Here is a 70,003-nt window from a genome sequence, read left to right as displayed (position 1 = left end):
AACCTAAGTAGTTTTGTTGTCTAAACCTAACTAAGTAGTTGTGTTGCCTAAACCTAACTAAGTAGTTGTGTTGTTTAAACCTAACTAAGTAGTGTTGTTGTCTAAACCTAACTAAGTAGTTTAGTTGTCTAGACCTAACTAAGTAGATTTGTTGTCTAAACCTAACTAAGTAGTGTTGTTGTCTGAACCTAACTAAGTAGTGTTATTGTCTAAACCTAACTAAGTAGTTTAGTTGTCTAAACCTAACTAAGTAGTTGTGTTGCCTAAACCTAACTAACTGGTTTAGTTGTCTGAACCTAACTAAGTAGTGTTGTTGTCTAAACCTAACTAAGTAGTTGTGTTGCCTAAACCTAACTAAGTAGTTTAGTTGTCTAAACCTAACTAAGTAGTTTAGTTGTCTAAACCTAACTAAGTAGTTGTGTTGCCTAAACCTAACTAAGTAGTTTTGTTGTCTAAACCTAACTAAGTAGTTTTGTTGTCTGAACCTAACTAAGTAGTGTTGTTTTCTAAACCTAACTAAGTAGTTTTGTTGTCTGAACCTAACTAAGTAGTGTTGTTGTCTAAACCTAACTAAGTAGTTTAGTTGTCTAAACCTAACTAAGTAGTTGTGTTGCCTAAACCTAACAAAGTAGTTTAGTTGTCTAAACCTAACTAAGTAGTTGTGTTGCCTAAACCTAACTAAGTAGTTTAGTTGTCTAAACCTAACTAAGTAGTTTAGTTGTCTAAACCTAACTAAGTAGTGTTGTTGCCTAAACCTAACTAAGTAGTTTTGTTGTCTAAACCTAACTAAGTAGTTTTGTTGTCTAAACCTAACTAAGTAGTTTTGTTGTCTAAACCTAACCAAGTAGTTTTGTTGTCTAAACCTAACTAAGTAGTTGTGTTGCCTAAACCTAACTAACTGGTTTAGTTGTCTGAACCTAACTAAGTAGTGTTGTTGTCTAAACCTAACTAAGTAGTTTAGTTGTCTAAACCTAACTAAGTAGTTGTGTTGCCTAAACCTAACTAACTGGTTTAGTTGTCTGAACCTAACTAAGTAGTGTTGTTGTCTAAACCTAACTAAGTAGTTTAGTTGTCTAAACCTAACTAAGTAGTGTTGTTGTCTAAACCTAACTAAGTAGTTTTGTTGTCTAAACCTAACTAAGTAGTTGTGTTGCCTAAACCTAACTAACTGGTTTAGTTGTCTGAACCTAACTAAGTAGTGTTGTTGTCTAAACCTAACTAAGTAGTTGTGTTGTCTAAACCTAACTAAGTAGTTTTGTTGTCTAAACCTAACTAAGTAGTGTTGTTGTGTAAACCTAACTAAGTAGTGTTGTTGTCTAAACCTAAGTAGTTTTGTTGTCTAAACCTAACTAAGTAGTTGTGTTGCCTAAACCTAACTAAGTAGTTGTGTTGTCTAAACCTAACTAAGTAGTGTTGTTGTCTAAACCTAACTAAGTAGTTTAGTTGTCTAGACCTAACTAAGTAGTGTTGTTGTCTAAACCTAACTAAGTAGTGTTGTTGTCTGAACCTAACTAAGTAGTGTTATTGTCTAAACCTAACTAAGTAGTTTAGTTGTCTAAACCTAACTAAGTAGTTGTGTTGCCTAAACCTAACTAACTGGTTTAGTTGTCTGAACCTAACTAAGTAGTGTTGTTGTCTAAACCTAACTAAGTAGTGTTGTTGTCTAAACCTAACTAAGTAGTTGTGTTGCCTAAACCTAACTAACTGGTTTAGTTGGCTGAACCTAACTAAGTAGTGTTGTTGTCTAAACCTAACTAAGTAGTTTTGTTGTCTAAACCTAACTAAGTAGTTGTGTTGCCTAAACCTAACTAACTGGTTTAGTTGGCTGAACCTAACTAAGTAGTGTTGTTGTCTAAACCTAACTAAGTAGTTGTGTTGTCTGAACCTAACTAAGTAGTGTTGTTGTCTAAACCTAACAAAGTAGTTTTGTTGTCTAAACCTAACTAAGTAGTTTTGTTGTCTAAACCTAACTAAGTAGTTTAGTTGTTTAAACCTAACTAAGTAGTTGTGTTGCCTAAACCTAACTAACTGGTTTAGTTGTCTGAACCTAACTAAGTAGTGTTGTTGTCTAAACCTAACTAAGTAGTTTTGTTGTCTAAACCTAACTAAGTAGTGTTGTTGTCTAAACCTAACTAAGTAGTGTTGTTGTCTAAACCTAAGTAGTTTTGTTGTCTAAACCTAACTAAGTAGTTGTGTTGCCTAAACCTAACTAAGTAGTTGTGTTGCCTAAACCTAACTAAGTAGTTGTGTTGTCTAAACCTAACTAAGTAGTTTTGTTGTCTAAACCTAACTAACTGGTTTAGTTGTCTAAACCTAACTAAGTAGTGTTGTTGTCTAAACCTAACAAAGTAGTTTTGTTGTCTAAACCTAACTAAGTAGTTTTGTTGTCTAAACCTAACTAAGTAGTTTAGTTGTCTAAACCTAACTAAGTAGTTGTGTTGCCTAAACCTAACTAACTGGTTTAGTTGTCTGAACCTAACTAAGTAGTGTTGTTGTCTAAACCTAACTAAGTAGTTTAGTTGTCTAAACCTAACTAAGTAGTGTTGTTGTCTAAACCTAACTAAGTAGTTTTGTTGTCTAAACCTAACTAAGTAGTTGTGTTGCCTAAACCTAACTAACTGGTTTAGTTGTCTGAACCTAACTAAGTAGTGTTGTTGTCTAAACCTAACTAAGTAGTTGTGTTGTCTAAACCTAACTAAGTAGTTTTGTTGTCTAAACCTAACTAAGTAGTGTTGTTGTGTAAACCTAACTAAGTAGTGTTGTTGTCTAAACCTAAGTAGTTTTGTTGTCTAAACCTAACTAAGTAGTTGTGTTGCCTAAACCTAACTAAGTAGTTGTGTTGTCTAAACCTAACTAAGTAGTGTTGTTGTCTAAACCTAACTAAGTAGTTTAGTTGTCTAGACCTAACTAAGTAGTGTTGTTGTCTAAACCTAACTAAGTAGTGTTGTTGTCTGAACCTAACTAAGTAGTGTTATTGTCTAAACCTAACTAAGTAGTTTAGTTGTCTAAACCTAACTAAGTAGTTGTGTTGCCTAAACCTAACTAACTGGTTTAGTTGTCTGAACCTAACTAAGTAGTGTTGTTGTCTAAACCTAACTAAGTAGTGTTGTTGTCTAAACCTAACTAAGTAGTTGTGTTGCCTAAACCTAACTAACTGGTTTAGTTGGCTGAACCTAACTAAGTAGTGTTGTTGTCTAAACCTAACTAAGTAGTTTTGTTGTCTAAACCTAACTAAGTAGTTGTGTTGCCTAAACCTAACTAACTGGTTTAGTTGGCTGAACCTAACTAAGTAGTGTTGTTGTCTAAACCTAACTAAGTAGTTGTGTTGTCTGAACCTAACTAAGTAGTGTTGTTGTCTAAACCTAACAAAGTAGTTTTGTTGTCTAAACCTAACTAAGTAGTTTTGTTGTCTAAACCTAACTAAGTAGTTTAGTTGTTTAAACCTAACTAAGTAGTTGTGTTGCCTAAACCTAACTAACTGGTTTAGTTGTCTGAACCTAACTAAGTAGTGTTGTTGTCTAAACCTAACTAAGTAGTTTTGTTGTCTAAACCTAACTAAGTAGTGTTGTTGTCTAAACCTAACTAAGTAGTGTTGTTGTCTAAACCTAAGTAGTTTTGTTGTCTAAACCTAACTAAGTAGTTGTGTTGCCTAAACCTAACTAAGTAGTTGTGTTGCCTAAACCTAACTAAGTAGTTGTGTTGTCTAAACCTAACTAAGTAGTTTTGTTGTCTAAACCTAACTAACTGGTTTAGTTGTCTAAACCTAACTAAGTAGTGTTGTTGTCTAAACCTAACAAAGTAGTTTTGTTGTCTAAACCTAACTAAGTAGTTTTGTTGTCTAAACCTAACTAAGTAGTTTAGTTGTCTAAACCTAACTAAGTAGTTGTGTTGCCTAAACCTAACTAACTGGTTTAGTTGTCTGAACCTAACTAAGTAGTTGTGTTGCCTAAACCTAACTAACTGGTTTAGTTGTCTGAACCTAACTAAGTAGTGTTGTTGTCTAAACCTAACTAAGTAGTTTTGTTGTCTAAACCTAACTAAGTAGTGTTGTTGTCTAAACCTAACTTAGTAGTGTTGTTGTCTAAACCTAACTAAGTAGTTTTGTTGTCTAAACCTAACTAAGTAGTTGTGTTGCCTAAACCTAACTAAGTAGTTGTGTTGCCTAAACCTAACTAAGTAGTTGTGTTGCCTAAACCTAACTAAGTAGTTTTGTTGTCTAAACCTAACTAAGTAGTTTTGTTGTCTAAACCTAACTAAGTAGTTTAGTTGTCTAAACCTAACAAAGTAGTTGTGTTGCCTAAACCTAACTAAGTAGTTTAGTTGTCTAAACCTAACTAAGTAGTGTTGTTGTCTAAACCTAACTAAGTAGTTTTGTTGTCTAAACCTAACTAAGTAGTTGTGTTGCCTAAACCTAACTAACTGGTTTAGTTGTCTAAACCTAACTAAGTAGTGTTGTTGTCTAAACCTAACTAAGTAGTTTTGTTGTCTAAACCTAACTAAGTAGTTGTGTTGCCTAAACCTAACTAAGTAGTTGTGTTGCCTAAACCTAACAAAGTAGTTTTGTTGTCTAAACCTAACTAAGTAGTTTTGTTGTCTAAACCTAACTAAGTAGTTTTGTTGTCTAAACCTAACTAAGTAGTTGTGTTGCCTAAACCTAACTAACTGGTTTAGTTGTCTGAACCTAACTAAGTAGTGTTGTTGTCTAAACCTAACTAAGTAGTTTAGTTGTCTAAACCTAACTAAGTAGTTGTGTTGCCTAAACCTAACTAACTGGTTTAGTTGTCTGAACCTAACTAAGTAGTGTTGTTGTCTAAACCTAACTAAGTAGTTTTGTTGTCTAAACCTAACTAAGTAGTGTTGTTGTCTAAACCGAACTAAGTAGTGTTGTTGTCTAAACCTAACTAAGTAGTTTTGTTGTCTAAACCTAACTAAGTAGTTGTGTTGCCTAAACCTAACTAAGTAGTTTTGTTGTCTCAACCTAACTAAGTAGTTTTGTTGTCTAAACCTAACTAAGTAGTTGTGTTGCCTAAACCTAACTAACTGGTTTAGTTGTCTGAACCTAACTAAGTAGTGTTGTTGTCTAAACCTAACTAAGTAGTTTTGTTGTCTAAACCTAACTAAGTAGTTTTGTTGTCTAAACCTAACTAAGTAGTTTTGTTGTCTAAACCTAACTAAGTAGTTGTGTTGCCTAAACCTAACTAACTGGTTTAGTTGTCTGAACCTAACTAAGTAGTGTTGTTGTCTAAACCTAACTAAGTAGTTGTGTTGCCTAAACCTAACTAAGTAGTTTTGTTGTCTAAACCTAACTAAGTAGTTTTGTTGTCTGAACCTAACTAAGTAGTGTTGTTGTCTAAACCTAACTAAGTAGTTTTGTTGTCTAAACCTAACTAAGTAGTTTAGTTGTCTAAACCTAACTAAGTAGTTGTGTTGCCTAAACCTAACTAAGTAGTGTTGTTGTCTAAACCTAACTAAGTAGTTGTGTTGCCTAAACCTAACTAAGTAGTTTTGTTGTCTAAACCTAACTAAGTAGTTTTGTTGTCTGAACCTAACTAAGTAGTGTTGTTGTCTAAACCTAACTAAGTAGTTTTGTTGTCTAAACCTAACTAAGTAGTTTAGTTGCCTAAACCTAACTAAGTAGTTTAGTTGTCTAAACCTAACTAAGTAGTTGTGTTGCCTAAACCTAACTAAGTAGTTTAGTTGTCTAAACCTAACTAAGTAGTTTAGTTGTCTAAACCTAACTAAGTAGTGTTGTTGTCTAAACCTAACTAAGTAGTTTTGTTGTCTAAACCTAACTAAGTAGTTGTGTTGCCTAAACCTAACTAAGTAGTTGTGTTGCCTAAACCTAACTAAGTAGTTTTGTTGTCTAAACCTAACTAAGTAGTTTTGTTGTCTAAACCTAACTAAGTAGTTTTGTTGTCTAAACCTAACTAAGTAGTTTTGTTGTCTGAACCTAACTAAGTAGTGTTGTTGTCTAAACCTAACTAAGTAGTTTTGTTGTCTAAACCTAACTAAGTAGTTTAGTTGTCTAAACCTAACTAAGTAGTTGTGTTGCCTAAACCTAACTAAGTAGTTTAGTTGTCTAAACCTAACTAAGTAGTTGTGTTGCCTAAACCTAACTAAGTAGTTTAGTTGTCTAAACCTAACTAAGTAGTTTAGTTGTCTAAACCTAACTAAGTAGTGTTGTTGTCTAAACCTAACTAAGTAGTTTTGTTGTCTAAACCTAACTAAGTAGTTGTGTTGCCTAAACCTAACTAAGTAGTTGTGTTGCCTAAACCTAACTAAGTAGTTTTGTTGTCTAAACCTAACTAAGTAGTTTTGTTGTCTAAACCTAACTAAGTAGTTTTGTTGTCTAAACCTAACTAAGTAGTTGTGTTGCCTAAACCTAACTAACTGGTTTAGTTGTCTGAACCTAACTAAGTAGTGTTGTTGTCTAAACCTAACTAAGTAGTTTTGTTGTCTAAACCTAACTAAGTAGTGTTGTTGTCTAAACCGAACTAAGTAGTGTTGTTGTCTAACCCTAACTAAGTAGTTTTGTTGTCTAAACCTAACTAAGTAGTTGTGTTGCCTAAACCTAACTAAGTAGTTGTGTTGCCTAAACCTAACTATGTAGTTTTGTTGTCTAAACCTAACTAAGTAGTTTTGTTGCCTAAACCTAACTAAGTAGTTGTGTTGCCTAAACCTAACTATGTAGTTTTGTTGTCTAAACCTAACTAAGTAGTTTTGTTGTCTAAACCTAACTAAGTCGTTTTGTTGTCTAAACCTAACTAAGTAGTTGTGTTGCCTAAACCTAACTAACTGGTTTAGTTGTCTGAACCTAACTAAGTAGTGTTGTTGTCTAAACCTAACTAAGTAGTTTTGTTGTCTAAACCTAACTAAGTAGTGTTGTTGTCTAAACCTAACTAAGTAGTGTTGTTGTCTAAACCTAACTAAGTAGTTTTGTTGTCTAAACCTAACTAAGTAGTTGTGTTGCCTAAACCTAACTAAGTAGTTGTGTTGCCTAAACCTAACTAAGTAGTTTTGTTGTCTCAACCTAACTAAGTAGTTTTGTTGTCTAAACCTAACTAAGTAGTTGTGTTGCCTAAACCTAACTAACTGGTTTAGTTGTCTGAACCTAACTAAGTAGTGTTGTTGTCTAAACCTAACTAAGTAGTTGTGTTGCCTAAACCTAACTAAGTAGTTTTGTTGTCTCAACCTAACTAAGTAGTTTTGTTGTCTAAACCTAACTAAGTAGTTGTGTTGCCTAAACCTAACTAAGTAGTTTAGTTGTCTAAACCTAACTAAGTAGTTGTGTTGCCTAAACCTAACTAAGTAGTTTAGTTGTCTAAACCTAACTAAGTAGTTTAGTTGTCTAAACCTAACTAAGTAGTGTTGTTGTCTAAACCTAACTAAGTAGTTTTGTTGTCTAAACCTAACTAAGTAGTTGTGTTGCCTAAACCTAACTAAGTAGTTGTGTTGCCTAAACCTAACTAAGTAGTTTTGTTGTCTAAACCTAACTAAGTAGTTGTGTTGCCTAAACCTAACTATGTAGTTTTGTTGTCTAAACCTAACTAAGTAGTTTTGTTGCCTAAACCTAACTAAGTAGTTGTGTTGCCTAAACCTAACTATGTAGTTTTGTTGTCTAAACCTAACTAAGTAGTTTTGTTGTCTAAACCTAACTAAGTCGTTTTGTTGTCTAAACCTAACTAAGTAGTTGTGTTGCCTAAACCTAACTAACTGGTTTAGTTGTCTGAACCTAACTAAGTAGTGTTGTTGTCTAAACCTAACTAAGTAGTTTTGTTGTCTAAACCTAACTAAGTAGTGTTGTTGTCTAAACCTAACTAAGTAGTGTTGTTGTCTAAACCTAACTAAGTAGTTTTGTTGTCTAAACCTAACTAAGTAGTTGTGTTGCCTAAACCTAACTAAGTAGTTGTGTTGCCTAAACCTAACTAAGTAGTTTTGTTGTCTCAACCTAACTAAGTAGTTTTGTTGTCTAAACCTAACTAAGTAGTTGTGTTGCCTAAACCTAACTAACTGGTTTAGTTGTCTGAACCTAACTAAGTAGTGTTGTTGTCTAAACCTAACTAAGTAGTTGTGTTGCCTAAACCTAACTAAGTAGTTTTGTTGTCTCAACCTAACTAAGTAGTTTTGTTGTCTAAACCTAACTAAGTAGTTGTGTTGCCTAAACCTAACTAAGTAGTTTAGTTGTCTAAACCTAACTAAGTAGTTGTGTTGCCTAAACCTAACTAAGTAGTTTAGTTGTCTAAACCTAACTAAGTAGTTTAGTTGTCTAAACCTAACTAAGTAGTGTTGTTGTCTAAACCTAACTAAGTAGTTTTGTTGTCTAAACCTAACTAAGTAGTTGTGTTGCCTAAACCTAACTAAGTAGTTGTGTTGCCTAAACCTAACTAAGTAGTTTTGTTGTCTAAACCTAACTAAGTAGTTTTGTTGTCTAAACCTAACTAAGTAGTTTTGTTGTCTAAACCTAACTAAGTAGTTGTGTTGCCTAAACCTAACTAACTGGTTTAGTTGTCTGAACCTAACTAAGTAGTGTTGTTGTCTAAACCTAACTAAGTAGTTTTGTTGTCTAAACCTAACTAAGTAGTGTTGTTGTCTAAACCGAACTAAGTAGTGTTGTTGTCTAACCCTAACTAAGTAGTTTTGTTGTCTAAACCTAACTAAGTAGTTGTGTTGCCTAAACCTAACTAAGTAGTTGTGTTGCCTAAACCTAACTATGTAGTTTTGTTGTCTAAACCTAACTAAGTAGTTTTGTTGCCTAAACCTAACTAAGTAGTTGTGTTGCCTAAACCTAACTATGTAGTTTTGTTGTCTAAACCTAACTAAGTAGTTTTGTTGTCTAAACCTAACTAAGTCGTTTTGTTGTCTAAACCTAACTAAGTAGTTGTGTTGCCTAAACCTAACTAACTGGTTTAGTTGTCTGAACCTAACTAAGTAGTGTTGTTGTCTAAACCTAACTAAGTAGTTTTGTTGTCTAAACCTAACTAAGTAGTGTTGTTGTCTAAACCTAACTAAGTAGTGTTGTTGTCTAAACCTAACTAAGTAGTTTTGTTGTCTAAACCTAACTAAGTAGTTGTGTTGCCTAAACCTAACTAAGTAGTTGTGTTGCCTAAACCTAACTAAGTAGTTTTGTTGTCTCAACTTAACTAAGTAGTTTTGTTGTCTAAACCTAACTAAGTAGTTGTGTTGCCTAAACCTAACTAACTGGTTTAGTTGTCTGAACCTAACTAAGTAGTGTTGTTGTCTAAACCTAACTAAGTAGTTGTGTTGCCTAAACCTAACTAAGTAGTTTTGTTGTCTCAACCTAACTAAGTAGTTTTGTTGTCTAAACCTAACTAAGTAGTTGTGTTGCCTAAACCTAACTAACTGGTTTAGTTGTCTGAACCTAACTAAGTAGTGTTGTTGTCTAAACCTAACTAAGTAGTTTTGTTGTCTAAACCTAACTAAGTAGTTTTGTTGTCTAAACCTAACTAAGTAGTTGTGTTGCCTAAACCTAACTAAGTAGTTGTGTTGCCTAAACCTAACTAACTGGTTTAGTTGTCTGAACCTAACTAAGTAGTGTTGTTGTCTAAACCTAACTAAGTAGTTGTGTTGCCTAAACCTAACTAAGTAGTTTTGTTGTCTAAACCTAACTAAGTAGTTTAGTTGTCTGAACCTAACTAAGTAGTGTTGTTGTCTAAACCTAACTAAGTAGTTTAGTTGTCTAAACCTAACTAAGTAGTTGTGTTGCCTAAACCTAACTAACTGGTTTAGTTGTCTGAACCTAACTAAGTAGTGTTGTTGTCTAAACCTAACTAAGTAGTTTAGTTGTCTAAACCTAACTAAGTAGTGTTGTTGTCTAAACCTAACTAAGTAGTTTTGTTGTCTAAACCTAACTAAGTAGTTGTGTTGCCTAAACCTAACTAACTGGTTTAGTTGTCTGAACCTAACTAAGTAGTGTTGTTGTCTAAACCTAACTAAGTAGTTGTGTTGTCTAAACCTAACTAAGTAGTTTTGTTGTCTAAACCTAACTAAGTAGTGTTGTTGTGTAAACCTAACTAAGTAGTGTTGTTGTCTAAACCTAAGTAGTTTTGTTGTCTAAACCTAACTAAGTAGTTGTGTTGCCTAAACCTAACTAAGTAGTTGTGTTGTCTAAACCTAACTAAGTAGTGTTGTTGTCTAAACCTAACTAAGTAGTTTAGTTGTCTAGACCTAACTAAGTAGTGTTGTTGTCTAAACCTAACTAAGTAGTGTTGTTGTCTGAACCTAACTAAGTAGTGTTATTGTCTAAACCTAACTAAGTAGTTTAGTTGTCTAAACCTAACTAAGTAGTTGTGTTGCCTAAACCTAACTAACTGGTTTAGTTGTCTGAACCTAACTAAGTAGTGTTGTTGTCTAAACCTAACTAAGTAGTGTTGTTGTCTAAACCTAACTAAGTAGTTGTGTTGCCTAAACCTAACTAACTGGTTTAGTTGGCTGAACCTAACTAAGTAGTGTTGTTGTCTAAACCTAACTAAGTAGTTTTGTTGTCTAAACCTAACTAAGTAGTTGTGTTGCCTAAACCTAACTAACTGGTTTAGTTGGCTGAACCTAACTAAGTAGTGTTGTTGTCTAAACCTAACTAAGTAGTTGTGTTGTCTGAACCTAACTAAGTAGTGTTGTTGTCTAAACCTAACAAAGTAGTTTTGTTGTCTAAACCTAACTAAGTAGTTTTGTTGTCTAAACCTAACTAAGTAGTTTAGTTGTTTAAACCTAACTAAGTAGTTGTGTTGCCTAAACCTAACTAACTGGTTTAGTTGTCTGAACCTAACTAAGTAGTGTTGTTGTCTAAACCTAACTAAGTAGTTTTGTTGTCTAAACCTAACTAAGTAGTGTTGTTGTCTAAACCTAACTAAGTAGTGTTGTTGTCTAAACCTAAGTAGTTTTGTTGTCTAAACCTAACTAAGTAGTTGTGTTGCCTAAACCTAACTAAGTAGTTGTGTTGCCTAAACCTAACTAAGTAGTTGTGTTGTCTAAACCTAACTAAGTAGTTTTGTTGTCTAAACCTAACTAACTGGTTTAGTTGTCTAAACCTAACTAAGTAGTTTAGTTGTCTAAACCTAACTAAGTAGTTGTGTTGCCTAAACCTAACTAACTGGTTTAGTTGTCTGAACCTAACTAAGTAGTTGTGTTGCCTAAACCTAACTAACTGGTTTAGTTGTCTGAACCTAACTAAGTAGTGTTGTTGTCTAAACCTAACTAAGTAGTTTTGTTGTCTAAACCTAACTAAGTAGTGTTGTTGTCTAAACCTAACTAAGTAGTGTTGTTGTCTAAACCTAACTAAGTAGTTTTGTTGTCTAAACCTAACTAAGTAGTTGTGTTGCCTAAACCTAACTAAGTAGTTGTGTTGCCTAAACCTAACTAAGTAGTTGTGTTGCCTAAACCTAACTAAGTAGTTTTGTTGTCTAAACCTAACTAAGTAGTTTTGTTGTCTAAACCTAACTAAGTAGTTTAGTTGTCTAAACCTAACAAAGTAGTTGTGTTGCCTAAACCTAACTAAGTAGTTTAGTTGTCTAAACCTAACTAAGTAGTTGTGTTGCCTAAACCTAACTAAGTAGTTTAGTTGTCTAAACCTAACTAAGTAGTGTTGTTGTCTAAACCTAACTAAGTAGTTTTGTTGTCTAAACCTAACTAAGTAGTTTTGTTGTCTAAACCTAACTAAGTAGTTGTGTTGCCTAAACCTAACTAACTGGTTTAGTTGTCTAAACCTAACTAAGTAGTGTTGTTGTCTAAACCTAACTAAGTAGTTTTGTTGTCTAAACCTAACTAAGTAGTTGTGTTGCCTAAACCTAACTAAGTAGTTGTGTTGCCTAAACCTAACAAAGTAGTTTTGTTGTCTAAACCTAACTAAGTAGTTTTGTTGTCTAAACCTAACTAAGTAGTTTTGTTGTCTAAACCTAACTAAGTAGTTGTGTTGCCTAAACCTAACTAAGTAGTTGTGTTGCCTAAACCTAACAAAGTAGTTTTGTTGTCTAAACCTAACTAAGTAGTTTTGTTGTCTAAACCTAACTAAGTAGTTTTGTTGTCTAAACCTAACTAAGTAGTTGTGTTGCCTAAACCTAACTAAGTAGTTTAGTTGTCTAAACCTAACTAAGTAGTTGTGTTGCCTAAACCTAACTAAGTAGTTTAGTTGTCTAAACCTAACTAAGTAGTGTTGTTGTCTAAACCTAACTAAGTAGTTTTGTTGTCTAAACCTAACTAAGTAGTTTTGTTGTCTAAACCTAACTAAGTAGTTGTGTTGCCTAAACCTAACTAACTGGTTTAGTTGTCTAAACCTAACTAAGTAGTGTTGTTGTCTAAACCTAACTAAGTAGTTTTGTTGTCTAAACCTAACTAAGTAGTTGTGTTGCCTAAACCTAACTAAGTAGTTGTGTTGCCTAAACCTAACAAAGTAGTTTTGTTGTCTAAACCTAACTAAGTAGTTTTGTTGTCTAAACCTAACTAAGTAGTTTTGTTGTCTAAACCTAACTAACTGGTTTAGTTGTCTAAACCTAACTAAGTAGTGTTGTTGTCTAAACCTAACAAAGTAGTTTTGTTGTCTAAACCTAACTAAGTAGTTTTGTTGTCTAAACCTAACTAAGTAGTTTAGTTGTCTAAACCTAACTAAGTAGTTGTGTTGCCTAAACCTAACTAACTGGTTTAGTTGTCTGAACCTAACTAAGTAGTTGTGTTGCCTAAACCTAACTAACTGGTTTAGTTGTCTGAACCTAACTAAGTAGTGTTGTTGTCTAAACCTAACTAAGTAGTTTTGTTGTCTAAACCTAACTAAGTAGTTTTGTTGTCTAAACCTAACTAAGTAGTTTTGTTGTCTAAACCTAACTAAGTAGTTGTGTTGCCTAAACCTAACTAAGTAGTTGTGTTGCCTAAACCTAACAAAGTAGTTTTGTTGTCTAAACCTAACTAAGTAGTTTTGTTGTCTAAACCTAACTAAGTAGTTTTGTTGTCTAAACCTAACTAAGTAGTTGTGTTGCCTAAACCTAACTAAGTAGTTTAGTTGTCTAAACCTAACTAAGTAGTTGTGTTGCCTAAACCTAACTAAGTAGTTTAGTTGTCTAAACCTAACTAAGTAGTGTTGTTGTCTAAACCTAACTAAGTAGTTTTGTTGTCTAAACCTAACTAAGTAGTTTTGTTGTCTAAACCTAACTAAGTAGTTGTGTTGCCTAAACCTAACTAACTGGTTTAGTTGTCTAAACCTAACTAAGTAGTGTTGTTGTCTAAACCTAACTAAGTAGTTTTGTTGTCTAAACCTAACTAAGTAGTTGTGTTGCCTAAACCTAACTAAGTAGTTGTGTTGCCTAAACCTAACAAAGTAGTTTTGTTGTCTAAACCTAACTAAGTAGTTTTGTTGTCTAAACCTAACTAAGTAGTTTTGTTGTCTAAACCTAACTAACTGGTTTAGTTGTCTAAACCTAACTAAGTAGTGTTGTTGTCTAAACCTAACAAAGTAGTTTTGTTGTCTAAACCTAACTAAGTAGTTTTGTTGTCTAAACCTAACTAAGTAGTTTAGTTGTCTAAACCTAACTAAGTAGTTGTGTTGCCTAAACCTAACTAACTGGTTTAGTTGTCTGAACCTAACTAAGTAGTTGTGTTGCCTAAACCTAACTAACTGGTTTAGTTGTCTGAACCTAACTAAGTAGTGTTGTTGTCTAAACCTAACTAAGTAGTTTTGTTGTCTAAACCTAACTAAGTAGTGTTGTTGTCTAAACCTAACTAAGTAGTTTTGTTGTCTAAACCTAACTAAGTAGTTGTGTTGCCTAAACCTAACTAAGTAGTTGTGTTGCCTAAACCTAACTAAGTAGTTGTGTTGCCTAAACCTAACTAAGTAGTTTTGTTGTCTAAACCTAACTAAGTAGTTTTGTTGTCTAAACCTAACTAAGTAGTTTAGTTGTCTAAACCTAACAAAGTAGTTGTGTTGCCTAAACCTAACTAAGTAGTTTAGTTGTCTAAACCTAACTAAGTAGTTGTGTTGCCTAAACCTAACTAAGTAGTTTAGTTGTCTAAACCTAACTAAGTAGTGTTGTTGTCTAAACCTAACTAAGTAGTTTTGTTGTCTAAACCTAACTAAGTAGTTTTGTTGTCTAAACCTAACTAAGTAGTTGTGTTGCCTAAACCTAACTAACTGGTTTAGTTGTCTAAACCTAACTAAGTAGTGTTGTTGTCTAAACCTAACTAAGTAGTTTTGTTGTCTAAACCTAACTAAGTAGTTGTGTTGCCTAAACCTAACTAAGTAGTTGTGTTGCCTAAACCTAACAAAGTAGTTTTGTTGTCTAAACCTAACTAAGTAGTTTTGTTGTCTAAACCTAACTAAGTAGTTTTGTTGTCTAAACCTAACTAAGTAGTTGTGTTGCCTAAACCTAACTAAGTAGTTGTGTTGCCTAAACCTAACAAAGTAGTTTTGTTGTCTAAACCTAACTAAGTAGTTTTGTTGTCTAAACCTAACTAAGTAGTTTTGTTGTCTAAACCTAACTAAGTAGTTGTGTTGCCTAAACCTAACTAAGTAGTTTAGTTGTCTAAACCTAACTAAGTAGTTGTGTTGCCTAAACCTAACTAAGTAGTTTAGTTGTCTAAACCTAACTAAGTAGTGTTGTTGTCTAAACCTAACTAAGTAGTTTTGTTGTCTAAACCTAACTAAGTAGTTTTGTTGTCTAAACCTAACTAAGTAGTTGTGTTGCCTAAACCTAACTAACTGGTTTAGTTGTCTAAACCTAACTAAGTAGTGTTGTTGTCTAAACCTAACTAAGTAGTTTTGTTGTCTAAACCTAACTAAGTAGTTGTGTTGCCTAAACCTAACAAAGTAGTTTTGTTGTCTAAACCTAACTAAGTAGTTTTGTTGTCTAAACCTAACTAAGTAGTTTTGTTGTCTAAACCTAACTAACTGGTTTAGTTGTCTAAACCTAACTAAGTAGTGTTGTTGTCTAAACCTAACAAAGTAGTTTTGTTGTCTAAACCTAACTAAGTAGTTTTGTTGTCTAAACCTAACTAAGTAGTTTAGTTGTCTAAACCTAACTAAGTAGTTGTGTTGCCTAAACCTAACTAACTGGTTTAGTTGTCTGAACCTAACTAAGTAGTTGTGTTGCCTAAACCTAACTAACTGGTTTAGTTGTCTGAACCTAACTAAGTAGTGTTGTTGTCTAAACCTAACTAAGTAGTTTTGTTGTCTAAACCTAACTAAGTAGTGTTGTTGTCTAAACCTAACTAAGTAGTGTTGTTGTCTAAACCTAACTAAGTAGTTTTGTTGTCTAAACCTAACTAAGTAGTGTTGTGTTGCCTAAACCTAACTAAGTAGTTGTGTTGCCTAAACCTAACTAAGTAGTTGTGTTGCCTAAACCTAACTAAGTAGTTTTGTTGTCTAAACCTAACTAAGTAGTTTTGTTGTCTAAACCTAACTAAGTAGTTTAGTTGTCTAAACCTAACAAAGTAGTTGTGTTGCCTAAACCTAACTAAGTAGTTTAGTTGTCTAAACCTAACTAAGTAGTTGTGTTGCCTAAACCTAACTAAGTAGTTTAGTTGTCTAAACCTAACTAAGTAGTGTTGTTGTCTAAACCTAACTAAGTAGTTTTGTTGTCTAAACCTAACTAAGTAGTTTTGTTGTCTAAACCTAACTAAGTAGTTGTGTTGCCTAAACCTAACTAACTGGTTTAGTTGTCTAAACCTAACTAAGTAGTGTTGTTGTCTAAACCTAACTAAGTAGTTTTGTTGTCTAAACCTAACTAAGTAGTTGTGTTGCCTAAACCTAACTAAGTAGTTGTGTTGCCTAAACCTAACAAAGTAGTTTTGTTGTCTAAACCTAACTAAGTAGTTTTGTTGTCTAAACCTAACTAAGTAGTTTTGTTGTCTAAACCTAACTAAGTAGTTGTGTTGCCTAAACCTAACTAACTGGTTTAGTTGTCTGAACCTAACTAAGTAGTGTTGTTGTCTAAACCTAACTAAGTAGTTTAGTTGTCTAAACCTAACTAAGTAGTTGTGTTGCCTAAACCTAACTAACTGGTTTAGTTGTCTGAACCTAACTAAGTAGTGTTGTTGTCTAAACCTAACTAAGTAGTTTTGTTGTCTAAACCTAACTAAGTAGTGTTGTTGTCTAAACCGAACTAAGTAGTGTTGTTGTCTAAACCTAACTAAGTAGTTTTGTTGTCTAAACCTAACTAAGTAGTTGTGTTGCCTAAACCTAACTAAGTAGTTGTGTTGCCTAAACCTAACTAAGTAGTTTTGTTGTCTCAACCTAACTAAGTAGTTTTGTTGTCTAAACCTAACTAAGTAGTTGTGTTGCCTAAACCTAACTAACTGGTTTAGTTGTCTGAACCTAACTAAGTAGTGTTGTTGTCTAAACCTAACTAAGTAGTTTTGTTGTCTAAACCTAACTAAGTAGTTTTGTTGTCTAAACCTAACTAAGTAGTTTTGTTGTCTAAACCTAACTAAGTAGTTGTGTTGCCTAAACCTAACTAACTGGTTTAGTTGTCTGAACCTAACTAAGTAGTGTTGTTGTCTAAACCTAACTAAGTAGTTGTGTTGCCTAAACCTAACTAAGTAGTTTTGTTGTCTAAACCTAACTAAGTAGTTTTGTTGTCTGAACCTAACTAAGTAGTGTTGTTGTCTAAACCTAACTAAGTAGTTTTGTTGTCTAAACCTAACTAAGTAGTTTAGTTGTCTAAACCTAACTAAGTAGTTGTGTTGCCTAAACCTAACTAAGTAGTGTTGTTGTCTAAACCTAACTAAGTAGTTGTGTTGCCTAAACCTAACTAAGTAGTTTTGTTGTCTAAACCTAACTAAGTAGTTTTGTTGTCTGAACCTAACTAAGTAGTGTTGTTGTCTAAACCTAACTAAGTAGTTTTGTTGTCTAAACCTAACTAAGTAGTTTAGTTGTCTAAACCTAACTAAGTAGTTGTGTTGCCTAAACCTAACTAAGTAGTTTAGTTGTCTAAACCTAACTAAGTAGTTGTGTTGCCTAAACCTAACTAAGTAGTTTAGTTGTCTAAACCTAACTAAGTAGTTTAGTTGTCTAAACCTAACTAAGTAGTGTTGTTGTCTAAACCTAACTAAGTAGTTTTGTTGTCTAAACCTAACTAAGTAGTTGTGTTGCCTAAACCTAACTAAGTAGTTGTGTTGCCTAAACCTAACTAAATAGTTTTGTTGTCTAAACCTAACTAAGTAGTTTTGTTGTCTAAACCTAACTAAGTAGTTTTGTTGTCTAAACCTAACTAAGTAGTTTTGTTGTCTGAACCTAACTAAGTAGTGTTGTTGTCTAAACCTAACTAAGTAGTTTTGTTGTCTAAACCTAACTAAGTAGTTTAGTTGTCTAAACCTAACTAAGTAGTTGTGTTGCCTAAACCTAACTAAGTAGTTTAGTTGTCTAAACCTAACTAAGTAGTTGTGTTGCCTAAACCTAACTAAGTAGTTTAGTTGTCTAAACCTAACTAAGTAGTGTTGTTGTCTAAACCGAACTAAGTAGTGTTGTTGTCTAACCCTAACTAAGTAGTTTTGTTGTCTAAACCTAACTAAGTAGTTGTGTTGCCTAAACCTAACTAAGTAGTTTTGTTGTCTAAACCTAACTAAGTAGTTTTGTTGTCTAAACCTAACTAAGTCGTTTTGTTGTCTAAACCTAACTAAGTAGTTGTGTTGCCTAAACCTAACTAACTGGTTTAGTTGTCTGAACCTAACTAAGTAGTGTTGTTGTCTAAACCTAACTAAGTAGTTTTGTTGTCTAAACCTAACTAAGTAGTGTTGTTGTCTAAACCTAACTAAGTATTGTTGTTGTCTAAACCTAACTAAGTAGTTTTGTTGTCTAAACCTAACTAAGTAGTTTAGTTGTCTAAACCTAACAAAGTAGTTGTGTTGCCTAAACCTAACTAAGTAGTTTAGTTGTCTAAACCTAACTAAGTAGTTGTGTTGCCTAAACCTAACTAAGTAGTTTAGTTGTCTAAACCTAACTAAGTAGTGTTGTTGTCTAAACCTAACTAAGTAGTTTTGTTGTCTAAACCTAACTAAGTAGTTTTGTTGTCTAAACCTAACTAAGTAGTTGTGTTGCCTAAACCTAACTAACTGGTTTAGTTGTCTGAACCTAACTAAGTAGTGTTGTTGTCTAAACCTAACTAAGTAGTTGTGTTGCCTAAACCTAACTAAGTAGTTTTGTTGTCTAAACCTAACTAAGTAGTTTTGTTGTCTGAACCTAACTAAGTAGTGTTGTTGTCTAAACCTAACTAAGTAGTTTTGTTGTCTGAACCTAACTAAGTAGTGTTGTTGTCTAAACCTAACTAAGTAGTTTAGTTGTCTAAACCTAACTAAGTAGTTGTGTTGCCTAAACCTAACTAAGTAGTTTAGTTGTCTAAACCTAACTAAGTAGTTGTGTTGCCTAAACCTAACTAAGTAGTTTAGTTGTCTAAACCTAACTAAGTAGTTTAGTTGTCTAAACCTAACTAAGTAGTTTTGTTGTCTAAACCTAACTAAGTAGTTTTGTTGTCTAAACCTAACCAAGTAGTTTTGTTGTCTAAACCTAACCAAGTAGTTTTGTTGTATAAACCTAACTAAGTAGTTGTGTTGCCTAAACCTAACTAACTGGTTTAGTTGTCTGAACCTAACTAAGTAGTGTTGTTGTCTAAACCTAACTAAGTAGTTTAGTTGTCTAAACCTAACTAAGTAGTGTTGTTGTCTAAACCTAACTAAGTAGTTTTGTTGTCTAAACCTAACTAAGTAGTTGTGTTGCCTAAACCTAACTAACTGGTTTAGTTGTCTGAACCTAACTAAGTAGTGTTATTGTCTAAACCTAACTAAGTAGTTGTGTTGTCTAAACCTAACTAAGTAGTTTTGTTGTCTAAACCTAACTAAGTAGTGTTGTTGTCTAAACCTAAGTAGTTTTGTTGTCTAAACCTAACTAAGTAGTTGTGTTGCCTAAACCTAACTAAGTAGTTGTGTTGTTTAAACCTAACTAAGTAGTGTTGTTGTCTAAACCTAACTAAGTAGTTTAGTTGTCTAGACCTAACTAAGTAGTGTTGTTGTCTAAACCTAACTAAGTAGTTGTGTTGCCTAAACCTAACTAAGTAGTTTTGTTGTCTAAACCTAACTAAGTAGTTTTGTTGTCTGAACCTAACTAAGTAGTGTTGTTTTCTAAACCTAACTAAGTAGTTTTGTTGTCTGAACCTAACTAAGTAGTGTTGTTGTCTAAACCTAACTAAGTAGTTTAGTTGTCTAAACCTAACTAAGTAGTTGTGTTGCCTAAACCTAACAAAGTAGTTTAGTTGTCTAAACCTAACTAAGTAGTTGTGTTGCCTAAACCTAACTAAGTAGTTTAGTTGTCTAAACCTAACTAAGTAGTTTAGTTGTCTAAACCTAACTAAGTAGTGTTGTTGCCTAAACCTAACTAAGTAGTTTTGTTGTCTAAACCTAACTAAGTAGTTTTGTTGTCTAAACCTAACCAAGTAGTTTTGTTGTCTAAACCTAACCAAGTAGTTTTGTTGTCTAAACCTAACTAAGTAGTTGTGTTGCCTAAACCTAACTAACTGGTTTAGTTGTCTGAACCTAACTAAGTAGTGTTGTTGTCTAAACCTAACTAAGTAGTTTAGTTGTCTAAACCTAACTAAGTAGTTGTGTTGCCTAAACCTAACTAACTGGTTTAGTTGTCTGAACCTAACTAAGTAGTGTTGTTGTCTAAACCTAACTAAGTAGTTTAGTTGTCTAAACCTAACTAAGTAGTGTTGTTGTCTAAACCTAACTAAGTAGTTTTGTTGTCTAAACCTAACTAAGTAGTTGTGTTGCCTAAACCTAACTAACTGGTTTAGTTGTCTGAACCTAACTAAGTAGTGTTGTTGTCTAAACCTAACTAAGTAGTTGTGTTGTCTAAACCTAACTAAGTAGTTTTGTTGTCTAAACCTAACTAAGTAGTGTTGTTGTGTAAACCTAACTAAGTAGTGTTGTTGTCTAAACCTAAGTAGTTTTGTTGTCTAAACCTAACTAAGTAGTTGTGTTGCCTAAACCTAACTAAGTAGTTGTGTTGTCTAAACCTAACTAAGTAGTGTTGTTGTCTAAACCTAACTAAGTAGTTTAGTTGTCTAGACCTAACTAAGTAGTGTTGTTGTCTAAACCTAACTAAGTATTGTTGTTGTCTGAACCTAACTAAGTAGTGTTATTGTCTAAACCTAACTAAGTAGTTTAGTTGTCTAAACCTAACTAAGTAGTTGTGTTGCCTAAACCTAACTAACTGGTTTAGTTGTCTGAACCTAACTAAGTAGTGTTGTTGTCTAAACCTAACTAAGTAGTGTTGTTGTCTAAACCTAACTAAGTAGTTGTGTTGCCTAAACCTAACTAACTGGTTTAGTTGGCTGAACCTAACTAAGTAGTGTTGTTGTCTAAACCTAACTAAGTAGTTTTGTTGTCTAAACCTAACTAAGTAGTTGTGTTGCCTAAACCTAACTAACTGGTTTAGTTGGCTGAACCTAACTAAGTAGTGTTGTTGTCTAAACCTAACTAAGTAGTTGTGTTGTCTGAACCTAACTAAGTAGTGTTGTTGTCTAAACCTAACAAAGTAGTTTTGTTGTCTAAACCTAACTAAGTAGTTTTGTTGTCTAAACCTAACTAAGTAGTTTAGTTGTCTAAACCTAATCAAGTAGTTGTGTTGCCTAAACCTAACTAACTGGTTTAGTTGTCTGAACCTAACTAAGTAGTGTTGTTGTCTAAACCTAACTAAGTAGTTTTGTTGTCTAAACCTAACTAACTGGTTTAGTTGTCTAAACCTAACTACGTAGTTTTGTTGTCTAAACCTAACTAAGTAGTTTTGTTGTCTAAACCTAACTAAGTAGTTTTGTTGTCTAAACCTAACTAAGTAGTTTAGTTGTCTAAACCTAACTAAGTAGTTGTGTTGCCTAAACCTAACTAACTGGTTTAGTTGTCTGAACCTAACTAAGTAGTGTTGTTGTCTAAACCTAACTAAGTAGTTTTGTTGTCTAAACCTAACTAAGTAGTGTTGTTGTGTAAACCTAACTAAGTAGTGTTGTTGTCTCAACCTAAGTAGTTTTGTTGTCTAAACCTAACTAAGTAGTTGTGTTGCCTAAACCTAACTAAGTAGTTGTGTTGTCTAAACCTAACTAAGTAGTTTTGTTGTCTGAACCTAACTAAGTAGTGTTGTTGTCTAAACCTAACTAAGTAGTTTAGTTGTCTAAACCTAACTAAGTAGTGTTGTTGTCTAAACCTAACTAAGTAGTGTTGTTGTCTGAACCTAACTAAGTAGTGTTATTGTCTAAACCTAACTAAGTAGTGTTGTTGTCTAAACCTAACTAAGTAGTGTTGTTGTCTAAACCTAACTAAGTAGTGTTGTTGTCTAAACCTAAGTAGTTTTGTTGTCTAAACCTAACTAAGTAGTTGTGTTGCCTAAACCTAACTAAGTAGTTGTGTTGCCTAAACCTAACTAAGTAGTTGTGTTGCCTAAACCTAACTAAGTAGTTGTGTTGTCTAAACCTAACTAAGTAGTTTTGTTGTCTAAACCTAACTAACTGGTTTAGTTGTCTAAACCTAACTACGTAGTTTTGTTGTCTAAACCTAACTAAGTAGTTTTGTTGTCTAAACCTAACTAAGTAGTTTTGTTGTCTAAACCTAACTAAGTAGTTGTGTTGCCTAAACCTAACTAACTGGTTTAGTTGTCTGAACCTAACTAAGTAGTGTTGTTGTCTAAACCTAACTAAGTAGTTTAGTTGTCTAAACCTAACTAAGTAGTTGTGTTGCCTAAACCTAACTAACTGGTTTAGTTGTCTGAACCTAACTAAGTAGTGTTGTTGTCTAAACCTAACTAAGTAGTTTTGTTGTCTAAACCTAACTAAGTAGTGTTGTTGTGTAAACCTAACTAAGTAGTGTTGTTGTCTCAACCTAAGTAGTTTTGTTGTCTAAACCTAACTAAGTAGTTGTGTTGCCTAAACCTAACTAAGTAGTTGTGTTGTCTAAACCTAACTAAGTAGTTTTGTTGTCTGAACCTAACTAAGTAGTGTTGTTGTCTAAACCTAACTAAGTAGTTTAGTTGTCTAAACCTAACTAAGTAGTGTTGTTGTCTAAACCTAACTAAGTAGTGTTGTTGTCTGAACCTAACTAAGTAGTGTTATTGTCTAAACCTAACTAAGTAGTGTTGTTGTCTAAACCTAACTAAGTAGTGTTGTTGTCTAAACCTAACTAAGTAGTTGTGTTGTCTAAACCTAACTAAGTAGTTTTGTTGTCTAAACCTAACTAAGTAGTGTTGTTGTCTAAACCTAAGTAGTTTTGTTGTCTAAACCTAACTAAGTAGTTGTGTTGCCTAAACCTAACTAAGTAGTTGTGTTGTTTAAACCTAACTAAGTAGTGTTGTTGTCTAAACCTAACTAAGTAGTTTAGTTGTCTAGACCTAACTAAGTAGTGTTGTTGTCTAAACCTAACTAAGTAGTGTTGTTGTCTGAACCTAACTAAGTAGTGTTATTGTCTAAACCTAACTAAGTAGTTTAGTTGTCTAAACCTAACTAAGTAGTTGTGTTGCCTAAACCTAACTAACTGGTTTAGTTGTCTGAACCTAACTAAGTAGTGTTGTTGTCTAAACCTAACTAAGTAGTTGTGTTGCCTAAACCTAACTAAGTAGTTTAGTTGTCTAAACCTAACTAAGTAGTTGTGTTGCCTAAACCTAACTAAGTAGTTTTGTTGTCTAAACCTAACTAAGTAGTTTTGTTGTCTGAACCTAACTAAGTAGTGTTGTTGTCTAAACCTAACTAAGTAGTTTTGTTGTCTGAACCTAACTAAGTAGTGTTGTTGTCTAAACCTAACTAAGTAGTTTAGTTGTCTAAACCTAACTAAGTAGTTGTGTTGCCTAAACCTAACAAAGTAGTTTAGTTGTCTAAACCTAACTAAGTAGTTGTGTTGCCTAAACCTAACTAAGTAGTTTAGTTGTCTAAACCTAACTAAGTAGTTTAGTTGTCTAAACCTAACTAAGTAGTGTTGTTGCCTAAACCTAACTAAGTAGTTTTGTTGTCTAAACCTAACTAAGTAGTTTTGTTGTCTAAACCTAACCAAGTAGTTTTGTTGTCTAAACCTAACCAAGTAGTTTTGTTGTCTAAACCTAACTAAGTAGTTGTGTTGCCTAAACCTAACTAACTGGTTTAGTTGTCTGAACCTAACTAAGTAGTGTTGTTGTCTAAACCTAACTAAGTAGTTTAGTTGTCTAAACCTAACTAAGTAGTTGTGTTGCCTAAACCTAACTAACTGGTTTAGTTGTCTGAACCTAACTAAGTAGTGTTGTTGTCTAAACCTAACTAAGTAGTTTAGTTGTCTAAACCTAACTAAGTAGTGTTGTTGTCTAAACCTAACTAAGTAGTTTTGTTGTCTAAACCTAACTAAGTAGTTGTGTTGCCTAAACCTAACTAACTGGTTTAGTTGTCTGAACCTAACTAAGTAGTGTTGTTGTCTAAACCTAACTAAGTAGTTGTGTTGTCTAAACCTAACTAAGTAGTTTTGTTGTCTAAACCTAACTAAGTAGTGTTGTTGTGTAAACCTAACTAAGTAGTGTTGTTGTCTAAACCTAAGTAGTTTTGTTGTCTAAACCTAACTAAGTAGTTGTGTTGCCTAAACCTAACTAAGTAGTTTAGTTGTCTAGACCTAACTAAGTAGTGTTGTTGTCTAAACCTAACTAAGTAGTGTTGTTGTCTGAACCTAACTAAGTAGTGTTATTGTCTAAACCTAACTAAGTAGTTTAGTTGTCTAAACCTAACTAAGTAGTTGTGTTGCCTAAACCTAACTAACTGGTTTAGTTGTCTGAACCTAACTAAGTAGTGTTGTTGTCTAAACCTAACTAAGTAGTGTTGTTGTCTAAACCTAACTAAGTAGTTGTGTTGCCTAAACCTAACTAACTGGTTTAGTTGGCTGAACCTAACTAAGTAGTGTTGTTGTCTAAACCTAACTAAGTAGTTTTGTTGTCTAAACCTAACTAAGTAGTTGTGTTGCCTAAACCTAACTAACTGGTTTAGTTGGCTGAACCTAACTAAGTAGTGTTGTTGTCTAAACCTAACTAAGTAGTTGTGTTGTCTGAACCTAACTAAGTAGTGTTGTTGTCTAAACCTAACAAAGTAGTTTTGTTGTCTAAACCTAACTAAGTAGTTTTGTTGTCTAAACCTAACTAAGTAGTTTAGTTGTCTAAACCTAACTAAGTAGTTGTGTTGCCTAAACCTAACTAACTGGTTTAGTTGTCTGAACCTAACTAAGTAGTGTTGTTGTCTAAACCTAACTAAGTAGTTTTGTTGTCTAAACCTAACTAAGTAGTGTTGTTGTCTAAACCTAACTAAGTAGTGTTGTTGTCTAAACCTAAGTAGTTTTGTTGTCTAAACCTAACTAAGTAGTTGTGTTGCCTAAACCTAACTAAGTAGTTGTGTTGCCTAAACCTAACTAAGTAGTTGTGTTGTCTAAACCTAACTAAGTAGTTTTGTTGTCTAAACCTAACTAACTGGTTTAGTTGTCTAAACCTAACTACGTAGTTTTGTTGTCTAAACCTAACTAAGTAGTTTTGTTGTCTAAACCTAACTAAGTAGTTTTGTTGTCTAAACCTAACTAAGTAGTTGTGTTGCCTAAACCTAACTAACTGGTTTAGTTGTCTGAACCTAACTAAGTAGTGTTGTTGTCTAAACCTAACTAAGTAGTTTAGTTGTCTAAACCTAACTAAGTAGTTGTGTTGCCTAAACCTAACTAACTGGTTTAGTTGTCTGAACCTAACTAAGTAGTGTTGTTGTCTAAACCTAACTAAGTAGTTTTGTTGTCTAAACCTAACTAAGTAGTGTTGTTGTCTAAACCTAACTGGTTTAGTTGTCTAAACCTAACTAAGTAGTTTTGTTGTCTAAACCTAACTAAGTAGTTTTGTTGTCTAAACGTAACTAAGTAGTTTTGTTGTCTAAACCTAACTAAGTAGTTGTGTTGCCTAAACCTAACTAACTGGTTTAGTTGTCTGAACCTAACTAAGTAGTGTTGTTGTCTAAACCTAACTAAGTAGTTTAGTTGTCTAAACCTAACTAAGTAGTTGTGTTGCCTAAACCTAACTAACTGGTTTAGTTGTCTGAACCTAACTAAGTAGTGTTGTTGTCTAAACCTAACTAAGTAGTTTAGTTGTCTAAACCTAACTAAGTAGTTGTGTTGCCTAAACCTAACTAACTGGTTTAGTTGTCTGAACCTAACTAAGTAGTGTTGTTGTCTAAACCTAACTAAGTAGTGTTGTTGTCTAAACCTAACTAAGTAGTTTAGTTGTCTAAACCTAACAAAGTAGTTGTGTTGCCTAAACCTAACTAACTGGTTTAGTTGTCTGAACCTAACTAAGTAGTGTTGTTGTCTAAACCTAACTAAGTAGTGTTGTTGTCTAAACCTAACTAAGTAGTTGTGTTGCCTAAACCTAACTAACTGGTTTAGTTGTCTGAACCTAACTAAGTAGTGTTGTTGTCTAAACCTAACTAAGTAGTGTTGTTGTCTAAACCTAACTAAGTAGTTTTGTTGTCTAAACCTAACTAAGTAGTGTTGTTGTCTAAACCTAAGTAGTTGTGTTGCCTAAACCTAACTAAGTAGTTGTGTTGCCTAAACCTAACTAAGTAGTTGTGTTGTCTAAACCTAACTAAGTAGTTTTGTTGTCTAAACCTAACTAAGTAGTTTTGTTGTCTAAACCTAACTAACTGGTTTAGTTGTCTAAACCTAAATAAGTAGTTTTGTTGTCTAAACCTAACTAAGTAGTTTTGTTGTCTAAACCTAACTAAGTAGTTTTGTTGTCTAAACCTAACTAAGTAGTTGTGTTGCCTAAACCTAACTAACTGGTTTAGTTGTCTGAACCTAACTAAGTAGTTTTGTTGTCTAAACCTAACTAAGTAGTTTTGTTGTCTAAACCTAACTAAGTAGTTTTGTTGTCTAAACCTAACTAAGTAGTTGTGTTGCCTAAACCTAACTAACTGGTTTAGTTGTCTGAACCTAACTAAGTAGTGTTGTTGTCTAAACCTAACTAAGTAGTTTAGTTGTCTAAACCTAACTAAGTAGTTGTGTTGCCTAAACCTAACTAACTAGTTTAGTTGTCTAAACCTAACTAAGTAGTTGTGTTGCCTAAACCTAACTAACTGGTTTAGTTGTCTGAACCTAACTAAGTAGTGTTGTTGTCTAAACCTAACTAAGTAGTGTTTTTGTCTAAACCTAACTAAGTAGTTTAGTTGTCTAAACCTAACTAAGTAGTGTTGTTGTCTAAACCTAACTAAGTAGTTGTGTTGCCTAAACGTAACTAACTGGTTTAGTTGTCTGAACCTAACTAAGTAGTGTTGTTGTCTAAACCTAACTAAGTAGTGTTGTTGTCTAAACCTAACTAAGTAGTGTTGTTGTCTAAACCTAACTAAGTAGTGTTGTTGTCTAAACCTAACTAAGTAGTTTTGTTGTCTAAACCTAACTAAGTAGTGTTGTTGTCTAAACCTAAGTAGTTTTGTTGTCTAAACCTAACTAAGTAGTTGTGTTGCCTAAACCTAACTAAGTAGTTGTGTTGCCTAAACCTAACTAAGTAGTTTTGTTGTCTAAACCTAACTAAGTAGTTTTGTTGTCTAAACCTAACTGGTTTAGTTGTCTAAACCTAACTACGTAGTTTTGTTGTCTAAACCTAACTAAGTAGTGTTGTTGTCTAAACCTAACTAAGTAGTTTTGTTGTCTAAACCTAACTAAGTAGTTTTGTTGTCTAAACCTAACTAAGTAGTTGTGTTGCCTAAACCTAACTAACTGGTTTAGTTGTCTGAACCTAACTAAGTAGTGTTGTTGTCTAAACCTAACTAAGTAGTTTAGTTGTCTAAACCTAACTAAGTAGTTGTGTTGCCTAAACCTAACTAACTGGTTTAGTTGTCTGAACCTAACTAAGTAGTGTTGTTGTCTAAACCTAACTAAGTAGTTTTGTTGTCTAAACCTAACTAAGTAGTTTAGTTGTCTAAACCTAACTAAGTAGTTGTGTTGCCTAAACCTAACTAACTGGTTTAGTTGTCTGAACCTAACTAAGTAGTGTTGTTGTGTAAACCTAACTAAGTAGTGTTGTTGTCTAAACCTAAGTAGTTTTGTTGTCTAAACCTAACTAAGTAGTTGTGTTGCCTAAACCTAACTAAGTAGTTGTGTTGTCTAAACCTAACTAAGTAGTTTTGTTGTCTAAACCTAACTAAGTAGTTTAGTTGTCTAAACCTAACTAAGTAGTTGTGTTGCCTAAACCTAACTAACTGGTTTAGTTGTCTGAACCTAACTAAGTAGTGTTGTTGTCTAAACCTAACTAAGTAGTGTTTTTGTCTAAACCTAACTAAGTAGTTTAGTTGTCTAAACCTAACTAAGTAGTTGTGTTGCCTAAACCTAACTAACTGGTTTAGTTGTCTGAACCTAACTAAGTAGTGTTGTTGTCTAAACCTAACTAAGTAGTTGTGTTGCCTAAACCTAACTAACTGGTTTAGTTGTCTGAACCTAACTAAGTAGTGTTGTTGTCTAAACCTAACTAAGTAGTGTTGTTGTCTAAACCTAACTAAGTAGTTTTGTTGTCTAAACCTAACTAAGTAGTGTTGTTGTCTAAACCTAAGTAGTTTTGTTGTCTAAACCTAACTAAGTAGTTGTGTTGCCTAAACCTAACTAAGTAGTTGTGTTGCCTAAACCTAACTAAGTAGTTGTGTTGTCTAAACCTAACTAAGTAGTTTTGTTGTCTAAACCTAACTGGTTCAGTTGTCTAAACCTAACTACGTAGTTTTGTTGTCTAAACCTAACTAAGTAGTTTTGTTGTCTAAACCTAACTAAGTAGTTTTGTTGTCTAAACGTAACTAAGTAGTTTTGTTGTCTAAACCTAACTAAGTAGTTGTGTTGCCTAAACCTAACTAACTGGTTTAGTTGTCTGAACCTAACTAAGTAGTTTAGTTGTCTAAACCTAACTAAGTAGTTGTGTTGCCTAAACCTAACTAACTGGTTTAGTTGTCTGAACCTAACTAAGTAGTGTTGTTGTCTAAACCTAACTAAGTAGTTTAGTTGTCTAAACCTAACTAAGTAGTTGTGTTGCCTAAACCTAACTAACTGGTTTAGTTGTCTGAACCTAACTAAGTAGTGTTGTTGTCTAAACCTAACTAAGTAGTGTTGTTGTCTAAACCTAACTAAGTAGTTTAGTTGTCTAAACCTAACAAAGTAGTTGTGTTGCCTAAACCTAACTAACTGGTTTAGTTGTCTGAACCTAACTAAGTAGTGTTGTTGTCTAAACCTAACTAAGTAGTGTTGTTGTCTAAACCTAACTAAGTAGTTGTGTTGCCTAAACCTAACTAACTGGTTTAGTTGTCTGAACCTAACTAAGTAGTGTTGTTGTCTAAACCTAACTAAGTAGTGTTGTTGTCTAAACCTAACTAAGTAGTTTTGTTGTCTAAACCTAACTAAGTAGTGTTGTTGTCTAAACCTAAGTAGTTTTGTTGTCTAAACCTAACTAAGTAGTTGTGTTGCCTAAACCTAACTAAGTAGTTGTGTTGCCTAAACCTAACTAAGTAGTTGTGTTGTCTAAACCTAACTAAGTAGTTTTGTTGTCTAAACCTAACTAACTGGTTTAGTTGTCTAAACCTAAATAAGTAGTTTTGTTGTCTAAACCTAACTAAGTAGTTTTGTTGTCTAAACCTAACTAAGTAGTTGTGTTGCCTAAACCTAACTAACTGGTTTAGTTGTCTGAACCTAACTAAGTAGTGTTGTTGTCTAAACCTAACTAAGTAGTTGTGTTGTCTAAACCTAACTAAGTAGTTTTGTTGTCTAAACCTAACTAACTGGTTTAGTTGTCTAAACCTAAATAAGTAGTTTTGTTGTCTAAACCTAACTAAGTAGTTTTGTTGTCTAAACCTAACTAAGTAGTTGTGTTGCCTAAACCTAACTAACTGGTTTAGTTGTCTGAACCTAACTAAGTAGTGTTGTTGTCTAAACCTAACTAAGTAGTTTAGTTGTCTAAACCTAACTAAGTAGTTGTGTTGCCTAAACCTAACTAACTGGTTTAGTTGTCTGAACCTAACTAAGTAGTGTTGTTGTCTAAACCTAACTAAGTAGTTTTGTTGTCTAAACCTAACTAAGTAGTGTTGTTGTGTAAACCTAACTAAGTAGTGTTGTTGTCTAAACCTAAGTAGTTTTGTTGTCTAAACCTAACTAAGTAGTTGTGTTGCCTAAACCTAACTAAGTAGTTGTGTTGCCTAAACCTAACTAACTGGTTTAGTTGTCTGAACCTAACTAAGTAGTGTTGTTGTCTAAACCTAACTAAGTAGTGTTGTTGTCTAAACCTAACTAAGTAGTTTTGTTGTCTAAACCTAACTAAGTAGTTGTGTTGCCTAAACCTAACTAAGTAGTTGTGTTGCCTAAACCTAACTAAGTAGTTTTGTTGTCTAAACCTAACTAAGTAGTTTTGTTGTGGGTTAGGGTTAGGGGTTAGGGTTAGGGTTAGGGTAGTGTTGTTGTCTAAACCTAACTAAGTAGTTTAGTTGTCTAAACCTAACTAAGTAGTTGTGTTGCCTAAACCTAACTAACTGGTTTAGTTGTCTGAACCTAACTAAGTAGTGTTGTTGTCTAAACCTAACTAAGTAGTGTTGTTGTCTAAACCTAACTAACTGGTTTAGTTGTCTGAACCTAACTAAGTAGTTGTGTTGCCTAAACCTAACTAAGTAGTTGTGTTGCCTAAACCTAACTAAGTAGTTGTGTTGTCTAAACCTAACTAAGTAGTTTTGTTGTCTAAACCTAACTAACTGGTTTAGTTGTCTAAACCTAACTACGTAGTTTTGTTGTCTAAACCTAACTAAGTAGTTTTGTTGTCTAAACCTAACTAAGTAGTTTTGTTGTTTAAACCTAACTAAGTAGTTGTGTTGCCTAAATCTAACTAACTGGTTTAGTTGTCTGAACCTAACTAAGTAGTGTTGTTGTCTAAACCTAACTAAGTAGTTGTGTTGTCTAAACCTAACTAACTGGTTTAGTTGTCTGAACCTAACTAAGTAGTGTTGTTGTCTAAACCTAACTAAGTAGTTTTGTTGTCTAAACCTAACTAAGTAGTGTTGTTGTGTAAACCTAACTAAGTAGTGTTGTTGTCTAAACCTAAGTAGTTTTGTTGTCTAAACCTAACTAAGTAGTGTTGTTGTCTAAACCTAACTAAGTAGTTTAGTTGCCTAAACCTAACTAAGTAGTTGTGTTGTCTAAACCTAACTAAGTAGTTTTGTTGTCTGGACCTAACTAAGTAGTGTTGTTGTCTAAACCTAACTAAGTAGTTTAGTTGTCTAAACCTAACTAAGTAGTTGTGTTGCCTAAACCTAACTAACTGGTTTAGTTGTCTGAACCTAACTAAGTAGTGTTGTTGTCTAAACCTAACTAAGTAGTGTTGTTGTCTAAACCTAACTAAGTAGTTGTGTTGCCTAAACGTAACTAACTGGTTTAGTTGTCTGAACCTAACTAAGTAGTGTTGTTGTCTAAACCTAACTAAGTAGTGTTGTTGTCTAAACCTAACTAAGTAGTTGTGTTGCCTAAACCTAACTAACTGGTTTAGTTGTCTGAACCTAACTAAGTAGTGTTGTTGTCTAAACCTAACTAAGTAGTTTAGTTGTCTAAACCTAACTAAGTAGTTGTGTTGCCTAAACCTAACTAACTGGTTTAGTTGTCTGAACCTAACTAAGTAGTGTTGTTGTCTAAACCTAACTAAGTAGTTTTGTTGTCTAAACCTAACTAAGTAGTGTTGTTGTGTAAACCTAACTAAGTAGTGTTGTTGTCTAAACCTAAGTAGTTTTGTTGTCTAAACCTAACTAAGTAGTTGTGTTGCCTAAACCTAACTAAGTAGTTGTGTTGCCTAAACCTAACTAACTGGTTTAGTTGTCTGAACCTAACTAAGTAGTGTTGTTGTCTAAACCTAACTAAGTAGTGTTGTTGTCTAAACCTAACTAAGTAGTTTTGTTGTCTAAACCTAACTAAGTAGTTGTGTTGCCTAAACCTAACTAAGTAGTTGTGTTGCCTAAACCTAACTAAGTAGTTTTGTTGTCTAAACCTAACTAAGTAGTTTTGTTGTGGGTTAGGGTTAGGGGTTAGGGTTAGGGTTAGGGTAGTGTTGTTGTCTAAACCTAACTAAGTAGTTTAGTTGTCTAAACCTAACTAAGTAGTTGTGTTGCCTAAACCTAACTAACTGGTTTAGTTGTCTGAACCTAACTAAGTAGTGTTGTTGTCTAAACCTAACTAAGTAGTGTTGTTGTCTAAACCTAACTAACTGGTTTAGTTGTCTGAACCTAACTAAGTAGTTGTGTTGCCTAAACCTAACTAAGTAGTTGTGTTGCCTAAACCTAACTAAGTAGTTGTGTTGTCTAAACCTAACTAAGTAGTTTTGTTGTCTAAACCTAACTAACTGGTTTAGTTGTCTAAACCTAACTACGTAGTTTTGTTGTCTAAACCTAACTAAGTAGTTTTGTTGTCTAAACCTAACTAAGTAGTTTTGTTGTTTAAACCTAACTAAGTAGTTGTGTTGCCTAAATCTAACTAACTGGTTTAGTTGTCTGAACCTAACTAAGTAGTGTTGTTGTCTAAACCTAACTAAGTAGTTGTGTTGTCTAAACCTAACTAACTGGTTTAGTTGTCTGAACCTAACTAAGTAGTGTTGTTGTCTAAACCTAACTAAGTAGTTTTGTTGTCTAAACCTAACTAAGTAGTGTTGTTGTGTAAACCTAACTAAGTAGTGTTGTTGTCTAAACCTAAGTAGTTTAGTTGTCTGAACCTAACTAAGTAGTGTTGTTGTCTAAACCTAACTAAGTAGTGTTGTTGTCTAAACCTAACTAAGTAGTTGTGTTGCCTAAACCTAACTAACTGGTTTAGTTGTCTGAACCTAACTAAGTAGTGTTGTTGTCTAAACCTAACTAAGTAGTGTTGTTGTCTAAACCTAACTAAGTAGTTTTGTTGTCTAAACCTAACTAAGTAGTGTTGTTGTCTAAACCTAAGTAGTTTTGTTGTCTAAACCTAACTAAGTAGTTGTGTTGCCTAAACCTAACTAAGTAGTTGTGTTGCCTAAACCTAACTAAGTAGTTGTGTTGTCTAAACCTAACTAAGTAGTTTTGTTGTCTAAACCTAACTAACTGGTTTAGTTGTCTAAATCTAAATAAGTAGTTTTGTTGTCTAAACCTAACTAAGTAGTTTTGTTGTCTAAACCTAACTAAGTAGTTGTGTTGCCTAAACCTAACTAACTGGTTTAGTTGTCTGAACCTAACTAAGTAGTGTTGTTGTCTAAACCTAACTAAGTAGTTTAGTTGTCTAAACCTAACTAAGTAGTTGTGTTGCCTAAACCTAACTAACTGGTTTAGTTGTCTGAACCTAACTAAGTAGTGTTGTTGTCTAAACCTAACTAAGTAGTTTTGTTGTCTAAACCTAACTAAGTAGTGTTGTTGTGTAAACCTAACTAAGTAGTGTTGTTGTCTAAACCTAAGTAGTTTTGTTGTCTAAACCTAACTAAGTAGTTGTGTTGCCTAAACCTAACTAAGTAGTTGTGTTGCCTAAACCTAACTAACTGGTTTAGTTGTCTGAACCTAACTAAGTAGTGTTGTTGTCTAAACCTAACTAAGTAGTGTTGTTGTCTAAACCTAACTAAGTAGTTTTGTTGTCTAAACCTAACTAAGTAGTTGTGTTGCCTAAACCTAACTAAGTAGTTGTGTTGCCTAAACCTAACTAAGTAGTTTTGTTGTCTAAACCTAACTAAGTAGTTTTGTTGTGGGTTAGGGTTAGGGGTTAGGGTTAGGGTAGTGTTGTTGTCTAAACCTAACTAAGTAGTTTAGTTGTCTAAACCTAACTAAGTAGTTGTGTTGCCTAAATCTAACTAACTGGTTTAGTTGTCTGAACCTAACTAAGTAGTGTTGTTGTCTAAACCTAACTAAGTAGTGTTGTTGTCTAAACCTAACTAACTGGTTTAGTTGTCTGAACCTAACTAAGTAGTTGTGTTGCCTAAACCTAACTAAGTAGTTGTGTTGCCTAAACCTAACTAAGTAGTTTTGTTGTCTAAACCTAACTAACTGGTTTAGTTGTCTAAACCTAACTACGTAGTTTTGTTGTCTAAACCTAACTAAGTAGTTTTGTTGTCTAAACCTAACTAAGTAGTTTTGTTGTTTAAACCTAACTAAGTAGTTGTGTTGCCTAAATCTAACTAACTGGTTTAGTTGTCTGAACCTAACTAAGTAGTGTTGTTGTCTAAACCTAACTAAGTAGTTGTGTTGTCTAAACCTAACTAACTGGTTTAGTTGTCTGAACCTAACTAAGTAGTGTTGTTGTCTAAACCTAACTAAGTAGTTTTGTTGTCTAAACCTAACTAAGTAGTGTTGTTGTGTAAACCTAACTAAGTAGTGTTGTTGTCTAAACCTAAGTAGTTTTGTTGTCTAAACCTAACTAAGTAGTGTTGTTGTCTAAACCTAACTAAGTAGTTTAGTTGCCTAAACCTAACTAAGTAGTTGTGTTGTCTAAACCTAACTAAGTAGTTTTGTTGTCTGGACCTAACTAAGTAGTGTTGTTGTCTAAACCTAACTAAGTAGTTTAGTTGTCTAAACCTAACTAAGTAGTTGTGTTGCCTAAACCTAACTAACTGGTTTAGTTGTCTGAACCTAACTAAGTAGTGTTGTTGTCTAAACCTAACTAAGTAGTGTTGTTGTCTAAACCTAACTAAGTAGTTGTGTTGCCTAAACGTAACTAACTGGTTTAGTTGTCTGAACCTAACTAAGTAGTGTTGTTGTCTAAACCTAACTAAGTAGTGTTGTTGTCTAAACCTAACTAAGTATTGTCGTTGCCTAAACCTAACTAACTGGTTTAGTTGTCTGAACCTAACTAAGTAGTGTTGTTGTCTAAACCTAACTAAGTAGTTTAGTTGTCTAAACCTAACTAAGTAGTTGTGTTGCCTAAACCTAACTAACTGGTTTAGTTGTCTGAACCTAACTAAGTAGTGTTGTTGTCTAAACCTAACTAAGTAGTTTTGTTGTCTAAACCTAACTAAGTAGTGTTGTTGTGTAAACCTAACTAAGTAGTGTTGTTGTCTAAACCTAAGTAGTTTTGTTGTCTAAACCTAACTAAGTAGTTGTGTTGCCTAAACCTAACTAAGTAGTTGTGTTGCCTAAACCTAACTAACTGGTTTAGTTGTCTGAACCTAACTAAGTAGTGTTGTTGTCTAAACCTAACTAAGTAGTGTTGTTGTCTAAACCTAACTAAGTAGTTTTGTTGTCTAAACCTAACTAAGTAGTTGTGTTGCCTAAACCTAACTAAGTAGTTGTGTTGCCTAAACCTAACTAAGTAGTTTTGTTGTCTAAACCTAACTAAGTAGTTTTGTTGTGGGTTAGGGTTAGGGGTTAGGGTTAGGGTTAGGGTAGTGTTGTTGTCTAAACCTAACTAAGTAGTTTAGTTGTCTAAACCTAACGAAGTAGTTGTGTTGCCTAAACCTAACTAACTGGTTTAGTTGTCTGAACCTAACTAAGTAGTGTTGTTGTCTAAACCTAACTAAGTAGTGTTGTTGTCTAAACCTAACTAACTGGTTTAGTTGTCTGAACCTAACTAAGTAGTTGTGTTGCCTAAACCTAACTAAGTAGTTGTGTTGCCTAAACCTAACTAAGTAGTTGTGTTGTCTAAACCTAACTAAGTAGTTTTGTTGTCTAAACCTAACTAACTGGTTTAGTTGTCTAAACCTAACTACGTAGTTTTGTTGTCTAAACCTAACTAAGTAGTTTTGTTGTCTAAACCTAACTAAGTAGTTTTGTTGTTTAAACCTAACTAAGTAGTTGTGTTGCCTAAATCTAACTAAGTAGTTGTGTTGCCTAAATCTAACTAACTGGTTTAGTTGTCTGAACCTAACTAAGTAGTGTTGTTGTCTAAACCTAACTAAGTAGTTGTGTTGTCTAAACCTAACTAACTGGTTTAGTTGTCTGAACCTAACTAAGTAGTGTTGTTGTCTAAACCTAACTAAGTAGTTTTGTTGTCTAAACCTAACTAAGTAGTGTTGTTGTGTAAACCTAACTAAGTAGTGTTGTTGTCTAAACCTAAGTAGTTTTGTTGTCTAAACCTAACTAAGTAGTGTTGTTGTCTAAACCTAACTAAGTAGTTTAGTTGCCTAAACCTAACTAAGTAGTTGTGTTGTCTAAACCTAACTAAGTAGTTTTGTTGTCTGGACCTAACTAAGTAGTGTTGTTGTCTAAACCTAACTAAGTAGTTTAGTTGTCTAAACCTAACTAAGTAGTTGTGTTGCCTAAACCTAACTAACTGGTTTAGTTGTCTGAACCTAACTAAGTAGTGTTGTTGTCTAAACCTAACTAAGTAGTGTTGTTGTCTAAACCTAACTAAGTAGTTTAGTTGTCTAAACCTAACTAAGTCGTTGTGTTGCCTAAACCTAACTAACTGGTTTAGTTGTCTGAACCTAACTAAGTAGTGTTGTTGTCTAAACCTAACTAAGTAGTTTTGTTGTCTAAACCTAACTAAGTAGTGTTGTTGTGTAAACCTAACTAAGTAGTGTTGTTGTCTAAACCTAAGTAGTTTTGTTGTCTAAACCTAACTAAGTAGTGTTGTTGTCTAAACCTAACTAAGTAGTTGTGTTGCCTAAACCTAACTAACTGGTTTAGTTGTCTGAACCTAACTAAGTAGTGTTGTTGTCTAAACCTAACTAAGTAGTTGTGTTGCCTAAACCTAACTAAGTAGTTGTGTTGTCTAAACCTAACTAAGTAGTTCTGTTGTCTAAACCTAACTAACTGGTTTAGTTGTCTAAACCTAACTAAGTAGTTGTGTTGCCTAAACCTAACTAAGTAGTCGTGTTGCCTAAACCTAACTAAGTAGTTTTGTTGTCTAAACCTAACTAAGTAGTTTTGTTGTCTAAACCTAACTAAGTAGTTTTGTTGTCTAAACCTAACTAAGTAGTTGTGTTGCCTAAACCTAACTAACTGGTTTAGTTGTCTGAACCTACCTAAGTAGTGTTGTTGTCTAAACCTAACTAAGTAGTTTAGTTGTCTAAACCTAACTAAGTAGTTGTGTTGCCTAAACCTAACTAACTGGTTTAGTTGTCTGAACCTAACTAAGTAGTGTTGTTGTCTAAACCTAACTAAGTAGTTTTGTTGTCTAAACCTAACTAAGTAGTGTTGTTGTCTAAACCTAAGTAGTTTTGTTGTCTAAACCTAACTAAGTAGTTGTGTTGCCTAAACCTAACTAACTGGTTTAGTTGTCTGAACCTAACTAAGTAGTGTTGTTGTCTAAACCTAACTAAGTAGTTTAGTTGTCTAAACCTAACTAAGTAGTTGTGTTGCCTAAACCTAACTAACTGGTTTAGTTGTCTGAACCTAACTAAGTAGTGTTGTTGTCTAAACCTAACTAAGTAGTGTTGTTGTCTAAACCTAACTACCTGGTTTAGTTGTCTGAACCTAACTAAGTAGTTGTGTTGCCTAAACCTAACTAAGTAGTTGTGTTGCCTAAACCTAACTAAGTAGTTGTGTTGTCTAAACCTAACTAAGTAGTTTTGTTGTCTAAACCTAACTAACTGGTTTAGTTGTCTAAACCTAACTACGTAGTTTTGTTGTCTAAACCTAACTAAGTAGTTTTGTTGTCTAAACCTAACTAAGTAGTTTTGTTGTTTAAACCTAACTAAGTAGTTGTGTTGCCTAAATCTAACTAACTGGTTTAGTTGTCTGAACCTAACTAAGTAGTGTTGTTGTCTAAACCTAACTAAGTAGTTGTGTTGTCTAAACCTAACTAAGTAGTTGTGTTGTCTAAACCTAACTAAGTAGTTTTGTTGTCTAAACCTAACTAACTGGTTTAGTTGTCTAAACCTAACTAAGTAGTTGTGTTGCCTAAACCTAACTAACTGGTTTAGTTGTCTGAACCTAACTAAGTAGTGTTGTTGTCTAAACCTAACTAAGTAGTGTTGTTGTCTAAACCTAACTAAGTAGTTTAGTTGTCTAAACCTAACTAAGTAGTTTAGTTGTCTAAACCTAACTAAGTAGTTGTGTTGCCTAAACCTAACTAAGTAGTTGTGTTGCCTAAACCTAACTAAGTAGTTGTGTTGCCTAAACCTAACTAACTGGTTTAGTTGTCTGAACCTAACTAAGTAGTGTTGTTGTCTAAACCTAACTAAGTAGTTTTGTTGTCTAAACCTAACTAAGTAGTGTTGTTGTGTAAACCTAACTAAGTAGTGTTGTTGTCTAAACCTAAGTAGTTTTGTTGTCTAAACCTAACTAAGTAGTGTTGTTGTCTAAACCTAACTAAGTAGTTGTGTTGCCTAAACCTAACTAAGTAGTTGTGTTGTCTAAACCTAACTAAGTAGTTCTGTTGTCTAAACCTAACTAACTGGTTTAGTTGTCTAAACCTAACTAAGTAGTTTTGTTGTCTAAACCTAACTAAGTAGTTGTGTTGCCTAAACCTAACTAAGTACTTTTGTTGTCTGGACCTAACTAAGTAGTGTTGTTGTCTAAACCTAACTAAGTAGTTTAGTTGTCTAAACCTAACTAAGTAGTTTTGTTGTCTAAACCTAACTAAGTAGTGTTGTTGTGTAAACCTAACTAAGTAGTGTTGTTGTCTAAACCTAAGTAGTTTTGTTGTCTAAACCTAACTAAGTAGTGTTGTTGTCTAAACCTAACTAAGTAGTTTAGTTTCCTAAACCTAACTAAGTAGTTGTGTTGTCTAAACCTAACTAAGTAGTTTTGTTGTCTGGACCTAACTAAGTAGTGTTGTTGTCTAAACCTAACTAAGTAGTTTAGTTGTCTAAACCTAACTAAGTAGTTGTGTTGCCTAAACCTAACTAACTGGTTTAGTTGTCTGAACCTAACTAAGTAGTGTTGTTGTCTAAACCTAACTAAGTAGTGTTGTTGTCTAAACCTAACTAAGTAGTTTAGTTGTCTAAACCTAACTAAGTAGTTGTGTTGCCTAAACCTAACTAAGTAGTGTTGTTGTCTAAACCTAACTAAGTAGTGTTGTTGTCTAAACCTAACTAAGTAGTTTAGTTGTCTAAACCTAACTAAGTAGTTTAGTTGTCTAAACCTAACTAAGTAGTTGTGTTGCCTAAACCTAACTAAGTAGTTGTGTTGCCTAAACCTAACTAAGTAGTTGTGTTGTCTAAACCTAACTAAGTAGTTGTGTTGCCTAAACCTAACTAACTGGTTTAGTTGTCTGAACCTAACTAAGTAGTGTTGTTGTCTAAACCTAACTAAGTAGTTTTGTTGTCTAAACCTAACTAAGTAGTGTTGTTGTGTAAACCTAACTAAGTAGTGTTGTTGTCTAAACCTAAGTAGTTTTGTTGTCTAAACCTAACTAAGTAGTGTTGTTGTCTAAACCTAACTAAGTAGTTTAGTTTCCTAAACCTAACTAAGTAGTTGTGTTGTCTAAACCTAACTAAGTAGTTTTGTTGTCTGGACCTAACTAAGTAGTGTTGTTGTCTAAACCTAACTAAGTAGTTTAGTTGTCTAAACCTAACTAAGTAGTTGTGTTGCCTAAACCTAACTAACTGGTTTAGTTGTCTGAACCTAACTAAGTAGTGTTGTTGTCTAAACCTAACTAAGTAGTGTTGTTGTCTAAACCTAACTAAGTAGTTTAGTTGTCTAAACCTAACTAAGTAGTTGTGTTGCCTAAACCTAACTAAGTAGTGTTGTTGTCTAAACCTAACTAAGTATTGTTGTTGTCTAAACCTAACTAAGTAGTGTTGTTGTCTAAACCTAACTAAGTAGTTTAGTTGTCTAAACCTAACTAAGTAGTTGTGTTGCCTAAACCTAACTAAGTAGTGTTGTTGTCTAAACCTAACTAAGTAGTGTTGTTGTCTAAACCTAACTAAGTAGTTGTGTTGCCTAAACCTAACTAAGTAGTTTTGTTGTCTAAACCTAACTAACTGGTTTAGTTGTCTAAACCTAACTAAGTAGTTGTGTTGCCTAAACCTAACTAACTGGTTTAGTTGTCTGAACCTAACTAAGTAGTGTTGTTGTCTAAACCTAACTAAGTAGTGTTGTTGTCTAAACCTAACTAAGTAGTTTAGTTGTCTAAACCTAACTAAGTAGTTGTGTTGCCTAAACCTAACTAAGTAGTTGTGTTGCCTAAACCTAACTAAGTAGTTGTGTTGCCTAAACCTAACTAAGTAGTTGTGTTGTCTAAACCTAACTAAGTAGTTGTGTTGCCTAAACCTAACTAACTGGTTTAGTTGTCTGAACCTAACTAAGTAGTGTTGTTGTCTGAACCTAACTAAGTAGTTTTGTTGTCTAAACCTAACTAAGTAGTGTTGTTGTGTAAACCTAACTAAGTAGTGTTGTTGTCTAAACCTAAGTAGTTTTGTTGTCTAAACCTAACTAAGTAGTGTTGTTGTCTAAACCTAACTAAGTAGTTTAGTTTCCTAAACCTAACTAAGTAGTTGTGTTGTCTAAACCTAACTAAGTAGTTTTGTTGTCTGGACCTAACTAAGTAGTGTTGTTGTCTAAACCTAACTAAGTAGTTTAGTTGTCTAAACCTAACTAAGTAGTTGTGTTGCCTAAACCTAACTAACTGGTTTAGTTGTCTGAACCTAACTAAGTAGTGTTGTTGTCTAAACCTAACTAAGTAGTGTTGTTGTCTAAACCTAACTAAGTAGTTTAGTTGTCTAAACCTAACTAAGTAGTTGTGTTGCCTAAACCTAACTAAGTAGTGTTGTTGTCTAAACCTAACTAAGTAGTGTTGTTGTCTAAACCTAACTAAGTAGTTTAGTTGTCTAAACCTAACTAAGTAGTTGTGTTGCCTAAACCTAACTAAGTAGTTGTGTTGCCTAAACCTAACTAAGTAGTTGTGTTGTCTAAACCTAACTAAGTAGTGCTGTTGTCTAAACCTAACTAACTGGTTTAGTTGTCTAAACCTAACTAAGTAGTTTTGTTGTCTAAACCTAACTAAGTAGTTGTGTTGCCTAAACCTAACTAACTGGTTTAGTTGTCTGAACCTAACTAAGTAGTGTTGTTGTCTAAACCTAACTAAGTAGTGTTGTTGTCTAAACCTAACTAAGTAGTTTAGTTGCCTAAACCTAACTAAGTAGTTTTGTTGTCTAAACCTAACTAAGTAGTTTAGTTGTCTAAACCTAACTAAGTAGTTGTGTTGCCTAAACCTAACTAAGTAGTTTAGTTGTCTAAACCTAACTAAGTAGTGTTGTTGTCTAAACCTAACTAAGTAGTTTTGTTGTCTAAACCTAACTAAGTAGTTGTGTTGCCTAAACCTAACTAAGTAGTTGTGTTGCCTAAACCTAACTAAGTAGTTTTGTTGTCTAAACCTAACTAAGTAGTTTTGTTGTCTAAACCTAACTAAGTAGTTTTGTTGTCTAAACCTAACTAAGTAGTTGTGTTGCCTAAACCTAACTAACTGGTTTAGTTGTCTGAACCTACCTAAGTAGTGTTGTTGTCTAAACCTAACTAAGTAGTTTAGTTGTCTAAACCTAACTAAGTAGTTGTGTTGCCTAAACCTAACTAACTGGTTTAGTTGTCTGAACCTAACTAAGTAGTGTTGTTGTCTAAACCTAACTATGTAGTTTTGTTGTCTAAACCTAACTAAGTAGTGTTGTTGTCTAAACCTAACTAAGTAGTTTTGTTGTCTAAACCTAACTAAGTAGTTGTGTTGCCTAAACCTAACTAAGTAGTTGTGTTGCCTAAACCTAACTAAGTAGTTGTGTTGCCTAAACCTAACTAACTGGTTTAGTTGTCTGAACCTAACTAAGTAGTGTTGTTGTCTAAACCTAACTAAGTAGTTTAGTTGTCTAAACCTAACTAAGTAGTTGTGTTGCCTAAACCTAACTAACTGGTTTAGTTGTCTGAACCTAACTAAGTAGTGGTGTTGTCTAAACCAAACTAAGTAGTTTTGTTGTCTAAACCTAACTAAGTAGTGTTGTTGTGTAAACCTAACTAAGTAGTGTTGTTGTCTAAACCTAAGTAGTTTTGTTGTCTAAACCTAACTAAGTAGTGTTGTTGTCTAAACCTAACTAAGTAGTTTAGTTGCCTAAACCTAACTAAGTAGTTGTGTTGTCTAAACCTAACTAAATAGTTTTGTTGTCTGGACCTAACTAAGTAGTGTTGTTGTCTAAACCTAACTAAGTAGTTTAGTTGTCTAAACCTAACTAAGTAGTTGTGTTGCCTAAACCTAACTAACTGGTTTAGTTGTCTGAACCTAACTAAGTAGTGTTGTTGTCTAAACCTAACTAAGTAGTGTTGTTGTCTAAACCTAACTAAGTAGTTTAGTTGTCTAAACCTAACTAAGTAGTTGTGTTGCCTAAACCTAACTAACTGGTTTAGTTGTCTGAACCTAACTAAGTAGTGTTGTCTAAACCTAACTAACTGGTTTAGTTGTCTAAACCTAACTAAGTAGTTGTGTTGCCTAAACCTAACTAACTGGTTTAGTTGTCTGAACCTAACTAAGTAGTGTTGTTGTCTAAACCTAACTAAGTAGTTTAGTTGTCTAAACCTAACTAAGTAGTTGTGTTGCCTAAACCTAACTAACTGGTTTAGTTGTCTGAACCTAACTAAGTAGTGGTGTTGTCTAAACCTAACTAAGTAGTTTTGTTGTCTAAACCTAACTAAGTAGTGTTGTTGTGTAAACCTAACTAAGTAGTGTTGTTGTCTAAACCTAAGTAGTTTTGTTGTCTAAACCTAACTAAGTAGTGTTGTTGTCTAAACCTAACTAAGTAGTTTAGTTGCCTAAACCTAACTAAGTAGTTGTGTTGTCTAAACCTAACTAAGTAGTTTTGTTGTCTGGACCTAACTAAGTAGTGTTGTTGTCTAAACCTAACTAAGTAGTTTAGTTGTCTAAACCTAACTAAGTAGTTGTGTTGCCTAAACCTAACTAACTGGTTTAGTTGTCTGAACCTAACTAAGTAGTGTTGTTGTCTAAACCTAACTAAGTAGTGTTGTTGTCTAAACCTAACTAAGTAGTTTAGTTGTCTAAACCTAACTAAGTAGTTGTGTTGCCTAAACCTAACTAACTGGTTTAGTTGTCTGAACCTAACTAAGTAGTGTTGTCTAAACCTAACTAACTGGTTTAGTTGTCTAAACCTAACTAAGTAGTTGTGTTGCCTAAACCTAACTAACTGGTTTAGTTGTCTGAACCTAACTAAGTAGTGTTGTTGTCTAAACCTAACTAAGTAGTGTTGTTGTCTAAACCTAACTAAGTAGTTTAGTTGTCTAAACCTAACTAAGTAGTTTAGTTGTCTAAACCTAACTAAGTAGTTGTGTTGCCTAAACCTAACTAAGTAGTTGTGTTGCCTAAACCTAACTAAGTAGTTGTGTTGTCTAAACCTAACTAAGTAGTTGTGTTGCCTAAACCTAACTAACTGGTTTAGTTGTCTGAACCTAACTAAGTAGTGTTGTTGTCTAAACCTAACTAAGTAGTTTTGTTGTCTAAACCTAACTAAGTAGTGTTGTTGTGTAAACCTAACTAAGTAGTGTTGTTGTCTAAACCTAAGTAGTTTTGTTGTCTAAACCTAACTAAGTAGTGTTGTTGTCTAAACCTAACTAAGTAGTTTAGTTTCCTAAACCTAACTAAGTAGTTGTGTTGTCTAAACCTAACTAAGTAGTTTTGTTGTCTGGACCTAACTAAGTACTGTTGTTGTCTAAACCTAACTAAGTAGTTTAGTTGTCTAAACCTAACTAAGTAGTTGTGTTGCCTAAACCTAACTAACTGGTTTAGTTGTCTGAACCTAACTAAGTAGTGTTGTTGTCTAAACCTAACTAAGTAGTGTTGTTGTCTAAACCTAACTAAGTAGTTTAGTTGCCTAAACCTAACTAAGTAGTTTTGTTGTCTAAACCTAACTAAGTAGTTTAGTTGTCTAAACCTAACTAAGTAGTTGTGTTGCCTAAACCTAACTAAGTAGTTTAGTTGTCTAAACCTAACTAAGTAGTGTTGTTGTCTAAACCTAACTAAGTAGTTTTGTTGTCTAAACCTAACTAAGTAGTTGTGTTGCCTAAACCTAACTAAGTAGTTGTGTTGCCTAAACCTAACTAAGTAGTTTTGTTGTCTAAACCTAACTAAGTAGTTTTGTTGTCTAAACCTAACTAAGTAGTTTTGTTGTCTAAACCTAACTAAGTAGTTGTGTTGCCTAAACCTAACTAACTGGTTTAGTTGTCTGAACCTACCTAAGTAGTGTTGTTGTCTAAACCTAACTAAGTAGTTTAGTTGTCTAAACCTAACTAAGTAGTTGTGTTGCCTAAACCTAACTAACTGGTTTAGTTGTCTGAACCTAACTAAGTAGTGTTGTTGTCTAAACCTAACTATGTAGTTTTGTTGTCTAAACCTAACTAAGTAGTTGTGTTGCCTAAACCTAACTAAGTAGTTGTGTTGCCTAAACCTAACTAAGTAGTTGTGTTGCCTAAACCTAACTAACTGGTTTAGTTGTCTGAACCTAACTAAGTAGTGTTGTTGTCTAAACCTAACTAAGTAGTTTAGTTGTCTAAACCTAACTAAGTAGTTGTGTTGCCTAAACCTAACTAACTGGTTTAGTTGTCTGAACCTAACTAAGTAGTGGTGTTGTCTAAACCTAACTAAGTAGTTTTGTTGTCTAAACCTAACTAAGTAGTGTTGTTGTGTAAACCTAACTAAGTAGTGTTGTTGTCTAAACCTAAGTAGTTTTGTTGTCTAAACCTAACTAAGTAGTGTTGTTGTCTAAACCTAACTAAGTAGTTTAGTTGCCTAAACCTAACTAAGTAGTTGTGTTGTCTAAACCTAACTAAGTAGTTTTGTTGTCTGGACCTAACTAAGTAGTGTTGTTGTCTAAACCTAACTAAGTAGTTTAGTTGTCTAAACCTAACTAAGTAGTTGTGTTGCCTAAACCTAACTAACTGGTTTAGTTGTCTGAACCTAACTAAGTAGTGTTGTTGTCTAAACCTAACTAAGTAGTGTTGTTGTCTAAACCTAACTAAGTAGTTTAGTTGTCTAAACCTAACTAAGTAGTTGTGTTGCCTAAACCTAACTAACTGGTTTAGTTGTCTGAACCTAACTAAGTAGTGTTGTTGTCTAAACCTAACTAAGTAGTGTTGTTGTCTAAACCTAACTAAGTAGTTGTGTTGCCTAAACCTAACTAACTGGTTTAGTTGTCTGAACCTAACTAAGTAGTGGTGTTGCCTAAACCTAACTAAGTAGTTGTGTTGCCTAAACCTAACTAAGTAGTTGTGTTGTCTAAACCTAACTAAGTAGTTTTGTTGTCTAAACCTAACTAAGTAGTTTTGTTGTCTAAACCTAACTAAGTAGTTGTGTTGCCTAAACCTAACTAACTGGTTTAGTTGTCTGAACCTAACTAAGTAGTGTTGTTGTCTAAACCTAACTAAGTAGTTGTGTTGTCTAAACCTAACTAAGTAGTTTTGTTGTCTAAACCTAACTAACTGGTTTAGTTGTCTAAACCTAACTAAGTAGTTGTGTTGCCTAAACCTAACTAACTGGTTTAGTTGTCTGAACCTAACTAAGTAGTGTTGTTGTCTAAACCTAACTAAGTAGTTTAGTTGTCTAAACCTAACTAAGTAGTTGTGTTGCCTAAACCTAACTAACTGGTTTAGTTGTCTGAACCTAACTAAGTAGTGTTGTCTAAACCTAACTAAGTAGTGTTGTTGTCTAAACCTAACTAAGTAGTTGTGTTGCCTAAACCTAACTAAGTAGTTGTGTTGTCTAAACCTAACTAACTGGTTTAGTTGTCTAAACCTAACTAAGTAGTTTTGTTGTCTAAACCTAACTAAGTAGTTGTGTTGCCTAAACCTAACTAAGTAGTTTAGTTGTCTAAACCTAACTAAGTAGTTGTGTTGCCTAAACCTAACTAAGTAGTTTAGTTGTCTAAACCTAACTAAGTAGTGTTGTTGTCTAAACCTAACTAAGTAGTTTTGTTGTCTAAACCTAACTAAGTAGTTGTGTTGCCTAAACCTAACTAAGTAGTTGTGTTGCCTAAACCTAACTAAGTAGTTTTGTTGTCTAAACCTAACTAAGTAGTTTTGTTGTCTAAACCTAACTAAGTAGTTTTGTTGTCTAAACCTAACTAAGTAGTTGTGTTGCCTAAACCTAACTAACTGGTTTAGTTGTCTGAACCTACCTAAGTAGTGTTGTTGTCTAAACCTAACTAAGTAGTTTAGTTGTCTAAACCTAACTAAGTAGTTGTGTTGCCTAAACCTAACTAACTGGTTTAGTTGTCTGAACCTAACTAAGTAGTGTTGTTGTCTAAACCTAACTAAGTAGTTTTGTTGTCTAAACCTAACTAAGTAGTGTTGTTGTCTAAACCTAAGTAGTTTTGTTGTCTAAACCTAACTAAGTAGTTGTGTTGCCTAAACCTAACTAACTGGTTTAGTTGTCTGAACCTAACTAAGTAGTGTTGTTGTCTAAACCTAACTAAGTAGTTTTGTTGTCTAAACCTAACTAAGTAGTGTTGTTGTCTAAACCTAAGTAGTTTTGTTGTCTAAACCTAACTAAGTAGTTGTGTTGCCTAAACCTAACTAACTGGTTTAGTTGTCTGAACCTAACTAAGTAGTGTTGTTGTCTAAACCTAACTAAGTAGTTTAGTTGTCTAAACCTAACTAAGTAGTTGTGTTGCCTAAACCTAACTAACTGGTTTAGTTGTCTGAACCTAAATAAGTAGTGTTGTTGTCTAAACCTAACTAAGTAGTTTTGTTGTCTAAACCTAACTAAGTAGTGTTGTTGTGTAAACCTAACTAAGTAGTGTTGTTGTCTAAACCTAAGTAGTTTTGTTGTCTAAACCTAACTAAGTAGTGTTGTTGTCTAAACCTAACTAAGTAGTTTAGTTGCCTAAACCTAACTAAGTAGTTGTGTTGTCTAAACCTAACTAAGTAGTTTTGTTGTCTGGACCTAACTAAGTAGTGTTGTTGTCTAAACCTAACTAAGTAGTTTAGTTGTCTAAACCTAACTAAGTAGTTGTGTTGCCTAAACCTAACTAACTGGTTTAGTTGTCTGAACCTAACTAAGTAGTGTTGTTGTCTAAACCTAACTAAGTAGTGTTGTTGTCTGAACCTAACTAAGTAGTTTAGTTGTCTAAACCTAACTAAGTAGTTGTGTTGCCTAAACCTAACTAACTGGTTTAGTTGTCTGAACCTAACTAAGTAGTGTTGTTGTCTAAACCTAACTAAGTAGTGTTGTTGTCTAAACCTAACTAAGTAGTTGTGTTGCCTAAACCTAACTAACTGGTTTAGTTGTCTGAACCTAACTAAGTAGTTGTGTTGCCTAAACCTAACTAAGTGGTTTTGTTGCCTAAACCTAACTAAGTAGTTGTGTTGTCTAAACCTAACTAAGTAGTTTTGTTGTCTAAACCTAACTAACTGGTTTAGTTGTCTAAACCTAACTACGTAGTTTTGTTGTCTAAACCTAACTAAGTAGTTTTGTTGTCTAAACCTAACTAAGTAGTTTTGTTGTCTAAACCTAACTAAGTAGTTGTGTTGCCTAAACCTAACTAACTGGTTTAGTTGTCTGAACCTAACTAAGTAGTGTTGTCTAAACCTAACTAAGTAGTTGTGTTGTCTAAACCTAACTAAGTAGTTTTGTTGTCTAAACCTAACTAACTGGTTTAGTTGTCTAAACCTAACTAAGTAGTTTTGTTGTCTAAACCTAACTAAGTAGTTTTGTTGTCTAAACCTAACTAAGTAGTTTTGTTGTCTAAACCTAACTAAGTAGTTGTGTTGCCTAAACCTAACTAACTGGTTTAGTTGTCTGAACCTAACTAAGTAGTGTTGTTGTCTAAACCTAACTAAGTAGTTTTGTTGTCTAAACCTAACTAAGTAGTGTTGTTGTCTAAACCTAAGTAGTTTTGTTGTCTAAACCTAACTAAGTAGTTGTGTTGCCTAAACCTAACTAAGTAGTTGTGTTGCCTAAACCTAACTAACTGGTTTAGTTGTCTGAACCTAACTAAGTAGTGTTGTTGTCTAAACCTAACTAAGTAGTTTAGTTGTCTAAACCTAACTAAGTAGTTGTGTTGCCTAAACCTAACTAACTGGTTTAGTTGTCTGAACCTAACTAAGTAGTGTTGTTGTCTAAACCTAACTAAGTAGTTTTGTTGTCTAAACCTAACTAAGTAGTGTTGTTGTGTAAACCTAACTAAGTAGTGTTGTTGTCTAAACCTAAGTAGTGTTGTTGTCTAAACCTAACTAAGTAGTTTAGTTGTCTAAACCTAACTAAGTAGTTGTGTTGCCTAAACCTAACTAACTGGTTTAGTTGTCTGAACCTAACTAAGTAGTATTGTTGTCTAAACCTAACTAAGTAGTTTTGTTGTCTAAACCTAACTAAGTAGTGTTGTTGTCTAAACCTAACTAAGTAGTGTTGTTGTCTAAACCTAACTAAGTAGTTTAGTTGCCTAAACCTAACTAAGTAGTTGTGTTGTCTAAACCTAACTAAGTAGTTTTGTTGTCTGGACCTAACTAAGTAGTGTTGTTGTCTAAACCTAACTAAGTAGTTTAGTTGTCTAAACCTAACTAAGTAGTTGTGTTGCCTAAACCTAACTAACTGGTTTAGTTGTCTGAACCTAACTAAGGAGTGTTGTTGTCTAAACCTAACTAAGTAGTTTTGTTGTCTAAACCTAACTAAGTAGTGTTGTTGTCTAAACCTAAGTAGTTTAGTTGTCTAAACCTAACTAAGTAGTTGTGTTGCCTAAACCTAACTAACTGGTTTAGTTGTCTGAACCTAACTAAGTAGTGTTGTTGTCTAAACCTAACTAAGTAGTGTTGTTGTCTAAACCTAACTAAGTAGTTTAGTTGTCTAAACCTAACTAAGTAGTTGTGTTGCCTAAACCTAACTAACTGGTTTAGTTGTCTGAACCTAACTAAGTAGTGTTGTTGTCTAAACCTAACTAACTGGTTTAGTTGTCTAAACCTAACTAAGTAGTTGTGTTGCCTAAACCTAACTAACTGGTTTAGTTGTCTGAACCTAACTAAGTAGTGTTGTTGTCTAAACCTAACTAAGTAGTGTTGTTGTCTAAACCTAACTAAGTAGTTTAGTTGTCTAAACCTAACTAAGTAGTTTAGTTGTCTAAACCTAACTAAGTAGTTGTGTTGCCTAAACCTAACTAAGTAGTTGTGTTGCCTAAACCTAACTAAGTAGTTGTGTTGTCTAAACCTAACTAAGTAGTTGTGTTGCCTAAACCTAACTAACTGGTTTAGTTGTCTGAACCTAACTAAGTAGTGTTGTTGTCTAAACCTAACTAAGTAGTTTTGTTGTCTAAACCTAACTAAGTAGTGTTGTTGTGTAAACCTAACTAAGTAGTGTTGTTGTCTAAACCTAAGTAGTTTTGTTGTCTAAACCTAACTAAGTAGTGTTGTTGTCTAAACCTAACTAAGTAGTTTAGTTTCCTAAACCTAACTAAGTAGTTGTGTTGTCTAAACCTAACTAAGTAGTTTTGTTGTCTGGACCTAACTAAGTAGTTGTGTTGCCTAAACCTAACTAACTGGTTTAGTTGTCTGAACCTAACTAAGTAGTGTTGTTGTCTAAACCTAACTAAGTAGTGTTGTTGTCTAAACCTAACTAAGTAGTTTAGTTGCCTAAACCTAACTAAGTAGTTTTGTTGTCTAAACCTAACTAAGTAGTTTAGTTGTCTAAACCTAACTAAGTAGTTGTGTTGCCTAAACCTAACTAAGTAGTTTAGTTGTCTAAACCTAACTAAGTAGTGTTGTTGTCTAAACCTAACTAAGTAGTTTTGTTGTCTAAACCTAACTAAGTAGTTGTGTTGCCTAAACCTAACTAAGTAGTTGTGTTGCCTAAACCTAACTAAGTAGTTTTGTTGTCTAAACCTAACTAAGTAGTTTTGTTGTCTAAACCTAACTAAGTAGTTTTGTTGTCTAAACCTAACTAAGTAGTTGTGTTGCCTAAACCTAACTAACTGGTTTAGTTGTCTGAACCTACCTAAGTAGTGTTGTTGTCTAAACCTAACTAAGTAGTTTAGTTGTCTAAACCTAACTAAGTAGTTGTGTTGCCTAAACCTAACTAACTGGTTTAGTTGTCTGAACCTAACTAAGTAGTGTTGTTGTCTAAACCTAACTATGTAGTTTTGTTGTCTAAACCTAACTAAGTAGTGTTGTTGTCTAAACCTAACTAAGTAGTTTTGTTGTCTAAACCTAACTAAGTAGTTGTGTTGCCTAAACCTAACTAAGTAGTTGTGTTGCCTAAACCTAACTAAGTAGTTGTGTTGCCTAAACCTAACTAACTGGTTTAGTTGTCTGAACCTAACTAAGTAGTGTTGTTGTCTAAACCTAACTAAGTAGTTTAGTTGTCTAAACCTAACTAAGTAGTTGTGTTGCCTAAACCTAACTAACTGGTTTAGTTGTCTGAACCTAACTAAGTAGTGGTGTTGTCTAAACCTAACTAAGTAGTTTTGTTGTCTAAACCTAACTAAGTAGTGTTGTTGTGTAAACCTAACTAAGTAGTGTTGTTGTCTAAACCTAAGTAGTTTTGTTGTCTAAACCTAACTAAGTAGTGTTGTTGTCTAAACCTAACTAAGTAGTTTAGTTGCCTAAACCTAACTAAGTAGTTGTGTTGTCTAAACCTAACTAAATAGTTTTGTTGTCTGGACCTAACTAAGTAGTGTTGTTGTCTAAACCTAACTAAGTAGTTTAGTTGTCTAAACCTAACTAAGTAGTTGTGTTGCCTAAACCTAACTAACTGGTTTAGTTGTCTGAACCTAACTAAGTAGTGTTGTTGTCTAAACCTAACTAAGTAGTGTTGTTGTCTAAACCTAACTAAGTAGTTTAGTTGTCTAAACCTAACTAAGTAGTTGTGTTGCCTAAACCTAACTAACTGGTTTAGTTGTCTGAACCTAACTAAGTAGTGTTGTCTAAACCTAACTAACTGGTTTAGTTGTCTAAACCTAACTAAGTAGTTGTGTTGCCTAAACCTAACTAACTGGTTTAGTTGTCTGAACCTAACTAAGTAGTGTTGTCTAAACCTAACTAACTGGTTTAGTTGTCTAAACCTAACTAAGTAGTTGTGTTGCCTAAACCTAACTAACTGGTTTAGTTGTCTGAACCTAACTAAGTAGTGTTGTTGTCTAAACCTAACTAAGTAGTTTAGTTGTCTAAACCTAACTAAGTAGTTGTGTTGCCTAAACCTAACTAACTGGTTTAGTTGTCTGAACCTAACTAAGTAGTGGTGTTGTCTAAACCTAACTAAGTAGTTTTGTTGTCTAAACCTAACTAAGTAGTGTTGTTGTGTAAACCTAACTAAGTAGTGTTGTTGTCTAAACCTAAGTAGTTTTGTTGTCTAAACCTAACTAAGTAGTGTTGTTGTCTAAACCTAACTAAGTAGTTTAGTTGCCTAAACCTAACTAAGTAGTTGTGTTGTCTAAACCTAACTAAGTAGTTTTGTTGTCTGGACCTAACTAAGTAGTGTTGTTGTCTAAACCTAACTAAGTAGTTTAGTTGTCTAAACCTAACTAAGTAGTTGTGTTGCCTAAACCTAACTAACTGGTTTAGTTGTCTGAACCTAACTAAGTAGTGTTGTTGTCTAAACCTAACTAAGTAGTGTTGTTGTCTAAACCTAACTAAGTAGTTTAGTTGTCTAAACCTAACTAAGTAGTTGTGTTGCCTAAACCTAACTAACTGGTTTAGTTGTCTGAACCTAACTAAGTAGTGTTGTCTAAACCTAACTAACTGGTTTAGTTGTCTAAACCTAACTAAGTAGTTGTGTTGCCTAAACCTAACTAACTGGTTTAGTTGTCTGAACCTAACTAAGTAGTGTTGTTGTCTAAACCTAACTAAGTAGTGTTGTTGTCTAAACCTAACTAAGTAGTTTAGTTGTCTAAACCTAACTAAGTAGTTTAGTTGTCTAAACCTAACTAAGTAGTTGTGTTGCCTAAACCTAACTAAGTAGTTGTGTTGCCTAAACCTAACTAAGTAGTTGTGTTGTCTAAACCTAACTAAGTAGTTGTGTTGCCTAAACCTAACTAACTGGTTTAGTTGTCTGAACCTAACTAAGTAGTGTTGTTGTCTAAACCTAACTAAGTAGTTTTGTTGTCTAAACCTAACTAAGTAGTGTTGTTGTGTAAACCTAACTAAGTAGTGTTGTTGTCTAAACCTAAGTAGTTTTGTTGTCTAAACCTAACTAAGTAGTGTTGTTGTCTAAACCTAACTAAGTAGTTTAGTTTCCTAAACCTAACTAAGTAGTTGTGTTGTCTAAACCTAACTAAGTAGTTTTGTTGTCTGGACCTAACTAAGTAGTGTTGTTGTCTAAACCTAACTAAGTAGTTTAGTTGTCTAAACCTAACTAAGTAGTTGTGTTGCCTAAACCTAACTAACTGGTTTAGTTGTCTGAACCTAACTAAGTAGTGTTGTTGTCTAAACCTAACTAAGTAGTGTTGTTGTCTAAACCTAACTAAGTAGTTTAGTTGCCTAAACCTAACTAAGTAGTTTTGTTGTCTAAACCTAACTAAGTAGTTTAGTTGTCTAAACCTAACTAAGTAGTTGTGTTGCCTAAACCTAACTAAGTAGTTTAGTTGTCTAAACCTAACTAAGTAGTTGTGTTGTCTAAACCTAACTAAGTAGTTTTGTTGTCTGGACCTAACTAAGTAGTGTTGTTGTCTAAACCTAACTAAGTAGTTTAGTTGTCTAAACCTAACTAAGTAGTTGTGTTGCCTAAACCTAACTAACTGGTTTAGTTGTCTGAACCTAACTAAGTAGTGTTGTTGTCTAAACCTAACTAAGTAGTGTTGTTGTCTGAACCTAACTAAGTAGTTTAGTTGTCTAAACCTAACTAAGTAGTTGTGTTGCCTAAACCTAACTAACTGGTTTAGTTGTCTGAACCTAACTAAGTAGTGTTGTTGTCTAAACCTAACTAAGTAGTGTTGTTGTCTAAACCTAACTAAGTAGTTGTGTTGCCTAAACCTAACTAACTGGTTTAGTTGTCTGAACCTAACTAAGTAGTTGTGTTGCCTAAACCTAACTAAGTGGTTTTGTTGCCTAAACCTAACTAAGTAGTTGTGTTGTCTAAACCTAACTAAGTAGTTTTGTTGTCTAAACCTAACTAACTGGTTTAGTTGTCTAAACCTAACTATGTAGTTTTGTTGTCTAAACCTAACTAAGTAGTTTTGTTGTCTAAACCTAACTAAGTAGTTTTGTTGTCTAAACCTAACTAAGTAGTTGTGTTGCCTAAACCTAACTAACTGGTTTAGTTGTCTGAACCTAACTAAGTAGTGTTGTTGTCTAAACCTAACTAAGTAGTTGTGTTGTCTAAACCTAACTAAGTAGTTTTGTTGTCTAAACCTAACTAACTGGTTTAGTTGTCTAAACCTAACTAAGTAGTTTTGTTGTTTAAACCTAACTAAGTAGTTTTGTTGTCTAAACCTAACTAAGTAGTTGTGTTGCCTAAACCTAACTAACTGGTTTAGTTGTCTGAACCTAACTAAGTAGTGTTGTTGTCTAAACCTAACTAAGTAGTTTTGTTGTCTAAACCTAACTAAGTAGTGTTGTTGTCTAAACCTAAGTAGTTTTGTTGTCTAAACCTAACTAAGTAGTTGTGTTGCCTAAACCTAACTAAGTAGTTGTGTTGCCTAAACCTAACTAACTGGTTTAGTTGTCTGAACCTAACTAAGTAGTGTTGTTGTCTAAACCTAACTAAGTAGTTTAGTTGTCTAAACCTAACTAAGTAGTTGTGTTGCCTAAACCTAACTAACTGGTTTAGTTGTCTGAACCTAACTAAGTAGTGTTGTTGTCTAAACCTAACTAAGTAGTTTTGTTGTCTAAACCTAACTAAGTAGTGTTGTTGTGTAAACCTAACTAAGTAGTGTTGTTGTCTAAACCTAAGTAGTGTTGTTGTCTAAACCTAACTAAGTAGTTTAGTTGTCTAAACCTAACTAAGTAGTTGTGTTGCCTAAACCTAACTAACTGGTTTAGTTGTCTGAACCTAACTAAGTAGTGTTGTTGTCTAAACCTAACTAAGTAGTTTTGTTGTCTAAACCTAACTAAGTAGTGTTGTTGTGTAAACCTAACTAAGTAGTGTTGTTGTCTAAACCTAAGTAGTTTTGTTGTCTAAACCTAACTAAGTAGTGTTGTTGTCTAAACCTAACTAAGTAGTTTAGTTGCCTAAACCTAACTAAGTAGTTGTGTTGTCTAAACCTAACTAAGTAGTTTTGTTGTCTGGACCTAACTAAGTAGTGTTGTTGTCTAAACCTAACTAAGTAGTTTAGTTGTCTAAACCTAACTAAGTAGTTGTGTTGCCTAAACCTAACTAACTGGTTTAGTTGTCTGAACCTAACTAAGGAGTGTTGTTGTCTAAACCTAACTAAGTAGTTTTGTTGTCTAAACCTAACTAAGTAGTGTTGTTGTCTAAACCTAAGTAGTTTAGTTGTCTAAACCTAACTAAGTAGTTGTGTTGCCTAAACCTAACTAACTGGTTTAGTTGTCTGAACCTAACTAAGTAGTGTTGTTGTCTAAACCTAACTAAGTAGTGTTGTTGTCTAAACCTAACTAAGTAGTTTAGTTGTCTAAACCTAACTAAGTAGTTGTGTTGCCTAAACCTAACTAACTGGTTTAGTTGTCTGAACCTAACTAAGTAGTGTTGTTGTCTAAACCTAACTAAGTAGTGTTGTTGTCTAAACCTAACTAAGTAGTTGTGTTGCCTAAACCTAACTAACTGGTTTAGTTGTCTGAACCTAACTAAGTAGTTGTGTTGCCTAAACCTAACTAAGTAGTTTTGTTGCCTAAACCTAACTAAGTAGTTGTGTTGTCTAAACCTAACTAAGTAGTTTTGTTGTCTAAACCTAACTAACTGGTTTAGTTGTCTAAACCTAACTACGTAGTTTTGTTGTCTAAACCTAACTAAGTAGTTTTGTTGTCTAAACCTAACTAAGTAGTTTTGTTGTCTAAACCTAACTAAGTAGTTGTGTTGCCTAAACCTAACTAACTGGTTTAGTTGTCTGAACCTAACTAAGTAGTGTTGTTGTCTAAACCTAACTAAGTAGTTGTGTTGTCTAAACCTAACTAAGTAGTTTTGTTGTCTAAACCTAACTAACTGGTTTAGTTGTCTAAACCTAACTAAGTAGTTTTGTTGTCTAAACCTAACTAAGTAGTTTTGTTGTCTAAACCTAACTAAGTAGTTGTGTTGCCTAAACCTAACTAACTGGTTTAGTTGTCTGAACCTAACTAAGTAGTGTTGTTGTCTAAACCTAACTAAGTAGTTTTGTTGTCTAAACCTAACTAAGTAATGTTGTTGTCTAAACCTAAGTAGTTTTGTTGTCTAAACCTAACTAAGTAGTTGTGTTGCCTAAACCTAACTAACTGGTTTAGTTGTCTGAACCTAACTAAGTAGTGTTGTTGTCTAAACCTAACTAAGTAGTTTAGTTGTCTAAACCTAACTAAGTAGTTGTGTTGCCTAAACCTAACTAACTGGTTTAGTTGTCTGAACCTAACTAAGTAGTGTTGTTGTCTAAACCTAACTAAGTAGTTTTGTTGTCTAAACCTAACTAAGTAGTGTTGTTGTGTAAACCTAACTAAGTAGTGTTGTTGTCTAAACCTAAGTAGTTTTGTTGTCTAAACCTAACTAAGTAGTGTTGTTGTCTAAACCTAACTAAGTAGTTTAGTTGCCTAAACCTAACTAAGTAGTTGTGTTGTCTAAACCTAACTAAGTAGTTTTGTTGTCTGGACCTAACTAAGTAGTGTTGTTGTCTAAACCTAACTAAGTAGTTTAGTTGTCTAAACCTAACTAAGTAGTTGTGTTGCCTAAACCTAACTAACTGGTTTAGTTGTCTGAACCTAACTAAGGAGTGTTGTTGTCTAAACCTAACTAAGTAGTGTTGTTGTCTAAACCTAACTAAGTAGTTTAGTTGTCTAAACCTAACTAAGTAGTTGTGTTGCCTAAACCTAACTAACTGGTTTAGTTGTCTGAACCTAACTAAGTAGTGTTGTTGTCTAAACCTAACTAAGTAGTGTTGTTGTCTAAACCTAACTAAGTAGTTGTGTTGCCTAAACCTAACTAACTGGTTTAGTTGTCTGAACCTAACTAAGTAGTTGTGTTGCCTAAACCTAACTAAGTAGTTTTGTTGCCTAAACCTAACTAAGTAGTTGTGTTGTCTAAACCTAACTAAGTAGTTTTGTTGTCTAAACCTAACTAACTGGTTTAGTTGTCTAAACCTAACTACGTAGTTTTGTTGTCTAAACCTAACTAAGTAGTTTTGTTGTCTAAACCTAACTAAGTAGTTTTGTTGTCTAAACCTAACTAAGTAGTTGTGTTGCCTAAACCTAACTAACTGGTTTAGTTGTCTGAACCTAACTAAGTAGTGTTGTTGTCTAAACCTAACTAAGTAGTTGTGTTGTCTAAACCTAACTAAGTAGTTTTGTTGTCTAAACCTAACTAACTGGTTTAGTTGTCTAAACCTAACTAAGTAGTTTTGTTGTCTAAACCTAACTAAGTAGTTTTGTTGTCTAAACCTAACTAAGTAGTTGTGTTGCCTAAACCTAACTAACTGGTTTAGTTGTCTGAACCTAACTAAGTAGTGTTGTTGTCTAAACCTAACTAAGTAGTTTAGTTGTCTAAACCTAACTAAGTAGTTGTGTTGCCTAAACCTAACTAACTGGTTTAGTTGTCTGAACCTAACTAAGTAGTGTTGTTGTCTAAACCTAACTAAGTAGTGTTGTTGTCTAAACCTAACTAAGTAGTTGTGTTGCCTAAACCTAACTAACTGGTTTAGTTGTCTGAACCTAACTAAGTAGTGTTGTTGTCTAAACCTAACTAAGTAGTGTTGTTGTCTAAACCTAACTAAGTAGTTTTGTTGTCTAAACCTAACTAAGTAGTGTTGTTGTCTAAACCTAAGTAGTTTTGTTGTCTAAACCTAACTAAGTAGTTGTGTTGCCTAAACCTAACTAAGTAGTTGTGTTGCCTAAACCTAACTAAGTAGTTGTGTTGTCTAAACCTAACTAAGTAGTTTTGTTGTCTAAACCTAACTGGTTTAGTTGTCTAAACCTAACTACGTAGTTTTGTTGTCTAAACCTAACTAAGTAGTTTTGTTGTCTAAACCTAACTAAGTAGTTTTGTTGTCTAAACCTAACTAAGTAGTTGTGTTGCCTAAACCTAACTAACTGGTTTAGTTGGCTGAACCTAACTAAGTAGTGTTGTTGTCTAAACCTAACTAAGTAGTTTAGTTGTCTAAACCTAACTAAGTAGTTGTGTTGCCTAAACCTAACTAACTGGTTTAGTTGTCTGAACCTAACTAAGTAGTGTTGTTGTCTAAACCTAACTAAGTAGTGTTGTTGTCTAAACCTAACTAAGTAGTTTTGTTGTCTAAACCTAACTAAGTAGTTGTGTTGCCTAAACCTAACTAAGTAGTTTTGTTGTCTAAACCTAACTAAGTAGTTTTGTTGTCTAAACCTAACTAAGTAATTGTGTTGCCTAAACCTAACTAAGTAGTTTTGTTGTCTAAACCTAACTAAGTAGTTTTGTTGTCTAAACCTAACTAAGTTGTTGTGTTGCCTAAACCTAACTAACTGGTTTAGTTGGCTGAACCTAACTAAGTAGTGTTGTTGTCTAAACCTAACTAAGTAGTTTAGTTGTCTAAACCTAACTAAGTAGTTGTGTTGCCTAAACCTAACTAACTGGTTTAGTTGTCTGAACCTAACTAAGTAGTGTTGTTGTCTAAACCTAACTAAGTAGTTTTGTTTTCTAAACCTAACTAAGTAGTGTTGTTGTCTAAACCTAACTAAGTAGTGTTGTCTAAACCTAAGTAGTTTTGTTGTCTAAACCTAACTAAGTAGTTGTGTTGCCTAAACCTAACTAAGTAGTTGTGTTGTCTAAACCTAACTAAGTAGTTTTGTTGTCTAAACCTAAGTAGTTTTGTTGTCTAAACCTAACTAAGTAGTTGTGTTGCCTAAACCTAACTAAGTAGTTGTGTTGTCTAAACCTAACTAAGTAGTTTTGTTGTCTAAACCTAACTAAGTAGTTTAGTTGTCTAAACCTAACTAAGTAGTTGTGTTGCCTAACCCTAACTAACTGGTTTAGTTGTCTGAACCTAACTAAGTAGTGTTGTTGTCTAAACCTAACTAAGTAGTGTTGTTGTCTAAACCTAACTAAGTAGTTTAGTTGTCTAAACCTAACTAAGTAGTTGTGTTGCCTAAACCTAACTAACTGGTTTAGTTGTCTGAACCTAACTAAGTAGTGTTGTTGTCTAAACCTAACTAAGTAGTGTTGTTGTCTAAACCTAACTAAGTAGTTGTGTTGCCTAAACCTAACTAACTGGTTTAGTTGTCTGAACCTAACTAAGTAGTGTTGTTGTCTAAACCTAACTAAGTAGTGTTGTTGTCTAAACCTAACTAAGTAGTTTTGTTGTCTAAACCTAACTAAGTAGTGTTGTTGTCTAAACCTAAGTAGTTTTGTTGTCTAAACCTAAGTAGTTGTGTTGCCTAAACCTAACTAAGTAGTTGTGTTGCCTAAACCTAACTAAGTAGTTGTGTTGTCTAAACCTAACTAAGTAGTTTTGTTGTCTAAACCTAACTGGTTTAGTTGTCTAAACCTAACTACGTAGTTTTGTTGTCTAAACCTAACTAAGTAGTTTTGTTGTCTAAACCTAACAAAGTAGTTTTGTTGTCTAAACCTAACTAAGTAGTTTTGTTGTCTAAACCTAACTAAGTAGTTGTGTTGCCTAAACCTAACTAACTGGTTTAGTTGTCTGAACCTAACTAAGTAGTGTTGTTGTCTAAACCTAACTAAGTAGTTTAGTTGTCTAAACCTAACTAAGTAGTTGTGTTGCCTAAACCTAACTAACTGGTTTAGTTGTCTGAACCTAACTAAGTAGTGTTGTTGTCTAAACCTAACTAAGTAGTTTTGTTGTCTAAACCTAACTAAGTAGTTTAGTTGTCTAAACCTAACAAAGTAGTTGTGTTGCCTAAACCTAACTAACTGGTTTAGTTGTCTGAACCTAACTAAGTAGTGTTGTTGTCTAAACCTAACTAAGTAGTTATGTTGCCTAAACCTAACTAACTGGTTTAGTTGTCTAAACCTAACTAAGTAGTTTTGTTGTCTAAACCTAACTAAGTAGTTTTGTTGTCTAAACCTAACTAAGTAGTTTTGTTGTCTAAACCTAACTAAGTAGTTGTGTTGCCTAAACCTAACTAACTGGTTTAGTTGTCTGAACCTAACTAAGTAGTGTTGTTGTCTTAACCTAACTAAGTAGTTTAGTTGTCTAAACCTAACTAAGTAGTTGTGTTGCCTAAACCTAACTAACTGGTTTAGTTGTCTGAACCTAACTAAGTAGTGTTGTTGTCTAAACCTAACTAAGTAGTTTTGTTGTCTAAACCTAACTAAGTAGTGTTGTTGTGTAAACCTAACTAAGTAGTGTTGTTGTCTAAACCTAAGTAGTTTTGTTGTCTAAACCTAACTAAGTAGTGTTGTTGTGTAAACCTAACTAAGTAGTGTTGTTGTCTAAACCTAAGTAGTTTTGTTGTCTAAACCTAACTAAGTAGTTGTGTTGCCTAAACCTAACTAAGTAGTTGTGTTGTCTAAACCTAACTAAGTAGTTTTGTTGTCTGGACCTAACTAAGTAGTTTAGTTGTCTAAACCTAACTAAGTAGTTGTGTTGCCTAAACCTAACTAACTGGTTTAGTTGTCTGAACCTAACTAAGTAGTGTTGTTGTCTAAACCTAACTAAGTAGTGTTGTTGTCTAAACCTAACTAAGTAGTTTTGTTGTCTAAACCTAACTAAGTAGTTGTGTTGCCTAAACCTAACTAAGTAGTTGTGTTGCCTAAACCTAACTAAGTGGTTTTGTTGTCTAAACCTAACTAAGTAGTTTTGTTGTCTAAACCTAACTAAGTAATTGTGTTGCCTAAACCTAACTAAGTAGTTTTGTTGTCTAAACCTAACTAAGTAGTTTTGTTGTCTAAACCTAACTAAGTTGTTGTGTTGCCTAAACCTAACTAACTGGTTTAGTTGGCTGAACCTAACTAAGTAGTGTTGTTGTCTAAACCTAACTAAGTAGTTTTGTTGTCTAAACCTAACTAAGTAGTTTTGTTGTCTAAACCTAACTAAGTAGTGTTGTTGTCTAAACCTAACTAAGTAGTGTTGTTGTCTAAACCTAAGTAGTTTTGTTGTCTAAACCTAACTAAGTAGTTGTGTTGCCTAAACCTAACTAAGTAGTTGTGTTGCCTAAACCTAACTAAGTAGTTGTGTTGTCTAAACCTAACTAAGTAGTTTTGTTGTCTAAACCTAACTAACTGGTTTAGTTGTCTAAACCTAACTACGTAGTTTTGTTGTCTAAACCTAACTAAGTCGTTTTGTTGTCTAAACCTAACTAAGTAGTTGTGTTGCCTAAACCTAACTAACTGGTTTAGTTGTCTGAACCTAACTAAGTAGTGTTGTTGTCTAAACCTAACTAAGTAGTTTAGTTGTCTAAACCTAACTAAGTAGTTGTGTTGCCTAAACCTAACTAACTGGTTTAGTTGTCTGAACCTAACTAAGTAGTGTTGTTGTCTAAACCTAACTAAGTAGTTTTGTTGTCTAAACCTAACTAAGTAGTGTTGTTGTCTAAACCTAACTAAGTAGTGTTGTTGTCTAAACCTAAGTAGTTTTGTTGTCTAAACCTAACTAAGTAGTTGTGTTGCCTAAACCTAACTAAGTAGTTGTGTTGTCTAAACCTAACTAAGTAGTTTTGTTGTCTAAACCTAACTAAGTAGTTTTGTTGTCTAAACCTAACTAAGTAGTTGTGTTGTCTAAACCTAACTAAGTAGTTTTGTTGTCTAAATCTAACTAAGTAGTTGTGTTGCCTAAACCTAACTAAGTAGTTGTGTTGTCTAAACCTAACTAAGTAGTTTTGTTGTCTGGACCTAACTAAGTAGTGTTGTTGTCTAAACCTAACTAAGTAGTTTAGTTGTCTAAACCTAACTAAGTAGTTGTGTTGCCTAAACCTAACTAACTGGTTTAGTTGTCTGAACCTAACTAAGTAGTTTTGTTGTCTGGACCTAACTAAGTAGTTTAGTTGTCTAAACCTAACTAAGTAGTTGTGTTGTCTAAACCTAACTAAGTAGTTTTGTTGTCTGGACCTAACTAAGTAGTTTAGTTGTCTAAACCTAACTAAGTAGTTGTGTTGCCTAAACCTAACTAACTGGTTTAGTTGTCTGAACCTAACTAAGTAGTGTTGTTGTCTAAACCTAACTAAGTAGTGTTGTTGTCTAAACCTAACTAAGTAGTTTTGTTGTCTAAACCTAACTAAGTAGTTGTGTTGCCTAAACCTAACTAAGTAGTTGTGTTGCCTAAACCTAACTAAGTGGTTTTGTTGTCTAAACCTAACTAAGTAGTTTTGTTGTCTAAACCTAACTAAGTAATTGTGTTGCCTAAACCTAACTAAGTAGTTTTGTTGTCTAAACCTAACTAAGTAGTTTTGTTGTCTAAACCTAACTAAGTTGTTGTGTTGCCTAAACCTAACTAACTGGTTTAGTTGGCTGAACCTAACTAAGTAGTGTTGTTGTCTAAACCTAACTAAGTAGTTTTGTTGTCTAAACCTAACTAAGTAGTTTTGTTGTCTAAACCTAACTAAGTAGTGTTGTTGTCTAAACCTAACTAAGTAGTGTTGTTGTCTAAACCTAAGTAGTTTTGTTGTCTAAACCTAACTAAGTAGTTGTGTTGCCTAAACCTAACTAAGTAGTTGTGTTGCCTAAACCTAACTAAGTAGTTGTGTTGTCTAAACCTAACTAAGTAGTTTTGTTGTCTAAACCTAACTAACTGGTTTAGTTGTCTAAACCTAACTACGTAGTTTTGTTGTCTAAACCTAACTAAGTCGTTTTGTTGTCTAAACCTAACTAAGTAGTTGTGTTGCCTAAACCTAACTAACTGGTTTAGTTGTCTGAACCTAACTAAGTAGTGTTGTTGTCTAAACCTAACTAAGTAGTTTAGTTGTCTAAACCTAACTAAGTAGTTGTGTTGCCTAAACCTAACTAACTGGTTTAGTTGTCTGAACCTAACTAAGTAGTGTTGTTGTCTAAACCTAACTAAGTAGTTTTGTTGTCTAAACCTAACTAAGTAGTGTTGTTGTCTAAACCTAACTAAGTAGTGTTGTTGTCTAAACCTAAGTAGTTTTGTTGTCTAAACCTAACTAAGTAGTTGTGTTGCCTAAACCTAACTAAGTAGTTGTGTTGTCTAAACCTAACTAAGTAGTTTTGTTGTCTAAACCTAACTAAGTAGTTTTGTTGTCTAAACCTAACTAAGTAGTTGTGTTGCCTAAACCTAACTAAGTAGTTGTGTTGTCTAAACCTAACTAAGTAGTTTTGTTGTCTAAATCTAACTAAGTAGTTGTGTTGCCTAAACCTAACTAAGTAGTTGTGTTGTCTAAACCTAACTAAGTAGTTTTGTTGTCTGGACCTAACTAAGTAGTGTTGTTGTCTAAACCTAACTAAGTAGTTTAGTTGTCTAAACCTAACTAAGTAGTTGTGTTGCCTAAACCTAACTAACTGGTTTAGTTGTCTGAACCTAACTAAGTAGTGTTGTTGTCTAAACCTAACTAAGTAGTGTTGTTGTCTAAACCTAACTAAGTAGTTGTGTTGCCTAAACCTAACTAAGTAGTTTTGTTGTCTAAACCTAACTGGTTTAGTTGTCTAAACCTAACTACGTAGTTTTGTTGTCTAAACCTAACTAAGTAGTTTTGTTGTCTAAACCTAACTAAGTAGTTTTGTTGTCTAAACCTAACTAAGTAGTTGTGTTGCATAAACCTAACTAACTGGTTTAGTTGTCTGAACCTAACTAAGTAGTGTTGTTGTCTAAACCTAACTAAGTAGTTGTGTTGCCTAAACCTAACTAAGTAGTTGTGTTGTCTAAACCTAACTAAGTAGTTTTGTTGTCTAAACCTAACTAACTGGTTTAGTTGTCTAAACCTAACTACGTAGTTTTGTTGTCTAAACCTAACTAAGTCGTTTTGTTGTCTAAACCTAACTAAGTAGTTGTGTTGCCTAAACCTAACTAACTGGTTTAGTTGTCTGAACCTAACTAAGTAGTGTTGTTGTCTAAACCTAACTAAGTAGTTTAGTTGTCTAAACCTAACTAAGTAGTTGTGTTGCCTAAACCTAACTAACTGGTTTAGTTGTCTGAACCTAACTAAGTAGTGTTGTTGTCTAAACCTAACTAAGTAGTTTTGTTGTCTAAACCTAACTAAGTAGTGTTGTTGTCTAAACCTAACTAAGTAGTGTTGTTGTCTAAACCTAAGTAGTTTTGTTGTCTAAACCTAACTAAGTAGTTGTGTTGCCTAAACCTAACTAAGTAGTTGTGTTGTCTAAACCTAACTAAGTAGTTTTGTTGTCTAAACCTAACTAAGTAGTTTTGTTGTCTAAACCTAACTAAGTAGTTGTGTTGTCTAAACCTAACTAAGTAGTTTTGTTGTCTAAATCTAACTAAGTAGTTGTGTTGCCTAAACCTAACTAAGTAGTTGTGTTGTCTAAACCTAACTAAGTAGTTTTGTTGTCTGGACCTAACTAAGTAGTGTTGTTGTCTAAACCTAACTAAGTAGTTTAGTTGTCTAAACCTAACTAAGTAGTTGTGTTGCCTAAACCTAACTAACTGGTTTAGTTGTCTGAACCTAACTAAGTAGTTTTGTTGTCTGGACCTAACTAAGTAGTTTAGTTGTCTAAACCTAACTAAGTAGTTGTGTTGTCTAAACCTAACTAAGTAGTTTTGTTGTCTGGACCTAACTAAGTAGTTTAGTTGTCTAAACCTAACTAAGTAGTTGTGTTGCCTAAACCTAACTAACTGGTTTAGTTGTCTGAACCTAACTAAGTAGTGTTGTTGTCTAAACCTAACTAAGTAGTGTTGTTGTCTAAACCTAACTAAGTAGTTTTGTTGTCTAAACCTAACTAAGTAGTTGTGTTGCCTAAACCTAACTAAGTAGTTGTGTTGCCTAAACCTAACTAAGTGGTTTTGTTGTCTAAACCTAACTAAGTAGTTTTGTTGTCTAAACCTAACTAAGTAATTGTGTTGCCTAAACCTAACTAAGTAGTTTTGTTGTCTAAACCTAACTAAGTAGTTTTGTTGTCTAAACCTAACTAAGTTGTTGTGTTGCCTAAACCTAACTAACTGGTTTAGTTGGCTGAACCTAACTAAGTAGTGTTGTTGTCTAAACCTAACTAAGTAGTTTTGTTGTCTAAACCTAACTAAGTAGTTTTGTTGTCTAAACCTAACTAAGTAGTGTTGTTGTCTAAACCTAACTAAGTAGTGTTGTTGTCTAAACCTAAGTAGTTTTGTTGTCTAAACCTAACTAAGTAGTTGTGTTGCCTAAACCTAACTAAGTAGTTGTGTTGCCTAAACCTAACTAAGTAGTTGTGTTGTCTAAACCTAACTAAGTAGTTTTGTTGTCTAAACCTAACTAACTGGTTTAGTTGTCTAAACCTAACTACGTAGTTTTGTTGTCTAAACCTAACTAAGTCGTTTTGTTGTCTAAACCTAACTAAGTAGTTGTGTTGCCTAAACCTAACTAACTGGTTTAGTTGTCTGAACCTAACTAAGTAGTGTTGTTGTCTAAACCTAACTAAGTAGTTTAGTTGTCTAAACCTAACTAAGTAGTTGTGTTGCCTAAACCTAACTAACTGGTTTAGTTGTCTGAACCTAACTAAGTAGTGTTGTTGTCTAAACCTAACTAAGTAGTTTTGTTGTCTAAACCTAACTAAGTAGTGTTGTTGTCTAAACCTAACTAAGTAGTGTTGTTGTCTAAACCTAAGTAGTTTTGTTGTCTAAACCTAACTAAGTAGTTGTGTTGCCTAAACCTAACTAAGTAGTTGTGTTGTCTAAACCTAACTAAGTAGTTTTGTTGTCTAAACCTAACTAAGTAGTTTTGTTGTCTAAACCTAACTAAGTAGTTGTGTTGCCTAAACCTAACTAAGTAGTTGTGTTGTCTAAACCTAACTAAGTAGTTTTGTTGTCTAAATCTAACTAAGTAGTTGTGTTGCCTAAACCTAACTAAGTAGTTGTGTTGTCTAAACCTAACTAAGTAGTTTTGTTGTCTGGACCTAACTAAGTAGTGTTGTTGTCTAAACCTAACTAAGTAGTTTAGTTGTCTAAACCTAACTAAGTAGTTGTGTTGCCTAAACCTAACTAACTGGTTTAGTTGTCTGAACCTAACTAAGTAGTGTTGTTGTCTAAACCTAACTAAGTAGTGTTGTTGTCTAAACCTAACTAAGTAGTTGTGTTGCCTAAACCTAACTAAGTAGTTTTGTTGTCTAAACCTAACTGGTTTAGTTGTCTAAACCTAACTACGTAGTTTTGTTGTCTAAACCTAACTAAGTAGTTTTGTTGTCTAAACCTAACTAAGTAGTTTTGTTGTCTAAACCTAACTAAGTAGTTTTGTTGTCTAAACCTAACTAAGTAGTTTTGTTGTCTAAACCTAACTAAGTAGTTGTGTTGCATAAACCTAACTAACTGGTTTAGTTGTCTGAACCTAACTAAGTAGTGTTGTTGTCTAAACCTAACTAAGTAGTTGTGTTGCCTAAACCTAACTAAGTAGTTGTGTTGTCTAAACCTAACTAAGTAGTTTTGTTGTCTAAACCTAACTAACTGGTTTAGTTGTCTAAACCTAACTACGTAGTTTTGTTGTCTAAACCTAACTAAGTCGTTTTGTTGTCTAAACCTAACTAAGTAGTTGTGTTGCCTAAACCTAACTAACTGGTTTAGTTGTCTGAACCTAACTAAGTAGTGTTGTTGTCTAAACCTAACTAAGTAGTTTAGTTGTCTAAACCTAACTAAGTAGTTGTGTTGCCTAAACCTAACTAACTGGTTTAGTTGTCTGAACCTAACTAAGTAGTGTTGTTGTCTAAACCTAACTAAGTAGTTTTGTTGTCTAAACCTAACTAAGTAGTGTTGTTGTCTAAACCTAACTAAGTAGTGTTGTTGTCTAAACCTAAGTAGTTTTGTTGTCTAAACCTAACTAAGTAGTTGTGTTGCCTAAACCTAACTAAGTAGTTGTGTTGTCTAAACCTAACTAAGTAGTTTTGTTGTCTAAACCTAACTAAGTAGTTTTGTTGTCTAAACCTAACTAAGTAGTTGTGTTGTCTAAACCTAACTAAGTAGTTTTGTTGTCTAAATCTAACTAAGTAGTTGTGTTGCCTAAACCTAACTAAGTAGTTGTGTTGTCTAAACCTAACTAAGTAGTTTTGTTGTCTGGACCTAACTAAGTAGTGTTGTTGTCTAAACCTAACTAAGTAGTTTAGTTGTCTAAACCTAACTAAGTAGTTGTGTTGCCTAAACCTAACTAACTGGTTTAGTTGTCTGAACCTAACTAAGTAGTTTTGTTGTCTGGACCTAACTAAGTAGTTTAGTTGTCTAAACCTAACTAAGTAGTTGTGTTGTCTAAACCTAACTAAGTAGTTTTGTTGTCTGGACCTAACTAAGTAGTTTAGTTGTCTAAACCTAACTAAGTAGTTGTGTTGCCTAAACCTAACTAACTGGTTTAGTTGTCTGAACCTAACTAAGTAGTGTTGTTGTCTAAACCTAACTAAGTAGTGTTGTTGTCTAAACCTAACTAAGTAGTTTTGTTGTCTAAACCTAACTAAGTAGTTGTGTTGCCTAAACCTAACTAAGTAGTTGTGTTGCCTAAACCTAACTAAGTGGTTTTGTTGTCTAAACCTAACTAAGTAGTTTTGTTGTCTAAACCTAACTAAGTAATTGTGTTGCCTAAACCTAACTAAGTAGTTTTGTTGTCTAAACCTAACTAAGTAGTTTTGTTGTCTAAACCTAACTAAGTTGTTGTGTTGCCTAAACCTAACTAACTGGTTTAGTTGGCTGAACCTAACTAAGTAGTGTTGTTGTCTAAACCTAACTAAGTAGTTTTGTTGTCTAAACCTAACTAAGTAGTTTTGTTGTCTAAACCTAACTAAGTAGTGTTGTTGTCTAAACCTAACTAAGTAGTGTTGTTGTCTAAACCTAAGTAGTTTTGTTGTCTAAACCTAACTAAGTAGTTGTGTTGCCTAAACCTAACTAAGTAGTTGTGTTGCCTAAACCTAACTAAGTAGTTGTGTTGTCTAAACCTAACTAAGTAGTTTTGTTGTCTAAACCTAACTAACTGGTTTAGTTGTCTAAACCTAACTACGTAGTTTTGTTGTCTAAACCTAACTAAGTCGTTTTGTTGTCTAAACCTAACTAAGTAGTTGTGTTGCCTAAACCTAACTAACTGGTTTAGTTGTCTGAACCTAACTAAGTAGTGTTGTTGTCTAAACCTAACTAAGTAGTTTAGTTGTCTAAACCTAACTAAGTAGTTGTGTTGCCTAAACCTAACTAACTGGTTTAGTTGTCTGAACCTAACTAAGTAGTGTTGTTGTCTAAACCTAACTAAGTAGTTTTGTTGTCTAAACCTAACTAAGTAGTGTTGTTGTCTAAACCTAACTAAGTAGTGTTGTTGTCTAAACCTAAGTAGTTTTGTTGTCTAAACCTAACTAAGTAGTTGTGTTGCCTAAACCTAACTAAGTAGTTGTGTTGTCTAAACCTAACTAAGTAGTTTTGTTGTCTAAACCTAACTAAGTAGTTTTGTTGTCTAAACCTAACTAAGTAGTTGTGTTGCCTAAACCTAACTAAGTAGTTGTGTTGTCTAAACCTAACTAAGTAGTTTTGTTGTCTAAATCTAACTAAGTAGTTGTGTTGCCTAAACCTAACTAAGTAGTTGTGTTGTCTAAACCTAACTAAGTAGTTTTGTTGTCTGGACCTAACTAAGTAGTGTTGTTGTCTAAACCTAACTAAGTAGTTTAGTTGTCTAAACCTAACTAAGTAGTTGTGTTGCCTAAACCTAACTAACTGGTTTAGTTGTCTGAACCTAACTAAGTAGTGTTGTTGTCTAAACCTAACTAAGTAGTGTTGTTGTCTAAACCTAACTAAGTAGTTGTGTTGCCTAAACCTAACTAAGTAGTTTTGTTGTCTAAACCTAACTGGTTTAGTTGTCTAAACCTAACTACGTAGTTTTGTTGTCTAAACCTAACTAAGTAGTTTTGTTGTCTAAACCTAACTAAGTAGTTTTGTTGTCTAAACCTAACTAAGTAGTTGTGTTGCATAAACCTAACTAACTGGTTTAGTTGTCTGAACCTAACTAAGTAGTGTTGTTGTCTAAACCTAACTAAGTAGTTTAGTTGTCTAAACCTAACTAAGTAGTTGTGTTGCCTAAACCTAACTAACTGGTTTAGTTGTCTGAACCTAACTAAGTAGTGTTGTTGTCTAAACCTAACTAAGTAGTTTTGTTGTCTAAACCTAACTAAGTAGTTTAGTTGTCTGAACCTAACTAAGTAGTGTTGTTGTCTAAACCTAACTAAGTAGTTTTGTTGTCTAAACCTAACTAAGTAGTTTAGTTGTCTAAACCTAACTAAGTAGTTGTGTTGCCTAAACCTAACTAACTGGTTTAGTTGTCTGAACCTAACTAAGTAGTGTTGTTGTCTAAACCTAACTAAGTAGTGTTGTTGTCTAAACCTAACTAAGTAGTTTAGTTGTCTAAACCTAACTAAGTAGTTGTGTTGCCTTAACCTAACTAACTGGTTTAGTTGTCTGAACCTAACTAAGTAGTGTTGTTGTCTAAACCTAACTAAGTAGTGTTGTTGTCTAAACCTAACTAAGTAGTTGTGTTGCCTAAACCTAACTAACTGGTTTAGTTGTCTGAACCTAACTAAGTAGTGTTGTTGTCTAAACCTAACTAAGTAGTGTTGTTGTCTAAACCTAACTAAGTAGTTTTGTTGTCTAAACCTAAGTAGTGTTGTTGTCTAAACCTAAGTAGTGTTGTTGTCTAAACCTAACTAAGTAGTTGTGTTGCCTAAACCTAACTAAGTAGTTGTGTTGTCTAAACCTAACTAAGTAGTTTTGTTGTCTAAACCTAACTAACTGGTTTAGTTGTCTAAACCTAACTAAGTAGTTTTGTTGTCTAAACCTAACTAAGTAGTTTTGTTGTCTAAACCTAACTAAGTAGTTGTGTTGCCTAAACCTAACTAACTGGTTTAGTTGTCTGAACCTAACTAAGTAGTGTTGTTGTCTAAACCTAACTAAGTAGTGTTGTTGTCTAAACCTAAGTAGTTTTGTTGTCTAAACCTAACTAAGTTGTTGTGTTGCCTAAACCTAACTAACTGGTTTAGTTGGCTGAACCTAACTAAGTAGTGTTGTTGTCTAAACCTAACTAAGTAGTTTTGTTGTCTAAACCTAACTAATTAGTTGTATTGCCTAAACCTAACTAACTGGTTTAGTTGTCTGAACCTAACTAAGTAGTGTTGTTGTCTAAACCTAACTAAGTAGTTTTGTTGTCTAAACCTAACTAAGTAGTGTTGTTGTCTAAACCTAACTAAGTAGTGTTGTTGTCTAAACCTAAGTAGTTTTGTTGTCTAAACCTAACTAAGTAGTGTTGTTGTCTAAACCTAAGTAGTTTTGTTGTCTAAACCTAACTAAGTAGTTGTGTTGCCTAAACCTAACTAAGTAGTTGTGTTGCCTAAACCTAACTAAGTAGTTGTGTTGTCTAAACCTAACTAAGTAGTTTTGTTGTCTAAACCTAACTGGTTTAGTTGTCTAAACCTAACTACGTAGTTTTGTTGTCTAAACCTAACTAAGTAGTTTTGTTGTCTAAACCTAACTAAGTAGTTTTGTTGTCTAAACCTAACTAAGTAGTTTTGTTGTCTAAACCTAACTAAGTAGTTGTGTTGCCTAAACCTAACTAACTGGTTTAGTTGTCTGAACCTAACTAAGTAGTGTTGTTGTCTAAACCTAACTAAGTAGTTTAGTTGTCTAAACCTAACTAAGTAGTTGTGTTGCCTAAACCTAACTAACTGGTTTAGTTGTCTGAACCTAACTAAGTAGTGTTGTTGTCTAAACCTAACTAAGTAGTGTTGTTGTCTAAACCTAACTAAGTAGTTTAGTTGTCTAAACCTAACAAAGTAGTTGTGTTGCCTAAACCTAACTAACTGGTTTAGTTGTCTGAACCTAACTAAGTAGTGTTGTTGTCTACACCTAACTAAGTAGTGTTGTTGTCTAAACCTAACTAAGTAGTTGTGTTGCCTAAACCTAACTAACTGGTTTAGTTGTCTGAACCTAACTAAGTAGTGTTGTTGTCTAAACCTAACTAAGTAGTGTTGTTGTCTAAACCTAACTAAGTAGTTTTGTTGTCTAAACCTAACTAAGTAGTGTTGTTGTCTAAACCTAACTAAGTAGTTGTGTTGCCTAAACCTAACTAACTGGTTTAGTTGTCTGAACCTAACTAAGTAGTGTTGTTGTCTAAACCTAACTAAGTAGTTTAGTTGTCTAAACCTAACTAAGTAGTTGTGTTGCCTAAACCTAACTAACTGGTTTAGTTGTCTGAACCTATCTAAGTAGTGTTGTTGTCTAAACCTAACTAAGTAGTTTTGTTGTCTAAACCTAACTAAGTAGTGTTGTTGCCTAAACCTAACTAAGTAGTTGTGTTGTCTAAACCTAACTAAGTAGTTTTGTTGTCTGGACCTAACTAAGTAGTTTAGTTGTCTAAACCTAACTAAGTAGTTGTGTTGCCTAAACCTAACTAACTGGTTTAGTTGTCTGAACCTAACTAAGTAGTGTTGTTGTCTAAACCTAACTAAGTAGTGTTGTTGTCTAAACCTAACTAAGTAGTTTTGTTGTCTAAACCTAACTAAGTAGTTGTGTTGCCTAAACCTAACTAAGTAGTTGTGTTGCCTAAACCTAACTAAGTAGTTTTGTTGTCTAAACCTAACTAAGTAGTTTTGTTCTCTAAACCTAACTAAGTAATTGTGTTGCCTAAACCTAACTAAGTAGTTTTGTTGTCTAAACCTAACTAAGTTGTTGTGTTGCCTAAACCTAACTAACTGGTTTAGTTGGCTGAACCTAACTAAGTAGTGTTGTTGTCTAAACCTAACTAAGTAGTTTAGTTGTCTAAACCTAACTAAGTAGTTGTGTTGCCTAAACCTAACTAACTGGTTTAGTTGTCTGAACCTAACTAAGTAGTGTTGTTGTCTAAACCTAACTAAGTAGTTTTGTTTTCTAAACCTAACTAAGTAGTGTTGTTGTCTAAACCTAACTAAGTAGTGTTGTTGTCTAAACCTAAGTAGTTTTGTTGTCTAAACCTAACTAAGTAGTTGTGTTGCCTAAACCTAACTAAGTAGTTGTGTTGTCTAAACCTAACTAAGTAGTTTTGTTGTCTAAACCTAACTAAGTAGTTTTGTT

The sequence above is a fragment of the Anarhichas minor genome, unplaced genomic scaffold (assembly GCF_050575085.1).
Source record: "Anarhichas minor isolate MPS153535 unplaced genomic scaffold, ASM5057508v1 ptg000086l, whole genome shotgun sequence".
In the NCBI taxonomy this organism is placed as follows: Eukaryota; Metazoa; Chordata; class Actinopteri; order Perciformes; family Anarhichadidae; genus Anarhichas; species Anarhichas minor.
This window is presented reverse-complemented; position numbering follows the sequence as displayed.